Source organism: Hibiscus syriacus, unplaced genomic scaffold, assembly GCF_006381635.1.
Source record: "Hibiscus syriacus cultivar Baekdansim isolate YM2019G1 unplaced genomic scaffold, ASM638163v2 tig00110893_pilon, whole genome shotgun sequence".
In the NCBI taxonomy this organism is placed as follows: Eukaryota; Viridiplantae; Streptophyta; class Magnoliopsida; order Malvales; family Malvaceae; genus Hibiscus; species Hibiscus syriacus.
Window position 1 is genome coordinate 3305650 of NW_024062901.1, and position 72089 is coordinate 3377738.

The 72089-nt window shown below is 33.8% G+C and overlaps 2 protein-coding genes and 4 pseudogenes across 3 annotated transcripts; 2 read left to right on the forward strand and 4 right to left on the reverse strand.

Moving 5' to 3' along the window:
* Positions 1–3025: 3025 nt before the first annotated feature.
* LOC120145409 lies at positions 3026–5827 on the reverse strand (annotated as a pseudogene).
* Positions 5828–17025: 11198 nt separating this feature from the next.
* Positions 17026–20066, forward strand: LOC120145491 (annotated as a pseudogene).
* Positions 20067–20718: 652 nt separating this feature from the next.
* On the reverse strand, positions 20719–24518 carry LOC120145490 (annotated as a pseudogene).
* A 6705-nt stretch (positions 24519–31223) lies between these two features.
* Positions 31224–32908, reverse strand: LOC120145207. 2 transcript variants are annotated; one of them, XM_039159101.1, is made up of 4 exons: positions 32720–32908; positions 32124–32360; positions 31962–32025; positions 31224–31741 (listed from the first exon to the last, which is right to left on the reverse strand). In XM_039159101.1, the coding sequence occupies exons 2-4, from the start codon at positions 32309–32311 to the stop codon at positions 31430–31432; spliced, it is 564 nt and encodes a 187-aa protein (XP_039015032.1). In that variant the 5' UTR covers positions 32312–32360; positions 32720–32908; the 3' UTR covers positions 31224–31429. The 2 variants fall into 2 exon arrangements, with proteins under 2 accessions (XP_039015032.1, XP_039015033.1); XM_039159102.1 differs by having other exon boundaries at positions 32124–32395.
* A 5923-nt stretch (positions 32909–38831) lies between these two features.
* Positions 38832–39617, reverse strand: LOC120145150 (zinc finger protein GIS3-like). The gene has a single exon (XM_039159042.1). It carries the CDS (start codon positions 39550–39552, stop codon positions 38839–38841), a length of 714 nt encoding a protein of 237 aa, XP_039014973.1. The 5' UTR covers positions 39553–39617; the 3' UTR covers positions 38832–38838.
* A 25536-nt stretch (positions 39618–65153) lies between these two features.
* Positions 65154–67541, forward strand: LOC120145410 (annotated as a pseudogene).
* Positions 67542–72089: the final 4548 nt, after the last annotated feature.

The window sequence follows — 72089 nt, forward strand, 5'->3', positions numbered from 1 at the left end:
GGTAAAATATTTCTTTCCCGTTCTTGATTTTCCCCGTCTGGATTTCGATCTGCCACGATTTGAATTTCTTTCTGGAGTTCTCCCTCTGGACTCCGTGTGCAAGGCTGAGGAGGTTGATGCTTCACCCGATTCTCTCCGTCGAACTTCTTCGCTCAGTACCATATCCCGAACATAGTCGAATTTTAATTTACTATTTCCGACGAGCTGCTAATACTATAACAGTAGCATTCCAACTGTCTGGTAGAGATGATAAGATAATAAAGCTCGAAACTTCATCATCGAATTCAATTTCCACGGAACTCAACTGGGTTGTGATTGTGTTGAGTTCATTCAGGTGTTGAGCCACTGATGCCCCTTCCGTCATCCGCAAATTGAATAATTGCCTCATCAAATGAACTTTGTTTGAGGCCGATGGCTTCTCATACATACTGGAGAGAGCCGCCATAAGACCTGCCGTGGTCTTTTCCTTTGCTATGTTGAAAGCAACATTTCGGGACAACGTCAGTCGGATAACTCTGAGAGCTTGTCGGTCGAGAAGAGCCCAGTCTTCATTCTTCATACCCTCTGGTTGCTTTCCTGAGAGAGGTTGATATAGATTTTTCTGGTACAAAAAATCTTCGATCTGCATCTTCCAAAAGCCAAAGTTCGCACCATCGAACTTTTCAATTCACTTCCCTTCGTCTGCAGTCATCGCTCCCACTCGAATCTGGTTTCGGTTGGATCGTTTCTGACAATTCTTGCGAACAACCGCGTATTAGAACACCTCCGTTGACAAATTCGTATTGCCGACAAAATTTTACTATTCACGTGAATAGTAATGAATAGTAACCTCACAAAAAAATTGACAAAACTTACAACCAAAAGCTTTGATACCAGTTGTTGGGAAATAAACGAGTAACAAGTAATTTCCCTATAGCCAGATTAGTGAGAATACGAAATAAAAGCGGAAAAATAATACCCAAAAAATTGATAACGGAGTTCAGTCAATTGTGCTTACGTCTCCGGACTGTTGCAAATCTTTTACTAAAGAGAAAAAAAATTAAAGGTGTTTACAAAACACACTTGAGAGAAAACTGGAAGATTTTGGGATGATTTTGAAGCTAAATGAGCTAGGGTATTTATAGTTGAAACTTAGGGACTAATCTTTAAAAATACCCTAAAGTGCAATGACTAATTGCATTTCACCATTTTATTTCAATAAAAAAAAATTGGCTAATTTTGACCATTTAACCGCCCATGCATTGTTTAGCCGCCCCACTTGTTTTCAGCCGCCCATGCATTGATTTTCAACAAATCCGAGACGAGACAATATACGCTGAAGGAACAACCACTCAATCTTGTCATAAGCCTTCTCCATATCAAGCTTCAAGGCGGCACCGCATTTTGAATTTGTGGAATCATACTTTAAGTAATGTATTATTTCATGGGCGATCAAGACATTGTCAGAGATTAATTTATTTGGTACATAGACCTGGTTTCGTTAATGCAAGCAGTCATGAAAGGGCGAAGTCTGTTAACAAGCACTTTGCAACAATCTTAAATAACAGTGCAAAAAGCAATTGGCCGAAACTGAGTTAAACGTTTTGGATAAGCAACTTTAGGAATGAGAGTTAAGACAGTTTCATTTACCTCACCATATCTGCGCGTCCATGGAGAAGATCCAGACAGAGGGAGATAACATTCGTACCCACAATGGCCAAATTTTTCGATAAAAAACTACCAGGTAGCCATCAATTCCTGGAGCTTAGTAGGATGAATCTAATGAAGAGTCGTGACAATTTCAACACTTGAATAATCAGCATTGAGGATAGAATTCATATTTGATGTCACCATCTGTACGGCCGAAGCTAAATCTCTTCCATATTAGCGGGGAACTGATAGAAAAAGCATTGAGAAGTGAGTGACGGACTCCGTATATATCTTCCAAATTATCCACCTAATTATGACTGCTGTAAATAAGCTAGAGACCAAAATTTTCTTACGACGAGCAGTGGAATGGCCATGAAAATATGTCGTGTTGCGATCACCATTGAACCCATGATCGTGATGCCAATAATGCTCTTCACGCAAAGTCCGACGGTGAAGGTCATCTTGAGGGAGAAAATGAGTCAATTCATGTTCATTCATAGGTCGTTGAAGATAATAATTAATCCGCTTTCGTAACTCTGTTATCTTGCCTTTATTGTCACATACTGATGTGTGTCAGTCAGACAAACTTTCACCCACGACCTTCAATTTCGAAACAGTAGGATATCACCGTCCATCCAACATCACAGACCTTTTGGACACATCAACATGATTTGCCCAACATTCATCAAACCAAATCTCTTCGGCGAGAAAGGAGGTGGGAAGAGGGAAAGTATTCAAATAATAAATAGCAATGGTCTGAGTTAGGATTAAATTCACTGATCACAGAGGCTGTCGGAAATAGCTGACGCCAATGCGGAGTAGAAACAAACCAGTCAAGCCTTTCACAAATCCGTTCTGATGTCGAATCTCCTTTAAACCAAGTAAACCATCCTCGGGAGGGGCGAAAATCCATAAGTTAGCATCCCAAAAAGCATCACCGAAATGCGTCGTATCAGCACGGGTTACGGTGTCAACCACACCAATTTTTTTCGAATCAATCAATATTCAACCACACCAATTTTTTTCGAATCAATCAATATTCATTGAAAATTACTAATATTATTGTATTGTCACTTTGAAGTTTGTCCATATTAAATTGGATGACGTAACACATTAATAAAAAATAATATTTAATTTAATCCTTAAAATATTATTAAAATGTCAACTAAGTCCTTCAATAATCGTGCAATTTGAACCATTCATTCGGATTGTGATTTAAATTAGGTAGAACCACCTAAAAGATCCCGCTTTCATATCAAGCATTGCATCATTTCATTGCTGAGATGCTAATCCGTACAACACCTTTAAACCCCAAGGTACAAATAAAAGATAACACACCATTGTACATAACACTTTGTATATCACACTAATATCATACAATACAAGACAGTAAATCTCAAGACCATTTAGCCAAGAGTGATAGAAGCTGCCCCGAGGAGGAGTGAGAGATAAGATCCGAGCAGCAATTTAACATTGTTTTGCATTAACGGGTTCTGAAATCTACCCCAAGGAGGTCAACAAGGGACATGTAGATCAAGATTCCAGCGGAAAGGGAGTTGAAGATGCCTTCCACCACTAGTGCTTTGGGGCTATTCTCATTGTATACTTTTGATACACCCATGCCTAAGGCTATGCCCGTTGGGGTTGTCAGGAGAACATCACCACCATCATTGCAATGGCTCGGCTCTTGAACTTTGCCTGCACTCGGAAAATTTACTAAAATCATAATCCATCATAATAAGCCATTAGGAACATGACTATTTTACAAAATAATGTTCTTGCTATGTTAATGTACTTGTTGGGGAGAAAATCGTGGTTTTTGTAGGTTTATCCTTTTTTATTTGAGTGGAGAACTGTAGACGATAGTTTAGCATACTACAGAAGATGATGAACAGTAAAGATGTTGAGTCCGAGAGAAAAAGAGAATCAGAGAGAGTCCCCTTCTTCAATCTTGCATGATGATTATATACAAATCCTTAAAATTAATATTTAGCCTAGAGTAATGATAACTATTTGTAATTTAACATACATAAATACGATTGTCAAATAACTATTTAGTTGATCACGGTGAGTATGCTATTGATCACATTAAAGGATTGTAGTGATATGAAAAATATGAAATTCTAAAAATTTCAAAATTTTAATATTACATAACTTGATTGACAAAGAAATAACAACATAAATATAATTTACAAAAAGGATCATGTTGAAGTACAACAATATTATATAATATAACTGGCCTAGGGAGAACAATTATTACTATTATTATGATTTTATGACCAATAAATTCCTCCACTATTACAACACTATAGAGCTAGCTTAGGAAGAACAGTTCTCTCTTCCATTCTATTATTATTAAGGGTAATTACACATTAGCATTTAAAATATTAATTTTGATATGTTTAGTATCTAATTTTTTAATTTTTTTAAATCATACCTAACTTTAGTTTTATTTCATTTTTGTATATCACCGTTAAAACTTAAAACATTTAGTACCTAAACTATCGTTTTGATCCATTTTAATACCTAAACTTTCAAAAAAAAATTCAAAAATTAACATTAAATTTTGAATGAAATATTAAATTAAACAAAAATTAAAATTTTAACCACTGTATGATTTAAAATACCTGAGCTATGCACCCACCGAGGCCCATGCCTTCAAGAATTGATGGAAAGTCATGCTGCTACAAGTGGCTTTATGTTTTTGCACTTTGGGATGCTCCCATGCCATCCCAATTATCACCGAATGAACCACAATGCCACCTCCAACACCTATTTAGTCATTTCAACCCACCATACTCATTTCATTTTCATCATCATAACGAATAGAATAAAGTATATAAAAGGTCATCGATAAAGTTTAATGATTAATCTTCTCCGGACCATGGGTTTGTGTCGTATAATTTATTCATATAGGTATATGTGTAACTTAATATAAGCATAGAAGCCGAATGCATTTATGAACATGATATTTACCTGTGAAAAATCCGTTGCCTAATAAGATGATGAGAAGATTCAGAATCTTGTGGCACCACAGCAGAACCATGAGCATGCCCATGAGTGGCTGTGTATGAACATGTCCATGATGGTCCCCATCATCTCCTCGTCGCCGTTCACCGGCAAAGCCTGTTGAAATGTGATTTCTTGAAGAAACTAGTCGCCAATGTGTCGATCATCATCGTCGCTATAGCCGAAACCATGGCAAGGAACCCGGCGAACGGGGAAAACCCCCCAAGGCTTTTGCCGATGCAAGGGCTGGACAAAGAGTCGTATCCGTCGGGGAGTATGTGCACGAATGCGGTAGCCAGGATCACCCCGGCGGCGAACGCTTTGAGGAAGAAGACGTTGTTTCGGGTCCAAACGACGGGATTTTCTTGGCCAGAATCGGCAGAGAAACCCGAGAGCACCGGCCATCAAGATTGATGCGACGGCGACGATTTTGTATTTCAAAGCTTTGGTTCTGTTGCCGGCATCGAGACGCGGCTCGTCGTCACAAGTACAGTCCGCAAAACCAGGAATGGAAGATAAAAAAGACAAAGAAAGAGAGAATAGATCAGCGTTGGTTCTTCATCTTCACTTCCATAGAAATCAGAAAGAGAATGTATGCTTGTGTTGTAGGCTTCGACCTGCAGTTAAACTATAAGCTCATATATATATATATACTACAATCATTACATTTATAAAACGGTCATTAAAATTGTTAAATTATTATATAAAGATCATAATTCTATCGAATTATTATAAATTAAAATTTATTATTATTTATAATATTATAAAGATTATTTTATAAAAAATAAATAAATTAATGATAAATTTAATGTATATTTATATATGGGAAGAGAAGGAATGCTCAATTGTGAAGCCAATGGGCATTAGGAGAAGGAAGAGATGTTCGAAATGGAGACATGCAATCCATGCAATAGCGTGAGAGCGTGTTGGTGCTGACAGTGTATGGTAAGTGGACGGCAAAATCTCGTTGATAGTGCGTTGAAATTTTTTTATTCGTTAAATAGTGGGATCGCCAGATTAATTGCTAAAGTAGTGTCCTCTACGTAACGGAGGTAGGTCGCATGTACGCCCGGCGACCAACCAGGTCGCCATGCACGCCGGCGACCAACCAGGTCGCCATGCACGCCATATACTCACCATCAGACGAGCCATACCCATGCAGACGCCATACAAGCCATATACTCACCATGCAGACGAGCCAGCCAACGGAGAACCATGCAGACGAGCCAGCCAACGGAGAGAAATATGTTCATTGTCAAGCCTCAACAGTGGAATTTGGTCAGCCATTGGATGAATCTGTAAAAAAATTAAACAACAATATTTAAAAAATCATTTAATATAATCTAATATAAAACTAACTAATTTACAACACTAAACTTTAATATAATAACTTATAATATAAGAAACTAATAAACTAACAAACTAAACTTTTAAAATATAAACGTAAACACCAAACCCTTAAACAACTAATAAAATATTTTTATATAACTAAAACTAACTAATAAACTATTTTTTCATTATAATATACTAAATAAACTTACTAACTAAAACTAACTAATAAACTAACTAATTTTTTATATAATATATTCAACAAACAAATAACTTAAACTATTTAACTAACAAAAACTAATTAAATAATTTTTTTATATAACTAACTATTAACAAAACAAACTAATTAATATTTTTTAACTATATAACTATCAAACATATCTAATTAAATAATTTTAATTTATTATACTATAACTTAAAACTAACAATCATATAACCCCTAACTAATAAACTAATTAACATTTATAATAATAAACTAATTTAAATATAAACAAATTTACTTATCTCCCTTTCTTCTTCTTACTTTCCTTTCTTTCTCCCTTTCTTTCTTTCTCGGCTGAATCTTTCCCTTTCTTTCTTTCTTTTATGTGTGATCTTTCTTCTTGCAATTTGCAACCCCATATATAACGGCTTGCCTCAATATTTCAACAATGGTTCAATTATTGTTCATGCATGGTCTCGTCTCGTGAGCTAGGTCACATGGCATGCTGTAGGCATGCAGCGGGGAGCAGGAGCACGTGAAGTTATCTTGGCATGCATGCAGGCATGCAGCGGGAGCAGGAGCCGTGAAGTTATTTGGCTGGTGCATGCATGGTCGGCTGGTGCATGCATGGTTCGCAGGGGGCGACCTACAAGGTCGCCGGGATACATGGCGACTACAAGGTCGCCGGGACTACATGGCGACTACAAGGCGCCCAGACTGCATGGCGACCTCTCTATTGGCTGGCTCGCATGGGCGACCTCTCCGTTGGCTGGCTCGTCTGCATGGTTCTCGTTGGCTGGCTCGTCTGCATGGTGAGTATATGGCTTGTATGGCGTCTGCAGGGTATGGCTCGTCTGCATGGTGAGTATATGGCGTGCATGGCGACCTGGTTGGTCGCGGGCGTGCATGGCGACCTGGTTGGTCGCCGGGTCGTACATGGCGACCTACCTCCGTTACTGTAGAGACACACTACTTTAGCAATTAATCTGGCGATCCCACTATTTAACGAATAAAAAAATTTCAACGCACTATCAACGAGATTTTGCCGTAAGTGGATGAATGACGACATTATGAGAAATCCCAATAACTTAATAACTAAATAAAGACCTTTACTATTAAATGCTATTGTCTGTGTCTAAACTACTCGCTGAGTATAATTTTAAATGTTATGGTTTAGGACTGTTTTTTTATGGATAATTCAAAACTAAAGTTAGCCTAATGTGCGGATCAAAATAAATTGAAGGATTAAATTAAAAAGAAATATTAATTTAGGACTAAAAGCTGCTTTACTTTTTTAAGTTAATATTTTCTGAAAATTATGTGATCCTGGGTTAATAAGATTTAGTGTGAATTATGCATTTAGTACTTAAACTTTTTTTTTCAAAATCATGCCTAAAGCTTAGTTTTGTTTTATTTTAGTATACCACCGTTAAAAAATTTAGTTATTCATTTTAGTATCCGTTCAAAATTAACGTTAAGTTTTGGGGGGGGGGAAAGTTTAGGTATTGAAACAGACCAAAATTGATAGTTTATGTACTAAACAAATTAAGCTTTTAATGGTGGGGCACTAAAAAAAAAATGAAACTAAATGTTATGTAGATATCGAAAGTTTATACTAAAACGAACCAAAACTGATATTTTATATATTAAATACGTAGTTTATCATAAAATTTAATTTTAAAAATATTTTTTAAATTTTAATTATTCGAATTTACTAAGTTAAAGGTTTAAATTGAGTTCAAACGTGAGTTTAGATTTTATCGTTTGAATAATAAAAAATAAATATTAAAATTACGTTGTTTTTTTAAATTTAGCTTATAAGTAATTTAATTGTTTTACGATCTAGTTTTCTTATTCTTAGATTTATATTTTATTTAAGATTATTAATCAAATTTTAGCCATATGTTTTCCAACACAATATAATACACGTTAAATTCAATTTCCGTTTTGATAACATTTTCTTATTTATTCAATTTAGTCCTTCAACCTTGTATTTTATTTAATTTGATCATTCAACTGGATATTGTATAACTTTAAATGATATTTAATTATTAACTAAATTACACATTATTACAAATCATATTGTACGTGGTTAAAAAAATTATTTAAATTAGAACTAGTCACCACCATAACATTATTAAAAATACAATTAAATTAAATAAAATTAAAAAAAAATATTCAATTTGGTATGACTTGAAAAAATTAAATAAAATTTAAATGTTAAAATAGTATTCAATAAATTAAAAAAAATTCACTCGGTCGAACATGACTTGATCAAATACACTCCTATTCAACATCCAACTATATTTTTTAACAACTCAAATGACCTTAATTGTAAAATAAAATACTATTCTTTATAAAAATCTATATTTGAATTTATGTCTATAATATGTGTATACAGTATTTATATACTAAAAAGATATGATAAATATATATTATAATCATAAGTTATTAAAAGAATAATTATAATTATATTTAATATAGTTTATCAAATATTTTGAAGATTTAAATAGAGAGTGTCATCGTATTTTTTGGGGGAAGTCTCAGGTGCGGCAGCCTAATATACGACTAGGAAAAGACACTACCAGAAAATTATTATTATTTAATATTTTCGGTAAAACGCTACCTAAAACATTATTTGTTCTTCTGGAATGTTAATTTGGGCGTATCTAAACATTATTTTTTTCCTACGGAAATGTTCATTAGGCGCTACCTAAAACATATTTTTTACCGGAAGTTAGCTAACGAAATTAACATTTCGGTAGTAGAACAAATAATGTTTTAAGTAGCACTTTACCGAAAATATTAAAAAATAATACATTTTCGATAGTGCATTTCCTTAGCGGTATTTTACTGCAGAACTGCCCTATTTATTGTCCAATGCGTTTTAACATAAATTATATGGTATATACTATTTTCTGTAAACATATAATACACACCATTATTGTATGAATAAATAAATATAATCATTGATGTCGTCGTATAATGTTAGTATTGATAATATTTATATTTATCACTGATAATAGTTTTTTTTATATCTATTATTTATTATTTTTCGATTAACTTTTTAATTTTTTTAATTTTTTTTATTTTAATAATTTAATTATGTATTTCGATCATTTTAGGAAAAATATATGACTTAGATATTAATTTATTTTTATTTCTCATCTTTGTAGATTCTTTGTAATTTTAAATAGTTATTTATTCAAAATTAATGAATATTATTAATTTAAAAAATACAACGTATACTACATGTCATTCAATTAAACATGTCAACGTGTCAAATATTACTTTAATATCTATGATGATATTATTAAAGTCATGTTTTACATGAGAACACATATTTTTTGTGATTATAGTAAAATATTTATTAGTAGTATTTTCAGCCGTTATGTTTTTTATATTTTAGTGGTTATCAATTCCTTCTTAGGTTATATTAATATTGATTTTTATTGGTTAATTTATTTAAAAAACTCTCAAATATTACAAAAAAGTTGTTCTTTTTATAGATAAATAAGCATTTATTCTATATTTTTACTCATGAAACCATTGATTTTAATCGAAATAAATAATATGTTTAAAGTTTAGTCTAATGATACTTTTAGTCCTTAAACTTTTTAGAAAAGTAATTTTAGTCCTTAAGTTTTACCCTTTGGCTCTTGATCTTCTAATCTTTGTCAAATTAAACCAACTGATGAAAAAAATAGTATCACACATGTTAAGTTGACATGACTTTTTCAGAAAAGTAATTTTTTTTACTCATGAAACCATTGATTTTAATCGAAATAAATAATATGTTTAAAGTTTAGTCTAATGATACTTTTAGTCCTTAAACTTTTTTAGAAAAGTAATTTTAGTCCTTAAGTTTTTACCCCTTTGGCTCTTGATCTTCTAATCTTTGTCAAATTAAACCAACTGATGAAAAAATAGTATCACACATGTTAAGTTGACATGACTTTTCAGAAAAGTAATTTTAGTCCTTAAGTTTTACCCTTCGGCTATCTTTGGAGTGAAAGGGGTTACTACTTGTAATCACCATTTTTTGTGATATATATTTATTATTATATATTATTATTATTGTTGTTATTATTATTATTACAAAGAAACTCAGTAGGCCCGAAATACAAATCAGAACCAACCTAATTGTCAAGCCCAAACCTAAACTCTAACCCAATCTAACCCTAACCAGATACCCTAGCCGTCGTCACCCATCGCCGAAAAGAAAGCCATCGTCGTCATCCACGTCGAGCCTTCTGGTCACTGTGTCATCATCATCCCTAAAATCAACCAAAACCAAGTCAAATCAAATCAAAAATAAAAAAAAAGTAAAAAAAAAATGGTGATGTAAGAAATCCAACCAAACCCGATCTAACACTCTAAAAATCCTAGGGACATACCTCTTTCCCACTACCCCCATCAGCGACAGAGAAATAAAAAGGAAGCTTCATAATTTAAAAGGTAAGAGAACGTTAAATCAAGGTAGGCGTGTAATCTCGTAACGCATATGGACTGATATGACAGTGATTCCATTGCTCGATGTAATCAACATGTTTCCTCGGCCAATTGTCGGTATGCTTCCACACGTATCAATTTATGAAAAAATATATCAAAATTTGCATAAGAATCGTTGATGAAACCCAAACTGTCGCAACACTCTATCTGCCACGTGAAACTCAACAATTTCAAATTGTAACAGAGGCATTACGACACACCACAACCCGACCCTTCAAAAAACCCATTTAACAATACTCGGTGGATCTCATCATCATATACGGATCCAAGAAAACTAAACATTAATGATAAAGTTACTATAAATAACTGGAAATTTAATTAAATGTTAGTGATTTAATATATATATATATATATATATCGCATGTTGGCCGGTATATTAATTCTTATTCGTATATCTTTTAGCTCTACCCGACAACTTCATCTCCGTAATTTTATGTCGTCATCTAAATAATATAAAAAGTCAAATTAAAAATTACAAAAAATATTTTAAAAAATTACTAAAAAATAATGGCAAAAAATTACCTTAAGGCGAGAGGAAACTCAACCGGGTAGGTGCAATTAGGGTAAAACGGGGATCGACCATGCCCAAGATTGTAGGACCAAACAACCTGTTATATCCGCTTTTGACCCTGTTGGACGATTGAAGTCTTGCAAAGTCCTGTAAAGTCAAAATCGTCGAGCCCTAGCTAGTATTGTGACACACATTAAAATCTCCAATATAGAAAGATATTGAATGTGCGCCAAATTACAAATTTATCTAGTAATAATATAGCTCCAATCAATTGGAGTAGATACTCTCGAGTAACAAAAATCACCTCTTGATAAGACTGTAAATGAAACGAGACTGATCGTGAGCTACTCGAGATCGACTCGGTCAACACCCGAATCAAATGACACAACTCGAGCTCGAACTCAAGCTCGAATTAATGAGTCAAAGCGAGTTACTCGATACTCAACTCAAAAAGCTAGCGAGCTAAAAAAAAAATATATTAAAATTTAGATTTTTTAAATTACATTATTAATTATAAATTTTAAAGAATATATTAAAAAGTTACCTTACCCTTAAAATTTTAATTTTTTTAAACTAATGAGCCCAAGTCCAATTATTGCATTTTGCCTTACTAATAGAAAAATAGAAGCCCATTTAATTAGGCACATGTTTCATAAACACGAATTTGATCTTTTTGTCCTTTTGATTTTTTTTTTTGGATTTTATGATTAAAAAATACAGTAGTTAGTACATTACGAGTTACGACATTTGAACTCGAACACTCTTAACTTTTTCTTTTAAACTTTCATCGGTAGAAGCAGCCGTCACCAATAATTGGTGGTCGTTGCTGTCATTCATCAATTGTCGTTGATCATTGCCTTTATACATCGGTTAGCTTTCTCCCATTTTTTGAAATTCTCAATTTTCACTTCCACAAAATGTAATTTATTTTTTTAGGATCCATTTTTTACGGTGGTCAAATATTATATATATACTATAAATTAGCTAACCCTTATTCTCATATGTAATGGGGTAAGGGGGTGGTAGGATAGTAGGCTGCCCCAACACCAGGTTGAGAGCAGTTTCCGTGAGAGACCTCCAAATTATGAAATGCCCTCTGTGGGACTCGATCTCACGACCTCAAGGTTAAGAACCTTGCGCTCTACCAACTGAGTTGGATGGTCATTTGGCTTTTCCAATGAAAATTTCTAAAAAAGAAACGAAGAGCATAGTTTCTTAGATCAAGAAAAAAAATATTTTTTAGTATAAAGGTTGAGGCTTGGAACAATTAAATGGGAATAAAGTAAACCTTATTAAAACTAAGGTTGAGGATTGAGACAATTAAATAGAAATAAAGTAAAGGAGTAAAGTTTAGTCTATCTAATGCAACCCTTTAGATGCTAACTTCAAAATTTATGAATCATTGCAATAATAATAATTAGTATAATTTACTAAGCTTGTAAAGATCAAAATTGAATTGTATGTTGTGAATAATGATTCATGTACCCTCAAACGATTAAATGAAATTATGAGTTTGTTTATTATTTATTATGAGTTTGTTTACCCTTGAACAAATATTCCTTTACATTTTTGTTTATATTACCTTTTGTATTTTTAGATATGTCCAATGAACCATAAAGTTCTTCAACACTCATTGGTGTGTCAGGAGTTGAAGAGTTTTTTGTGAATGCTGACGATGAACATAATGGAGATAATGTTCTTAATGAAGAAGAAAGTGTAATATAGAAGCTTCCGAGCCTACTCTCGATACTACAACAAAAGAAATTGAGGTTGAAAATCTTTTTCAAGTTTTTAAGAGACCAAGAAGAACAAAGGTGTGGGATGATTTCTTAGAACCTAAAATCATAAACAAGCAATGGAAAGTAAGATGTAAGTATTGCAAACATCCTATTTCTATTTTGAAATCTAAAAGCATTTCTCATTTGAAAAAATATTTGGATACTTGCATAAAAAAGTCAATGTTCTTTAAGCAAAAACAATTAATTAATTTATTATCATCTAATTCAAGCACCAATACGAATTAATATGGATTTGTTAGTGCTTTACATGATGATAAAATTGACATGTTGAAGATGAGGGAGATTATCTCTCAATGGATAACAATGCATGAGCATCATTTTAATATTGTGGAGGAGGAAGAATTTAATTTGATGATGAAATGAGGAATGCCACAATGGACTAGTATTTCTAGAGTTACTATAGGAAGTGACTCCTTCAAAGTTTATAAGTTTGGGAAGAAAAAGTTAAAAGTTTTGTTGAAAAAATGGATCAAATTAGCTTGACTACGAATTTGTGGAAGTCTAAGCCATAAAAAATTGAATACATGATTCTTACGACTCATTTTGTGGATCTTGATTGGATGCTTCAAAGAGGGTACTCAATTTTGTTCATTTTATGCCTCCAAGAAAAGGTGTTAATATTGTTGATTGTATTTTAACATGTTTAAAGGAGTGGGAAATTGAAGAAAATGTAAGTACGCTTAAATTTTTATTTTAATATACTTATTAATTAGTAGTGTTTGTCTTTTCTTGTGATTATATAATACTAAAAGATTTTTATTTGATTTTTTATAGGTTTTCACAATTTCAGTGGACAATGCTTCAGCAAATGATTTTTATATTAAGATATTGAAGGACAATTTTGCAACAAATGAAAGACTTCTTTATAATGGAAAACTATTTCATGTTCGTTGTTCTACGCATTTCCTTAACATAATGGTACAACATGATCTCTAACAAGTACAAAGCATCATTGGGAAAGTTCATGATATAGTTGACTTCTTGAATGCAAGTGATGCACGACTCAAACGATTTGGTGAGATTGTTAATTAATATAATGTGCAAGATCAAAAATTGATTCTTAAATGCAAGACATGTTGGAATTCAACATATGATATGTTGGATTGTGCAATCAAGTTTAGAAAGGTAATTCCTAGATATGTTTTCATTATCATTCTTATAAGCATTGTCCATATGATGATGAGTGAGAAAAAAAAATGAAAAAACTGCTTAAAATTTTGAAAGAGTTTAAAGCCATTATTAACATTATATTAGGATCTGAATACCCAATTACTAACATGTTTCTTAGATATATGCATAGAATTAAAATGTTGTTAGATGTAAAATTTGAGTCCACTAATGATTTTGTTAAGAGTATGGTTGATAACATGAAAGAGAAGTTTCACAAGTATTGGGGTAAATGCAATTTGTTAATGACAATAGGTTCAGTGTTAGATCCTATATTGAAAATAGGGCAATAGAGATTGCATTTCCCAAATTGTTTCCATCACATTTGGTTAGAGAGAACATTAGTAAGGTTAAAGATATCATGTATCAACTTTTTGATGAATATTTGAGAATGTATTCTTCATCTTGTAATGTGAAAAAAAGTGGAGAATGAGCATTTTCTATGGATATTCATGGAGGAGATGTTACATCTAGTAATTTGTACGAGCTTTTGCAATACGTTTTTAGTAAGAAATTATTTGTACCTTGTGTGAAATCTGAACTTGATTCATATTTAGAGGGGTGTGTCTTTAGTCAATATGCTAAATTTGATGTCATTGTTTGGTGGAGGGAAAAATTTCGCATTTTATATAGGCTTGCAGTAAATGTATTGGTTGTTCCTATTACTACTGTGGCTTTCGAGGCCACATTTAGTACTGAAAGTCATGTAATAGATCCTCATAGGTCTTCTTTTATACCAAAAACAGTGCAAATGTTGATGTGTGTAGGTGATTGACGTAGATCCCTTCATGGAGTGAAAAAAATAAGGTAAATTATTTTCCTAAAATAAAGTTTGTTTGTTTTTTAAAAAATATATAAACTTATTTGAGTTTTTAAATTATTGCAGAATAATGACAAGCAACAGAAAAAAAAATTATTATTCTAGTACCTTTGAAAGAATCGATAATGTGACAATTTAAAAAGTTTAATGTTTAAATATTTTTTTTTGCTTTATATTTATAATGATTTTATGCTCTTTATAGAATACTTTATTATTAATTATTGTATTTTACTCTTTTTGACAGGTATTATGTAGGAAATTGTGGTTTATAGGTATGATGTCATCTTTTGTGCACTTGGACATGTTGTCATTATTTGTAAACATGAACGTGTTTTCATCTTTTGTAAGTAAATTTAACACGTTGTTGCAGTTTTTTAAGTAAACCTAACATGTTGCTATCATCTTTTATAAGTAAACTTAATGTGATGATGTCACTTTTGTAAGTAAACTTAATAGGCAGCTGTCATCTTTTGTGTGAAAATACAATAATTTTTTTTGTAAATTTAGATATGCTGCCATATTTATCATCTTTTATAAATTTAGATGTACTGTTTTTTTTTGTAAACTTTTAATATATTTAAAGTTTTAAAAATATCAAAACTTATAGTAATTATCCTAAATGTCTTGTAATTTTTTTATAGCTAATACATTTACATTATAATGTATTGTTGTTCGTTGAGTAAAGAGAAACTTATTTTTATGTTTTAAATGCAATATAAGATTTTATGTAGATTTAGATTCGAGCTTGAAATCGAGTTTGAAATAAGCTTAAATTTGAGCTTCAATAGAGTTCGAGGCTTGAGCTTCAATCTAGCTTTTGAAAAAAATTGAGTTAAGCCTTTTCAAATTCGAGTCAAGCTTTAATTTTCTATTTCGAGTTCGAGCTGAGGTTGATAATTTTTAGCTCGCAAGTTTTCGAATCCAGTCGAGCCTAATTTTAAACTTTTCAAGTCGAGCTCAGTAATACTCGAGCCCGACTCGACTCATTTACACCCTTACCTCTTGCTCGGTAGAGTCGTCCATCACATTAAATTCGGACTCCAATCAGGTGATCCCTATCCAGTACCACTGTAAGACCTATGGCAGTGGCATCCTTCCCAAAACTTGGTGAACAAATTCGAACCGGTCAAAACTATTGTGCCTTACTATTGTTGCATCGTTAATCGGAACACCGAGTTGGTAAGCGACATCTTCCAACATAATTGTCGCTTCACCTCTCGAAAAATAGAAATCATGCATTTCCGACCTCCAACGTTCGATTAGAGTCATAATCAAGGTCGGATTCACTTTAAAACCACACAAAACGACGTTGGATACAACCTGGGTTATTGCAAATATATAATAATCCGCTAATGCGGATCTCGGAGACCCATTCCTTTTTATGAACACTCTGTTCTTCATCGGTTTTGAGCTCGAGCGAAGAAATATGGACATCATTGAGGCATAATATTTCATCGTGGGTTGACATTTTTCGAAAATTTTAATTTTTTTTTGGATTTTTTCTTAACAAAACATAATAAAAAAATATAAACTCAAAAGTCTTATTTATAACCCACACCCAATGGTTAGAAACAACTACTTATTTCAAAATTCTCACCAAAGTGACGAGTTCGATAGTGACTCTTGCAATTGTCTGTTCCAGAAATGACTAGTTAATTAAAAAATCTCACCAAACTCGTCACCTAAACATAATGAGTTTGATAGAATTTTTTAAATATTTAAATTATTTAATAAATATAAAAAAATTTAAATTTTAAAAAAGCTCGTCACTTTAAAGTGACGAGTTTGTTGAAACAAATAAAATATTGACTCAAATGGAACCCACGTGTTTGAGACCATTAAAAAATTATTTATAACGGAATTCGTCACCTCAAAATGATGAGTTTTAAGTTTATTATAACAAATAATGTAGGTACTAAAATAAACTTAAACGTAGGTTAAATAATTAAAAAATTTCCCCAATTGAGGGAAAAAACCAAGACTGTGTATACATCAAATGTAATAAGTAGCATAGAAAGTTGAAAGCAGGCTAAAGAGGTCTCACTAACCAAACCTCCCTTGACCGAACCCAATAACACCATTCTGCCGCTGCTCCGCCAGTTCGGTCTTTGCAATGCAAACTGTTCCATGGGTCAGTAGAAATCTACACAAGCTAAGCCTAGCATTTATATTTGTTCTCATTAAATTAAACATTCCCATCTACCCCTTGCTTATTCCAACTACACCCCTCTCTCTTTCTGCCAATTACTTTCTCTGTTTGGTTGCTGAGAAATATTGAAAAAAATGAATTTGGAAACGGGCTTTTTTCTGAATACCAGATGCTTCTATATAAGCATTTACTAAATCCAGAAAAACCCGAAGTTTTGTTTTACTGTTTTAGTTTCTCAGCTTTTCATTGTACCTCTCATGGAGCATTAGGGTTTCTTAGGAGAATTCTAATGGAAGCTGTTTGCTATTTGGCTTTGGAGGTTAGCATATACTGTTCTTGATTGAATTGCTTTTATTTTTCTGCCCCAACGAATCTATATCTATATCTATCTATATATATATGTGCTTAATGATTTTTTTGGTTCCCAAGCACTCAAATTGCATTTAATTCTGACTAATTCGTTCAAGTTTAATTGCTAAAGAATCACTTTGATAGCCAGTATTGATATTTGTTTTTTCCTGTTCATAGAATTAAAGAGAGTTTTGTGATGGAACTAAAGCTTGTGCTTCTGCAATTTATTCTCTTAGTTTCTTCTTTTGTTGTCCCGCTTGTGGCTTCTGACACTGTAAGATTGTGCAATCCTTCTTCTTTCTTTTTTCAAAAAAAAGTGTATAATCCATCTTTTTATAGAATATGAAGGTTTCCTTTTGGTTATCATTTTGATGTCTTAGGCTTCTAATGGATCTGCTGCAACATTTAATTCTTCCTCCAGCATGAAGGCAACGAAGGTGCTGGATTTGTGTATTTGCTTGTAGATTTTTTTTAGTTTTGTGGTAAATATCAACGTTTTCGAAGATTAAGCTGTTTCATTTTCGTTGGGTTATATAGCAGGATGCCCTTCTGGTTGGGTTATTTCTCCAAATAACAGTAAGTGCTTTGGACACACTGGAAGTCTCCGGTCATGGGATGAATCCGAGGTTCACTGTAAACAATATCATGGACACTTAGCGGCCCTAACATCATACGAAGAATTGAACTTTGCACAACATCTGTGTGGGAAATTTGTCGACGGTTGCTGGGTTGGAGGAAGAGTTAGCAATTCAACAGTCAGTTTTGGTTGGAAGTGGTCTGATAATACATCGCTCTGGAACGGATCAGCTCTTAGATTACCTTCCCAATCCTTTTGCAACAAATCGTCTTGCTATGTCAACAATTCGACTGATTTGTGTACACTGGTGAAGAATGGATCGTCACCTCTTGTGAGTGAGAGATGCAATGCATCTCATGCTTTTCTGTGCATGGTCGATATTGGTAAGATATACAGTTATTTTAAAATTTACGGAGTATTGTTCAATAGTAGTCTTGTCACCCTATTAAATTGATATATTGACCCTTTTTGTTGTCATTATTGAGAATATATGTTTCGACTTGCAGAAGACAAATGTTACTACATGCACTGCCATAAGGAATATCTCATTATCCTAGCAGTTGTTAGTGGGTTGGTTCTCTTCACAACATTTGCTGTTGTTGTTTGGCTGCTTGCATATAAGCGGAGTAAGAAACGTAGAAGATCTAAGAAACTATCTAATCCTGCCGCTTCTGCATTAGTTCCCCCCTCATGGAAAATCTTCACCAGTGATGAATTGAGGTCAATCACAAAAAATTTCAGTGAAGGAAATCGCCTTCATGGGGATGCAAAGACAGGTGGCACGTACAGCGGCCTTCTGCCTGATGGATCAAAGGTAGCAGTTAAGAGGTTGAAGAGATCTAATTTTCAGAGGAAAAAAGAGTTCTACTCTGAAATTGGTAGGGTTGCTAAGCTTCGTCACCCAAATTTAGTTGCTGTGAAAGGATGCTGCTATGATCACGGAAACCGCTACATCGTATATGAGTTTATAATTAATGGACCGTTGGATAGATGGCTATACCACGTAACAAGGGGTGGTAGGAGCTTGGATTGGACCATGAGGATCAAATTGCTACAACTCTGGCCCAAGGAATTGCGTGAGTACTAAGACTAGACCTTTCTTGGTACAACTGTTATTGATACTTCCGGCATCCCCATTTCCGCTTTTGCTTGGAGACAAGTTTATAAATTCTTATATTATTTGTCTAGGGCGTTTAAGTTGATGCAGGCATTCTTATTAGTTTTACATTTGCTAACTCGTGTATTTCAAAATTTTGCATGCTCATCTGGTTTATGGATCTGTTAATTGGATTGTGATCTTCTTACTTCTTGCAAGTCGTTTTTCTCCTGGTAATAAGTGCCTAACAAAATATTTTAAAACAGGTTCCTGCACGACAAGGTCAGGCCACACGTGGTGCACCGGGATATACGTGCAAGCAACGTGCTACTCGATGAAGAGTTTGGAGCCCATCTGATGGGGGTTGGTCTTTCGAAGATTGTTCCATGGGATGTAATGCATGAGAGGACCGTGATGGCTGGTGGAACATATGGATATCTTGCCCCGGAGTTTGTCTATCGGAATGAACTCACAACAAAGAGTGACGTGTATAGCTTCGGAGTGTTGCTGCTTGAAATCGTAAGTGGGCGCAGGCCTTCTCAGCAAGTTGAACCAGTAGGTTTGCAGAGCATATTTGAATGGGCAACACCTTTGGTGCAGGCCCATCGTTATCCAGAACTCTTGGATCCTCTCATATCTTCATCAACTTCTGATATTCCAGAAGCTGGTGATATTCAGAAGGTGGTGGACCTCGTGTATGCTTGCACGCAGAATGTCCCTTCCATGCGGCCGAGAATGTCTCACGTTGTTCATCAATTGCAGCAGTTGGCTCAGCCAACTGTCACGAAGTAACTAAAAGCTTACATCCAGCTCTGGGGCTTTTTGCCAGAGCTTTAATTTTCTTAGTAATAGTTTAGAGCTACCTTAATTCTAGTAAAAGTAATTCCAATAGGTGAATGCTATATTTGCTGTTCTTCCAAGGTCATTTCAGTCTTGTGTATCAATTAGGTACTTCGATTGGTGGACTAGATCGGAATTGGCTTGAGAAACAGCTGAGGGACATCAAAAGAAACGTGACAAGTTCCAACAAAAGCTGAAGCTCAAGGCTGTTGTTCTCTGCTCGCAAATGAATCTGTTACCCAAGTTGGAACTCAAGCAATTCATGATAGGAAAAGATCGGAATCAGCTCGAAAAAACAGCTTTGAGGGATATCAAAAAGAATGTCTTTGGTGCAAAGAACATAGAACCTGTTGATCCATGTTCTCTACAGCGACCATTGCCTCAGCCTGAGAAGTATATTCTATAAATTCATATCCTTTTGATCATTTTGTGAACTCGTCCTTGACAAGCTTAACTGTTATAGATAGAAGTACGGCTCTTGGATTTTGAAGCATTACACGTTTATTAGATTTAATTATCAAGTTGAATAAAAATAGTACAGGTAAAATCTTTAAGATTTGAATTCTAACAATAAAAAAAATTTGAGAAGGCTCTAACTGTAATCTTCATAAACGTACAAGTATAACTAAGAATTCAGAATTTGTATAATTTACAAATGACAAGCCTCTTATTACAAGAGTTCCCTAAACCATCCCTGAAAAGCCAAACCGAACTACGATGCCCTTGCCGGAACACCAGAATTAATCAAGGAAAATACAGTAATGGTTATAAGAAATTTTATATACATATGTCTGAATTTGTTAGCATCTTTATCATGGTATATGAAGCAGCTCCTCTTGTGAATTCTCTTCAACACTCAACCCTATCTGCACAGAAACAAATTGAACTCTACGAGTCTGTACTTACTAACAAATATATACAAATACTGCCTCCAAGATCAATTAATCAACTCAAATAATTCAATTACCTTTGTTAGAACTTAGACTAGCTCTATAATGTCACCTAACGAGAGATGTGTTTGGAATGCAGCTGTTTCGATGTCATGCTTTGTAACTTAGAGGATCCTGCATTAGGCTGTTCCTGAAATGAGAGCAAAATCCCTATCTAAGAAGCCACGGAAAATAAAATACCAGTAAATTCCTAACAGCAACTTGAGTACCATGTCTTGTAAACCGTGAATGCTTTGTGGTCTGAAGGGTAAATGTCCCTGTGAAGGCACAATAGGCATAATCATTTAACAAGCCTAACTAGGTTATTCAAACACGTCGATAATCCGAGAAAAGCTAAATACAAAGGAACCATACTTCTGGCTGTATGGCCCAGGAAGCATGAGAATCCTTCAAGACAATCACAGAACAAAAAGCCATACCATCCCATTCATTTTTTGTTGAGTGATGTAATGAGCATCATGTGGCTGGCCAATACAGTTCAACTGTCCCTGCAACGAAAATGAAATCATACTGTTTAGAATTCCATAAGAACCAAATAAAATTAGGGACAAGAGTCGAATTATTTTTTAATAATCTTATTCGTAAAATCATTGATCCAAAACCAAACAATCATAGAAGGATGCTCTTCCAGGTAAAAGGAGAATGTCATACTATTCCCTGCAGAAGTTGTTGGGTGCCAAAATAGCTATTGAGAGCTGGAGTTCTTGAGTTCAGTTGTTCCTATTAAAGCAACCTAAAAAATTCAGTAACAGTATTCATGTGGTAAACCTGGTATTAGTTTTCTTGCCATATTATTGGTCAGTCTGTAAGAGTAAAAAGTCATACCATCCTGTGCATGCTGCTGTCTTGTGACTCGTAAGAACATTCAAGATTTGGAACTTGTATATTTGATACACCCTGAAGAAAATATGGAATCAAGATTGCTTCACAATAATATCGACAGACGGTGTTTCTTTGAGGAATCGTAAAAGTACATTAAAACAGAGAAACAACCACCACTAACCACTTGTTGCCAGTTGTTGCATCTCCCAGTGTTTGAGATCGCCGTTTCCGGATATCGCTAAGAGATACAAAATAGGTTAAGATAGCACTTTTGTAAGGAAAAAAGATACATTTAACAAAAACTAACTCGCTGACCTGTCTTTTAAGGGATGTCTTAATCTTTTTTACTGCTTTGGTAGTGCAGCTATTTTGGTTCACTTCTTCAAAGTGATGGGCGCCTTGAGTTTGTGGTGACATTGGTCGTGTTACAGTCTGATTCGAGTAATTGACACTCGCGCATTTTCTCAAAGCATCTTCCAGAGCATTGCATACAACATTGTAACTCTCTTGAAAAAGAGAACCTTCATCACCCAACTTAAAGGCCCGTTCGCAAAGATCATTGTAGCGTTGCATTCTAGTCTCGACAACATCCGACTGTTTTCCTGTTGTTTGTCTACTCCTTGCATCCTTTGTCCAACGTTTCAATATATGCTGTGACGGGATGCTTTGTACTCCAGACAACTGTAAGATAATCAGTATATGTCGACAAGGAAACCCGTTAAATTCAAAACCACAACACAAACAAGATATATCTGATGCTGTATCATTCCACACCACCACGAAATCTTGATTTTTCTCAAAGTCTTGAACCTTAAAAGTCACAACGCCTCCCTCTTCACTTTCCTTCCTTGGATGACAAGCGATTCCTCCCAAAACCTCAACCTGGAATTTTTTAAATACTGCATGTGTGTAAAGAGATGCCATTTGTTTTTCAAAAAGTGATGGAGATTTCAATCCAGGTGGTTTATGCCAAGTTTCAAAATCAGCTTTAGCTTCCTGTTCGGACTTCTCTTGCAAAAGTGTTTTATACTGATCCAAGAACTCTTTTAACATGGTTTTCCTTTGTAGATATCTGTCAAAGAAAGAGCTTACACTGTCTGATCGTTGCATTGTGGACATCCCTGCAAGAAAAATGCCTCTCATATAGGCTGGTACCCATTTTAGACGATCTTCATATAACAATTGAAACCAGAGGTCATTTCTTAAATTGAACCCATCAACCAATTCCCACCATTTCTTTTCAAACTGCTCATCGGTATAAGATTTAAAGATGCATTCGTCAAATTTGGCCATGAAATCTTCATGCTGCCCATTGACATAGCTAAGCTTCTCAGGTATCTTGCTCAATATATGCCACAAGCAAAAACAATGACGGGAATCAGGAAAGACCTCTAGTACAGCTTCTTTCAATGCTTTGTCGTGATCGGTTAGTATCACTTTAGGAGCATTTCCACCCATTGCTCTAAGCCATGCCCGCATAAGCCAAACATAAGTTAATTTAGTTTGATCGGCAATTAACGCACAACCAAGTAACAGAAACTGAAGGTGATGATTTACGCCGATAAAGGGAACAAGTGGTAGTTTATAATCATTCTTGATATATGTGGTGTCAAAAAAACCACATCATCGAAATAGCCATAATCAAGCCTTGCTTTGGCATCGATCCAGAACACATTTCTCAACCGCTGCTCTTCGTTGAGGTCTATGGCATAAGAGAAGTTAGGATTTTCATCTTGCATATAGTTAAAACGTTCGAGTAAAACTTGAAGGTCCCCCTCCTCTAAACCCAATATCTGACAGCTATGAAATCTATTCGGGTCACCACCTTTATGACGATCAAGTCTCTTGTGCCCACCGGCTTGCGTGGACGTGGAAACATGCGATCTTTTACTTCTTTCAGGGATAGCATGGACATTATTGTTACCTAGAGCTAAATGTGTATCAGCTCTAGAACAATACCCCTGGTCTGGGAACGTATCATGGTTATGCTCCTTTACAAAACTACAAACAACCCACCTTCCATCTTGCCTTCTCTTAACATGCATTCCAGCTTTGCAGTCTGTTTTAGACCACAACCGGTTAAGTCTGCCTCGTTTCTTCTTGACCGGAACGGTTGCTGCAAATGCCGGTTGGTCATTACCATATCTTGTGCATACGAATTTCGCATCAATGAACTTCCCGGATACCCGCGAACGACGACTAGCTTTTATTATAGTAGAAAAGCCTATAGATTTTGCATATTGCTTGTAGAACGAAAATGCCTCCTCCTTCGAATCGAATTCCAATCCATCAAGAGAAGCATTAATAGAAATGCCATCATTATTATTACCCGCCATATTAGTTGTTCACTTCCTAGGCGTAGGAAGCATTGGTTTAATCTTTTTCTCCCAAAACGCAAAATTCCAGCGACTGAAAGTAAAGTTCACATCTCAATAATTATTTTTCAGAAATTAAAATGCAAACCCAGAATTTGTTAAAGTGTAACTAAAAGAAAATTGAGGTTTTAGTTAAATTGATTAATAATATGCAGAGGTGAACATTAACCGAAATCAGTATTCGCAGTGCTAGCAGTGAAGAAGAAGAAGAAGAAGAAGAAGAAGAAGAAAGAGTGAAAACCCAAGTAAAAGTGCTGCAAAATGAAAATCAATAAGGGAGGAATGAAAGGCGGAGAACGATGAAAGGGAGTTTACCTGAGGATTGAGGATTTGATTTGATTGACAGTTGAGAGCGGAAGGTGAGCAGAAGCTGAGCGAGTGGAGAGTGGCGAGTAGACATAGGGTCGTTCAGTGCTTCTTTAAGCCCAAAGATATTGGGCTTTGGCTATCTATTTTAGATTTTCGAGTAAACAATTACATTTGTTCTAAATACATAAAGTTTTGGGTAAAGTACATAAGTGGTCCCTCGACTATAAGATACTGTTTTATTAAATTTATTAAATATTAAAAATTATAAAATGGTCTAAAAACTATAGAGTGATGTTTTATTGAGTTCATCGACTATTAAAATTTAAAAAAATGGTACCCGACTATTCATTAATCATTATGTTCTGAACTCGTCATTTTTCCGTTAAAAATGGACAATATTTTGAGTTGAACGTTAATTTCTTGATTGTGATATGATAAAATTTAATCTCAAAATTTCGAACGACCATCATATCTAAGTCATCATGTTGACGTATAGCTTAAAAAACCACCAATTTTTTAATGGAAAATGAAGAGTTTGGAACATAATGAATAGTCGGTTGACTATTTTATAAATTTAAATAGTTGGGATTTAACAAAGCAACATTCGTTGATCATTTTATAACTTTCAATAGTCGATGAACTTAATAACGTAGTACCTTATAGTCGGGGACCATTTGCGTACTTTACACTGAATTTTTATGTCAATCGGTATCTTTTAAAATAGATTTGATTATTTTAAACTTTGTTTAACGATAGTATTTATAGGAATATTGACATTTATTTTTGTGGAGTCTTCATTCATTTCTTCTTAAAAGTTCCTTTTTTGGTTAGATGTTGGACTCTTTATAAAAAGAGTCATGAGTTGAAGACTCAGAAGTGTCAGAGCAACTCGGTTATAGAGGAACAAATAGCCTGTTTTTTAAGGCAGGCTTTAGTTTTGTCTCACTACTTCCCATCTCATACTGGATTTAGCCAACACTGCAGCTTATCATACCTGATGAACTACATATGCTAGTTTATGCCTTAATAGAAGCTGAGAAACAGCTACAGATTACACTGTTTCTAACCCCAATTATTACCATATTCTAAACCCGACACTGACTAAAACATTGCCCAAATCTCTGTCTTGTTTTCTCTCATTGCTGGGGAATGACCATGACGGTCTTCAAGCCCCAAATATCATCGTCCCAAGCAACATCCCCGAACAATGCACCGTACGCCTCGTCCACGTATTCCAAATCCCACAGTGGCCACCACACCGACGCCCACGGCATTTGCTCCTCCGCCGCCCATTCCTCCTCCCAGCACACCAAGCCGCACTCCGCCGCCATTACTCCTCCGTCCCCCTCCTTGGTTTCCACAGCTCTCTTGCTCTTCTTTCGACCATCTTCATCACCCATGGCCTGCCCTTGTCTCTTCATGTTCTTTTTTATGAATTTCAACTGAAAACGATGTAATGAAACGGGGAAGAAGACGATTAGTTATATACATATAGGGGATGTGAAGTTCAAAGTTTCTAGACAACGCGGTTTTGTTGAGGGAGTTTGTGTGATCATATTATTAAATAAAACGTCTCTCTCTCTCGTCTTTTTGTTTAAGTACTTGAAAAACTGACAAAATCTGTCCCCCATGCACTTGGAACCCAACTCAAATTTCATTACCCTGGACAGTTGTTTTAAATACGGTCCGTTTTTTTTTTTTTTGAATTTATCAGTGTTTAAAGATATGCACGTAAAATTTTATATTAGATAATATAAATATAAATTTTATATTAAAATCTTAAAGAATACGACCGTATTTCAACATTCGATCTTTCATATAGGTAAGGAATATGAAACTACTTAGGTGTAGAGAAGAAGGTGATGGAATTGGTGGAAACTTGTGAACTTAATAAAAGCATCTAATATTGAGTACTTGAGGCATCAGCAAGTTACTGGCCATGGGGCGAATTCTTTTAAGCCACCGATACTGATTCAATCTGTGGAGTTACCCAAGCCTCGGTGGCAATTAGATACAGTGTACTTGGTCAAACCCACTCCAATTATTCAAGTCTATTAGAAGTATTCATATTATATGTAAAAGTTCATGTTAGTCCTTTTACTTTAAAAATGAACATTTTGATCCATGTATTATTCTTGAAAATTCATTTTAATCCCCTACTATTAACAATAACATTTCGGACAAAAGTTCCCAGATAATGCTTCCCACTTTTTTAATTCCTCAGATAATGCATCCTGGGAATTATTTCCCAGGATATGCCATTTGTTACAGTAAAGGATGAAGACGTCGTGTAATCGCCTTGACATGTTGAAGATGCCAGGATTTCTATGTGTCTTTAAGCCAAAACCGAGCATAGTGAAGACGCAATGTAATCTCTTCGTTTTGGAGATGAAGACTAGGGGATTACCATGCGTCTTCAATGCAATTCTCGTGCCTTCTATAAGCCTGCATCACCACTGTCGTCCGAGCAGCACAACTGCCTTGATGCATGCATGCGCTCATGAAGGCTACTTCATGCACGTGAAGGTCTAGGGTTTTAGGTGCTTCATCAATGGTCATGCATGCAAAGTAGGTGTTGAAGAAATTATTGGTTTGGATGGGTTGGTGAGTGGTTATTATGTTATATATTGGAGTGTGGATAGTTTGTTTACCTATCCGGTGAAACCATAAAAAAATTGTGTAGTTGAAAGAGAAGAAAGAAATTGGGCGTCGAAGAAACTAGTGAAAGCAAACAAGTGGGATATTAAGCACTTTTATTTAGTTGGACATTATCATTGTGTGGTGATCGGTATATTCATTCAAAATATAAAGTTGTAAGTATATATATATATATTTTTTATTTCTTTTATTGTTATGTCTTAATTTATATTTTTTTATTCAAATTAATTTATGTTAATTTTTTGTATTGATTTGTTGAAGTATGGAAGCAGAAAATAATCTTCTAAGACTAGATGATCGACATTTTTCTTCTCATTTGGGAGTGTTGGTATTCGTATTTAATATAATTTTTTTAGAATGTCTTATTAAAAACGAAAATTATTTTTATGATTAATTCAATGTATTAAAAAATTACAGAAAGACGAGTAGGAACACCTTCGATTACAAATCAATGTTTGTGATGAGCCACATTATTTTATTATCCATAATTTGAAAGTGGTTGGATTTTACGATGTCACGTTTGTTCGAGACTTCAAGTTGGTCACTGATTTGATCAGTGTGTTGATTGAATGATGGAGACCTGAAACTCATACATTTTATCTATCATATGGAGAATGCATAATCACTCTCGAGGACGTGGACCTACAACTTAAGATCCAGATAAATGGGACGGTAGTGGTAAGGAAAACTAAAAAGAACCCAAAATTAGTTTGTGAGAAGTACCTCGGGAAGACGCCACCACCAGGAATTTGAAAAGGGTCGCGTTTGAAGCTATCATGGTTAGAAGACGAATTTAAGCTCGAACATTATAGTACCTATGAAGAAGTTATATATGCAACTCGAGCATATATACTCCAACTAATTGGGAGAATTTTTATTCTGGATAAATCCGGTAATTTAGTTCATGTACAATATCTCCCATTGTTGGACTTGTTTTGGGAAACTGGTAAATATAGTTAGGGATAAGCAATTGGCGTTCTTGTACCGCGAGATGTGCAAGGTGTCATTAGTCACAGATAATAAATTTACAGTAGAAATTGATGGATGTTTGATGTTGCTACAGTCGTGGGTTTGACATACACTTTCATTTTTAACACCGATTAGTCGAGTTGAGATTGAATTTTCTCTTGCCGGAATGTAAAATTTTGATTTAAAATATTAGTTTGAATTTATTTATTTTCTTGAATATGGAAACAATTTTCTAATATTATTTTATTTGCTATAAAGATAGAGGCATAAAATAGAAGAAACGATGTTGTCACAAGCAAAAATGAAGTATATAATATTGATTTACTATTTATTTATTTATTTATAATTATATAATTTACTATTTATTTATTTATATATTTACTATTTATTTATATACTTTATTTGGAGGTCGTATGATATTGGAGAAATAATATCATTTGTACCGCCACATGCGCAACATATTTGGGAGGGTTGTGAATATTGGTGTGCTACTACACCCTTTATACATTTTGTTTTTGTTGAGTACCAGAGGGTCGATAGAGTGTTGAGGCAGTTCGGTTTCTACCAGCCTATTCCGTGAATTCTAGAAAATGATGATGGTCTCCACACAATAGATGCACAGTGCAGGCCCGTAGTTGATTGGGTTACGAAGCATGCCTACTACATCAATCTTTGGAACAACATAGCAGCGTTGATGTCGACTTTCACTCCTGTTCAAGATGTTGACTTCGATTTGCAAATTCGGCTTACCATATCTATTATTGGGATAATGGGAAGCCGTACTTGACAACAACCACAGAAAGGAAGAGATTTAAAGCATATATGAAAAAATTTAGTAAAAGCAGAAAATCTAGACTATGTGGAAGTTCAGCTCAACATGAAGCGAAAACAATACCACTGGATCAAGAGTTTGATGATTCAGGTGAAAAACGATCAACATGATAGTCGTGGGACGAGCATATGAATCAAAGATTGAGTCCGATCATATAGGAAAATGGTAATACGATAGTAGGTGACGACTCATCAGTTCATTAAGCGTTTGATGATTCGACTGTTACTCCCTATAGACCTGAGTTTATTCCACCTCCTCAAACACCCATCAACTACGATCCCATGTTTAGATCGACATTTGATTTTGATGACATGACATCTATGATGTCAAATACGACTATTTGTCATCCACTAGAGATGGGAGGGCAGAGTGGTCTGGAAGAATTTATAACACCGGAGAATATACCCTCGGTGAATGAGTAGGTTGCCTATGATGATCAGACTCCTGAGCAACCACAACGACCACAACGAAATCGTCGAGTCCCTCGACATTATTATTCAACAACACCCCGTCATCGGAAAGAATTATAAATGTTTCCTTGATCTTTTTATGAAAATTATTATTATAAATGTTTCCTTCAACAACACACTCGGTCAAACTTGCTTGAAGGTCGGCCCACTGTAGTTTTCAACCAGTTTGGACCTAGTCACACCATAGGGTAACAAAGTCCAAAGACAACAATAATAGTTAGAGAAAACTACCTAGAAGGTCATTCAACGTTTATTATGTTAATGTTTTGATCACTTCAAAACCTTTTATTTTTGTCAATCAATTTCTACGACGTTAAACCTATAAAAACGGCTAACATCGGGGACTTGACTTTTAGGCACTATTATTTTGGTCAGCCAAACACTTTATATATTATCATATAATTGATTCATTCTATATATATATATATATATATATATATATATATATATATATATATATATATATATATATATTTAGTTTTATAACCTTTTTAAGATTGTTGGATGAGTAAAACAAATTAATGAAATCTATAACAGTAAATGAAAAGATATTTACTGAAAAAAATAAATAATCTCAATTATTTATTTTCACATGTCTAACGATTCTAAAAAATATAAAATTAAAAATTTTACAGTTAGTATAAGTAAATTCTAAATATATATATGAAAAAATATAATTTACGTAAATTATTATAATTTAATGAAAATAAAAAAAATCATAAACCATTAATTTTAAAACCCTAAATTCATTCTTAGCAATTTAAAATTGATTTATAATTGAATTATGATTTTGTAGTAATTTTACGAGAAGATATTTCCAATATACATTGTTTTTCATCTCATTTGTCATATAGAATAAAAATACTTCAACTAAAAGTATCTTTAATAAAATATAATTATTTAGATATATCTTTATCTTATATAATTTAAAAAAATATTATATGCACGAATCGAATGACCTTAATGATAAAATGAATTGTTGTTATTCCTTGAGGCATCATGTTTGACTATCAATAATGTTAAGGATGTGACTGTTAATATCAAATGTTTAAGAGTTATTTTTAAACAGATATTGTTTTATATTTACCCCATATTAATAAAAAATATTATATATTTTAAATAATTTCTTTAAAATAGTATCACTTAATTTTTAAAAGATGAATATTATTTTTATAAATTTATTAAGATGTAGGGAGTATTTTAATACAAAAAGTTAAAAGGACTTTCTCGAAACTTATGATAACTAAAACTAAATCGATAGATTTTCAATAAAAATATATAAAATAACAAATAACAAATTTTTACTTAATTTTTAAGTTTATTTTTGACTTGTCTGACATTCTTCATCTTTCAATGGAACTAACATCAATGTATAATTAAATTTAATACCTTAACACAATTTTAGTGCAATTTAGATTTGATTAAGCTTATATTTTATGTTCCATCTATACATATTATAAACATCAGTTTTTAAACAGATAAAAGAATAAAAATATTTATTAAATATTATAAAATAAGATGAAATAATTATCAAGTCTTGGGTTATAGTATTCTTCCTTTAAGAACCGAATAAAAGACCCAGCTTTCATCATTAAAAGAGCTTAACAAACGTTGACACCACAGAGAAAAACCCAATAGGATCATATACATTGCCGAATGTCTAATTAATTGACTCGATTGGCAGCTTGATTTTTGTACAATTTTCTCTCCATATTCGGAGTTCAGAAACTTAACAATAACATGCAAATCTCTACTTCCCGACCCGACACACTTTAATTACAAAACAAAAAACAACACGATATGGCTATCGACACGACCATCTTCCATCTTGCGAGATGGTTCCTAAACACCTAACAACAGCTATGTTCTTATTTTGTTCAAGAAACTCATCTACTTGCATTTCACTACATACAAAGAACCCCTACAAAAATATTTACATTAAAGGATTCCTTTTCACCGATGACTTCAAAATTCCACGGTTTTAAAACTGGTATTTTGTAAAAGCTCCTCTTCCTTGTTACCTATTTACTCTTTTTGTGGATTGGAATGGGTTCTAAGCCAGTGCAGGGATGCTGCAATTCCGGCTATCCCTGTCAAGGCAGTCGAACCCCTCAACTCTAACAGCTGGTTTGTTACCAAAATTTGCCCGAACACAGCTCCCTTTCCTTGGCCCGGATGAAGACGGCGAGGACAAGCCAGAAGGAGGCGGGATTTGAGATAGTAGTGGAAATGGGGTGGTGGTCTTCTCATCCCCAAATCGAGCATCATGTATTAATGGGTTAGCTGCTCTGCTCGGCGGCGACCCGCAAAAAAATGGGGCCGCCGCCACTACATTTGCACAACTTTCTTCCGCTCCACAACCACCCTGTTATATCCCAAAACCAATAGCCATATGGATTTTATAAGAATCGATATACTAAAACATAAAGTTCTAATTACTGAACTCTATTCTTTTGGTAACTCTTTAGCTGGCACGTGAGCAACAACCTTAGTTTCCTCTATAATTAAGTCCATCACAATTCCTATTTTTTAACAAGTTAAACATAATTTAGGATTATAACTAAAATTAGGTGAAAGAAACATACCTTTGTAAAAATCATATCCAAAACATCACTCCCAGGTTTTGAATCACAAAGCTCCCCTTGATGACTGAAAAAACATCAAACAAATATGTCATTTCTTTGCTTCATGGGGTGAAATTAAAAAGGGAGAGAGGATCAAACGACATAAAAAGCGGTGGAAATTACCTAAATTGTCTTCTAAGGGACCTAACAGGATGGTCGTTGAAGGAGGAGTTTAAGAAACCTAAACGACGTGGTTTCGGGCAGACCATGGTCTCTCCCCGATCTGTAACCATAACTGACATCGGAAAGGAGCTTCGCATCTCCTCACGCCTGCTTCCGATCGAGTTTTGCTGGATCGCACACTGCTTCATCTTTTACCTGTCACCGGTATTTTTAATTTACTATTGACAAATAGTTTACCTGTTCACCACAAACATGCTTAAAAAATCATCCTCCTACAATAGAAACCAAGATATAACTGTCGAAATTTCTTTTCAAGATTAAAATTCCACAAATCACTAAAATCAGCTTTAAATCCACAGATCTGCTCACATAAATTAAAACAAAACATATTTAAGCAGATCGCTAATTAATTTCATCACATATCTACCTAGGCTTAGCAAAAAGTGATGTAAAAACAAAAACCAAGCGCCAATTTTCTAAATCTAGTTTCCGGTAAAGAAAAGATCCAGATCAAGGAACACATGATTCAGAGCTTCAGAAAAAAAGCCATGGATCTTCCAAAAAGATCAACAGAGAGCTAATAGAGAAAAACTTACCTTAGCTTTTAACCGTAAAGCGCCTCTGAAATTCTAGCAGAAATGAAGAAAAAAACAAAAAATTAGGAGAAAGTACAGAGGAGGATGCTAAATGAGAGGTCTAGTGTGATTTATAGAAGAGGCAATAGAATCACACAAAAAATGGATTAATTAATTAATTAAAAAAGGAAAAGGCATGCGGGGAGCAAGCGCCTGCAAAGCAACTACTTCTCTGTAATATGGTCTGGCTGGGCTGTCGCATTTATTTATTCATTTATGTAGCATTTAAAATGAATAAATAAATAAATAACTATTTTTTTAATAAAATATCACGAAGGCGTTGCCTGCCAGCAGCGAGAAATATCAAGGAACCAACAAATTTTTACGAACCAATAGATGGGAAGCGAAGATCCGTGTGGTTTGCTTTTGGACACGTGTTACTTACTTTATGGTTTTGGTTTTCAAATTTTAGGGTTTAGGAACGTGATCGGCATGGGTTTGGTTCGAGTTGTGGTTCTTATTATCTTTTGGGTAAATTATGTGTTTAGTATCTAAACTATTAGTTTTTGTCCATTTTAGTAACTAAACTTTTAACTTCTCCAAAATCATACACAACAATTAGTGTTTGTTTCATTTAATATCCATTCAAAATTTAATGTTAATTTTTCAAAAAATTGAAAGTTTAGGTACTAAAATGGTACTAAATGAGTTAAGTTTTTAATGGTGATGTACTAAAGTGAAACAAAAACTAAATGTTAAGTATGATTATAAAAAAATTGGAAGTTTAGATACTAAAACATACCAAAACTGATAGTTTAGATCATCAATGTGTAGTTTACCTTTTTTTTTGGCTAATTACATACGATCTTTTAATTATAAAAAAATTTATTTGGTCATTATTTTTTTTGAATTTTATCGATCGAACGATTTAATTATTTAAATGTTGTTAATAAAAATCATATTTTTTATTAGCTAAAGTGGTTACAAGTATATATATTCTAATTACTTCCAACCATTTGACAATGAACGTTCAATCACCTTGTTGCAGTCACTGGTGCTCAAACACGTGATCTCTACAATGATTAGCAATTCCTTTAACCACTAAGGTGATTTAGTTTGTGCATATGTTATTAACATTTGAGAGGGGAGTTAATATGGTAGTTAATAAAATTAATATAATTATATATTAAATCCTTATTATTTATATATTATATCAATTTCGCATAATTTTCAATAAATTTAATTATTCAATTAGATTGTTATATGTCAACATCTAATTGGAAAAAAAATAATAAAATTAAATAAATTAAAACTAAGAAGAAAAAATCTTCAATCAGATAGTGACACTTGTCACTAGTGACATATATACATCATTTAATTGAATGACTAAATCTATTAGATTAAATTAAAATTAAGACCAAAATAATATAATGTATAAATCATACGAACCAAATATATAATCATATCAATTTTATTAACTATCATGTTAACTTATATGCCCAATGTTAATGATATATTACTCGATTGAATTCTTTTAAATAATTAAATAAATCGGTTGAAAAAAATAAAAGAATCAATGATTAAATTAAAATAACCTCACAATTGAATTGTCATAGTATAATTTACCCCTTTCTTAAAACTCGTACGAAACGGTGATCGAGTGTTCGGGAATTATGCTTAATCCACTGGTTTATTTTTATTTTAATAGTTTGTCATCTCGATTTTAAGGTTTTACTTTGATTAATATAAATTAACTCGCGTCGTAATTTTAGTTTTAAAAGATGAGTCTTTTAATAGAGATTTTTTACGTACACAAATACTAAAACTCAAAATATTACTTAAATTATATCGACTGTTTATCGCTTGAACCAATATCTGTTGATCATTGATGACGTTTATTAAGTTTTAATTCTCAATTTTATTAGATATTTCTCTATAACTCTCTACTGTATTTAATCACGTAAAATTTTATATTAAAAATAATTTTAAAAAAAATCAATTTATAAAAATAGAAAAAATATTAATAAAAATATAACAACAATTATTTTCCCCAACCTCACCTATATTCCTACAAGGCTACTATCATAGCTAACTCGAGTAACATAGCAACTATCGTAGGCCTATTAAGGAGATCCGAACTAATCCGGACGGTTTTTCATTTTAAAAATTTAATTTCAGTCGTATTCTTTAAAATGTGTAGTTGAATAGAGTTAGATCAAATTTAATTTTAGAGTGAGAAATTTGATTCGAATTTATATAATGTTATAATTATTATTTGTATATTTAAATATTATATAATAATATTTCTTTTATATTAACTTTTTAAAAATATAACCTGATTTTAATAAAAAAAAATAAACTTTTACATATATATATCAAATCTAATCGAATGTGAATTTATGGCCTAAAACATTGAATTGAATTTTGAATCAAGTAGATCCTCTTAAACCTGGATTAAATCAAGTGTACGTGAATTAATTTAATTTTCGATTAAATTTGAATAGGTCAAAAATCCAATCGTACCGGACGTATTGTCATCCCTTGCCTATTAATACAGCTTGCACTTTCATTTCCAACGCCATGGCTAGTGGCTACACGGTGGGAAGTAGGGATGGACAGGGTGGGGTCGGGTTGAGTTTTTATCTATTCGATCTAATCCGAGAATAAAAGATCCTTCATTCGAAACTTGATCCGACTAAAATAAAATTTCACCCGACCCGACATATAACTTAGAAACTCAACCTGACCAGACCCGAAATAATAATAAAAATATTTTTTTATTTAATAAAAACAGACTTAATTGAAAAATATATATATATATAGAGGGGTATTATTGTAATTATTTCTAAATATATAAGATATAATTATATATTTTTTCGGGTCGGGTATTTTTCACCCTAAACCCGAACCCGACTGAACATCACACTTAAAAAAACCGTCCCGACATGCCCCAAACCCAATTTTTTTTTAAAAAAAATCGATCCGATCGGGTCGGATTAGGTCGAAACCCTTCAAATTCGGGTCTCATGCCCATCCCTAACGGGAAGCCCTACACCAAATGCTTCAATGGTTTAATTCAAACCCAAAACATCTAAATAAAAAATAGTAAACAACCTACGGGCTGAAGATCCATGACCAAACACTACGAGCTTTGGTCTCTAAACCACCCCCAAACTCGTAATCAGATTTAGCCGATCCAAAATATTACCATCTTAAGTCACATTTTTATGGTTTATTTTTTAAGAGTTTTGAAGGGTTTTATAATAGGTTTGTGGAGTTTGTGGTATTTTTTTGATAAAACGAATATTAAATTCGTTTTTCACGATGTTGAAAAGGAGTGAACTAATAATTTAGGATCTAATGATTGACAGTGATCAATGACGGTTACCAACTGTGATGAACGGAGGTCAAGGACTTTTACAGGATTCAAAGGTTAAATCGATATTTTATCTAAAATTTATAGGATAAAATTAATATTTTATATAAAATTTAGAGGTTAAAATTAATATTTTATTTTTATTTTATGGTAAAATTAGTAATTTGATTAAAATCCAAAAACCAAGTTGAAAATTAACTATTTCTAATAACATATCATGTCATCGTGTCATGGAACTAATGAAAGTTAAGGCTGAATTATTAAAATAAAGACAGATCGAAAATAAAGGTGACTGGAATGTAATGTTTTTAAAACCGTTAACCAAAATAATATAGACTAAAAACAAAAGAGACCACCATTGTAATTTTTCTTTATATAAAATATTATATTTTAGGATAAAGTGCATAAATGGTCATCGACTATATAATACTACTTTATTAAGTCTCTTGACTATTAAAAAATACAAAATGATCCCTCAACTATAGGAAGTTACTTTGTTGAGTCTGTAGACTATTAAAGTTGCAAAATAGTCACTTGGTTATTCATTATGTTCCAAATTTATCATTTTCTATTAACATGTTGACTAAGTTATGATAGTCATTTGAGATTATGAGATCAAATTTAATCATATCATAGTTAGCGAGTTAACGTACAGCTTAGACAGTTATCAAAATTTTAACGGAAAGGTCGAATTTGAAATATAATGAATAATCATACGATAATTTTGTAATTTTTAATAGTCGAGAGATTTAACAAAAACAACTTATAATAATTATTTACAACCAAAAGGTTTGTATTGGCATTTCCTAACTAAAATCATGAATAAAGTAGAAAGCCACTAGAAATTGCCCATTTGTGATTATATAATTTTATTAACGCTAACAGAAACAACTCCAAATTTTCTATAATCTGTCTGTTTGAGAAAAGAGTGAGGATTTGAAACCCTGCTTGATTATTAGCACTTGAACAGCTCAAAATCTCATATTTTATAACCATTTCCAGCTTTACAACCTCTTCAATTTAATTTGTTTTATTTATTCGTCATCTCTACCAGTCTACTACCGATCTCAAATCCCCCTTTTGTTTCTAGTTTCCATTCGATTATAAATAAACTATTATATAAATAATACATATTGTTATATATATATATATGACATATGATGGGTGAAAAGGGAGATGTTGATGAAGAAGAAGAAGAAAGAATATGCAAAATGTCCTCAAGTTTCTGATTATGTTTCTCTCTGTGTGTTGTTATTGTGTGAAGGCAATAGTAATTAGAAGGAGAGGCACAAGCGGAAGAAGTGGCTTCTGTGTATGTTCATTCACACCTCATCGATACCCATTTTCTTGTCTTCTTCTTCCCCATGAAACCCATTGTCTCCTTCTTTTCACCCACTGTTTTACCCTCCCCTTCCTCTACTCCGCCGTCCGAGGTGCCCCGGATGAGCTTCTCCGCCACCCACCACTGCTCCGGTCAAAACAAAGCAAAGCTCGTTGTTATCATGGGCGCCACCGGCGCCGGGAAGTTCCGTCTCTCGATCGACTTGTCGGATCATTTTCCTCGCTCTCAAATCATAAACTCCGACAAAGTGCAGGTTTACAACGGGTTAGTTAGATATAACGACGAACAGAATCTCTATGGAGGAGAGGAAAGGGGTCCCACACTTCCTGTTGGTGGACTTCGACTCCATCGACGCTGACGTGGCGCCGTCGCAGTTCCGTTAGACGGTGGGTTTCTTCGTTGCCGATAATGCTTATGGTTTGTTTTCTGTAATATCTCCTAGCTGAATTTGAACACCTTGAAACAATTTTACTCAATTGAAATGATGGAGTAATCTTTAAAGGAAAAAATAATTGTTATTTTGTATAGTAACGAGCTCAAGGAGAAAATTAAGAAAAATAACAAGTATAATGTAATAAAGGTCGTGATGGCAATAGGTCACTCAAAAAGTCCAAAAGTCAAAAGGGAGAAAGAGAACAAGTCAAAATAAAAAATTGCGGAAAATGAATGTATCTTTTGTTGTGAAAACAAGTCTAGATGTATGTGTTATAAAGCATGATACTAATGACTCTTAAATATTCGTTTTTTCTCTTCTTATTCTACAAATTTTATTTGTATATTATAAATATTTCATATTATGTTTGATATATTAATAAAAAAAATAACTACTGAAATTTGGGCTACATACAATTTTATAATCAGTTTGGGCTATTTATGCTTTCACGTGAACTTTGTGGCTAATTAATAAAGATTCGGAAAATATGGTTTAAATTAAAAATGATAAATATTGAAATAGGAAAATATTAAATTAGAATTTTTGAAAAAGCATAACACTGTAATAAAACATTGAAAATCTAGGAGTAATCGTTTTTTTAATTCTACTTTAATTTTATGTGAATATATTCAATTAATTATCTGTTTATTTTTTAATTAATTATTAATAACACTGTAATATATTTTTATTTTGAAATTTTATGAGAGTGTTTTTGAAGACATTCAGTGATAATGATTAAATATCATAAAGAGACGTAAAATTATTTGATAAAAAAATAAAGGGAAATAACAATGATTAGTGCTAATGCATCAGTTTATGTACTAAATTTTAATTCTAATTAAATATAATTATAACATTAACTAAATGTAATTAATATAACAAAAGAGACACCGACAACCAACCAAATTACGTGCAAATTTGTTGATGAAAATAAATAAATAAAATTTTTGAAAATGTAAAAAAAAAAAAAAAACTCGAAAAGGCAAAGGTCAAGGCCTAGATGGTACAAGACTAAGCTGCAAATCCAAGCTCAATGAATCATCAAAATCATCTCCTTTTGTAAACCTACTCAACGAGGGACCATCAGAGGTCCGACCGTGGTTGGCCCTACCTTGCATCATTTGTGGGCAAACGTTCAATCCTTGATCGCCACCGCCATCGTAAGGTACACCGGATGGCCCGCTTCCACCACCGCCGGTTGGAATCAAACAGCCATCTGAGTAATGGAAAGGTGGTGGCCCTCCACGTGGTAAGTAAACCCAAGATGGCCCCGTTGCAGCCGGCACCACAAGCGGGGCGGCCGACGCTAACAGATGATGCGGAGGAGCGAAAGCGGAGATCATGGGATTCCTAGTGAACGAAACCGTCGCCGCCGCGCTTCGAGTGGCCTGCATCTGAGCACGCTTCAGCTGCTGCCTTTCCTTTTTATGAGCATTTTGGTGACCCCCAAGTGCCTGAGAGTTGGCGAACTCACGGCAACAATACTGGCACTCGTATTTACGTTCACTCGAAGGAGCGGGGAAACCGCTAGGCTCTTCCGGCGACGTCCCTGACGGTGGAGCTTTGATCGTGTTGATTGTAGTGATGCTGGATTCCGAACCCTCGTCGTCCTCCGAGACGTTGAAGCCGAAGAGCTTTAAACGTGTAGCGGCGGCGGCGGCCGTGGTGGTTCTGGTATTATCCTGGTACTCTAGCTTCGCCATGTTATAAGAGAATTGAGATGCAGAGAATAAAAGAGAAAAAGAAGAAACTATAAGGTAATATTGTAGTGTTAGAGAAGAGCTGCATGTGTGGGGTATATATATACATAGAGACAGGATGAAAATAAAGAAAGTGGCTTACAAAATGTGCACAGTGGGAGAGAAAGATTTCAGATATCCCATGGAGGAAATCAGGGGGGGGGAAACACAATGGGGACCCAAGAGGATTTCACTTTGTCTCCCGTTGTACCTATTACTCTCGTTTTTTGGGGTCCGATTTAGGTACATTATAAATTATTTGAGTTTGGTTTAAACATAGTTAAATTGATATTCAAATTAAATGAATTTAATTTGAGTTCGAATTCGACTGAAGTTCTTAACCAGTCAAAGAAACTATTTGATATTCGATTTAAAAATTTCACGAACAATTTCAAAAAAATAATATATTAAAATTTTAATTTTAAAATTAAATTGTTAATAATATTAACATTTAAATGCTTTTTAATACAATATAAAGTTTTCATGTACTTAAGGTTTATGTTCGAGTTTGAGCTTCAATCGAATTAAGTCTGAGAATATTTTGAGTTCAAGTTTTTACAAGCTCGAGTCGAGTTTCAATTTTTGATTTCATGCTCGATTCAAACTTAAAAGATTTTAAACTCATGAACTTTTGAGTCGAGTCGAGCTTAGCTTTAAACTTTTCAAACCAAGTCAAACTCAGTAATACTCGAATTCAAATCGACTTATTTATAACCCTAATTAGGTTTGAACTCAGGATACATAAAATTGATCCGACATAATATTATAATTTTTCATTATATATCTTAAGAATAATTATAATAATATCTCTCGTCATAGTTTTTTCAATTAATATATATATTATATACATGACTATGGTCCAATTACATATTATCATTGGACTAGCTAATGTTTTGTATAGAAGACTAAAATGATTGAGTTGGTGCATATATGGTATTATTTTTTTCTTTTAAATTTGTTTTGTTGAAAATATGACGCAATGTGGTTATAAAACAGACAAGGAACTGATGTGACATGAACCACTTTAGGGTTTTTTTAAGTTGCAATTTGGGCACTGAGAAGCAAACAAAGATTTTAAACAAATGAAAAGTAATTAAAATTAAATTTAAAATTAAAATTAAAAAAAATTATTATAAAAATACAGAAAAATAAATTAATAGTCATACGAAATTCATGTATAATAAGATTTAAATTAAATAAATATAAAAACCAATAACACACCTTGATGCTTCTCCACTTCACTTGACTTGGGCTCAATCTCAGGAGGCGACAGCGGCACCCACTCCCAATTTAGCCTCATCCCTCCCTTCAAAGTCAAACCATAAAACATTTATTTGTTAAAATTAATCTACTTTAAACATTTAAACATATTTAAATCTAAATTCATATAATTATAATAATAAAAATGATAACTAAATTAATATTTAGTAGTCTCTTAAATGAAAGGAAGGCTACACAATTTTATATAATACGGGAGCTTGTTGCCAGATTGAAAAGACATAAATGAAAAATATAGCAGTAATCAATATTGATTAAGTAGGATACTCTTCATATATATATATATATATATATATATATATATATATAACTAAATTTACAATGATTTAGTATAGTTGAATGAGTCAAAGTAAATGTTCGAGATTATTTCATTTTTGTAATGAATATTTTTTTTTATTTGATACTGTTAATCTCAATAGTTTATTTTTACTCATCCAATGATCCTAAATTTATGTTTGTTGGTAATATTGACTGCAAAATCACACCGTTAGCACAAACTGGAAAATAAATAGATAGATAATTTGAATCAACCGAAACCGTGTCGTGGTAAAAACCACTGCCTTAGAAACGAATTCGTCCCGATGTGTGTAACCGCTCCAATAGGCGTATCGTCCCTCGAGGTTAACACAATTGCTCCAAATTGTACACTCGAAACCAAAGTGAATTGTTGGTGGTACTGCTCCTCTGATCGACGGAAAGACTTAGAAACTTAGAAAGCTTTGAGAGAGTTGAGAAATGTTTGAGTGAATTGTGGATGAGTTGAGAGTAAAATGAGATATCTATTTATAGGATGCGTCTAGGGTAAAAACATCCAAGAAAAATTAGAATTAAAATTATGATTTAATTCCAGAAAATTAAACCTTTGTAACTCCTTATATTAATCATATGAAATTACTGAAATAACACAATGAATCTGGCCCTCAGTACGTCAAGATTCATTCTGTAAAATCCATCCCATTTGTAACTCCAGAAATAAAATTTTGTAACTCTTGTAATCGACCCATTAACAGCTTGTTCCTTATCTTGAACAAGGTTGTGAAATAGTCCAGGTTCATCTAATCGTTTCTCTAATTAATATTAAAAATTTCGTTTGAATTATTATTTCAGAAATCAATACATACAATCATTTAATCAGATGTTACCCTATGAAATTATAGAATTCAAACAGACCTCTTGGGCACCCTATAAATATTAGAAGAAATGTTCCTTCACAATCATTTCTTTTGTTTTGTGAAAATTCCTTACGAATTTTCTCTAAAAAGATGGAATTTGAGGGAACGTGTCAAAGACACATATTGATACGAGCCACGAGCCCTAACCTTGACCATGACCATACGAGACGGACGGACGACGACAGTAGCTGTGAACGAGAAGCCCCCTTGTTCTCTATCACTCAACAAGGTAGTGGAGAATGTAAACCTTAAATATTCAATCCCAATGTATTTACTCACTCAATATGGGATTGAGCATCACTAATATTCCCCACTAATGCGAAAGAATTATTGTGAAACTCAAAAACAATCTTTCCTGAAAAGCAATAGTCAGATTAGTTGCTTAAGCTATAATGTCTCGAATCCCGAGTTAGTAGTTCGGGTCAATCCGAAGTCCAAAGTTGAGCCATTGGACCTTATATTATATTAGTTGGACCAAGTTGTTGTTAGTGGGCTTGAGTTAGGGCCCAAGAGAGTTAATAAAGGGTGATGAGTAAATTATGAAATAAAAGTGTTGAAACATTTTAATATTTCGATATAACAAATTAAGTTAAATGAATTTTAAGATTTTCCAAATGATTTTCTAAGTATATTCGATATAACTATTCGAATATCAAAACATTACTCCAAATATTTCAAAAATCATTTTTGATCCTTACTTAAGTGTAAAATTAAGTTTTAATCATAAAACAATTTCAAAATATTTTACAAAGTATTTCGAACCAATTCAAAGCCAAAAATTCCAGAATACTCAGAGGGAACCGATTCCCCCCATAGGAGGAACCGATTCCCCCCTGAATGGTTTGGCTCCGAGATTTCCAGAATGCTCGGAGGGAACCGATTCCCCCCCCAAGGGGGTACCGATTCCCCCTTGTTCAACGGTCGAAATATTTGAATTTTACACTTAGGGAACCGATTCCCTATGAGAGGGAACCGATTCCCCCCACTGTCCAAGCTGTTTTATTAAATGTTTTCACACTAAAACGGCTATAATATCTTCTCTAATTATCCCCAACGTTCAGAAGTGATCCAAGGTGTATTTAAGCAAGCTTAGAAGCCATTGATCAATAACAAGAAACATCAAGCAACTAGAATCAAGAGAGAATCAAAGAGAAAGCATCAAACCTCAAGTTTGAGCATTTCAAGCCCATTTTCATTCAATATTCATTTTGCTTTCAAGAACACTTTTTGTGCTCAGTTGTATTCATCTTTGAGTGTTCTTTTCTTTGTTCTAGAATTGTGCAAACATCTTACCTTGTGAGGTTTTCTTGTAAGTTTGCAAATTTGTAATCTTCTCTTTGACAAAAGAGTGTTCTCAAGAGTTGGGGTATACTCTTGAGGGAATTGTAAGGTTATCTCTTTGGCCTCAAAAGAAAGAACAAATTAGTGAATTTGTTGGAAAATCCTTAGTGTGGATAGCTAAGGTAGTGGACGTAGACTTTGTTTGAGAAAGTCGAACCACTGTAAATCGCTGTGCAATTACTTTCAATTTTCTGCAAAAGCTTCCACAAAATTTTTATTGCCAATTCACCCCCCTCTTGGCCAATTTCGTCATTCGATTAACTCAACAATTGGCATCAGAGCCTAACTCATTTGAAGGTTTAATCGCCTCTTGAGTCGATCCGGGAAGAGTTACATCGATTACAAAGTCATCAATGGCCTCCACTTCAAACTTCGACTCCGGTCTCGATTCGATGCCCGTCAACAAGCCTCCTTTCTTCAATGGAGCTAACTATGCCTATTGGAAGAATAGAATGATGTACTTCATTCAAGCAAGTGACATGGGAGCATGGAATGCTGTAGAAGAAGGATACATCAAACCTCTCACTCATCCAAGGTTGTGGAGTGAAGGAGAGACAAGAATGTTCCAGCTCAACTCCAAAGCCATCCATATTATTTTTGTGCTCTTGGACCAGATGAATACGGAAGAGTTTCATCGTGTACAACCGCCAAAGAAATATGGGACAAACTTCAAGTCACACATGAAGGTACAGATGAGGTAAAGAAATCAAAAATTAGTATTCTAACGCATAGCTATGAAAATTTCAGGATGAAACCAAATGAAGACATCAAAGCTATGACGGATAGATTTTCAACGATTGTCAATGGTCTCAAATCATATGGAGAGATCATCTCAAATGAAAAGCTTGTGAGGAAGTTAGTCTACTCCCTCCCAAAATCATGGCAATCAAAGAAGACGGCAATCATCGAGTCTAAGGACCTATCGTCCTTAACTCTTGAAGAACTTATCGGTTCACTCCTCACTCATGAGATGATGCTTGAAGATGAGGTGGACCTTGATAAAGTTGAAGAGACACCAAAGGAGAAGGAAAAGAAGAAAAACATTGGAGTTGCTCTCAAATCCACAAAAGATGAGAGTGATTCTAATGATGATGATGACGAGGAAATGGCATTGTTTGCCAAACGGTTCAGAAAAATGATGAGACCTTACCAAGGAAGAAAATTCAAACGAAACGAAGGCCTCAAAAATGAACCAAAAGAGAAGGACCCAATCATTTGCTATGAATGCAAAAAGCCGGGGCATGTCAAATATGATTGCCCACAATTGAAGAAAAAGGGTCAATCAAAGAATAAGCACAAGGCTCATGTGGCTACATGGAGCGATGAAGAAGGTTCCGATGAAGAGGAACAAGAAGTAGCAAACTTGTGCTTGATGGCATTCGGGGAAGATTCTAAGGTAACCTCTAACTCATCTGATTTTGATGATTTATCTTATGATGAGTTATTTGAGGAGTACAATGGGTTGGCTTCGGATTATGAGAAATTGTTTTTAAAATATAAAAATGATGTTTCAAAATTGAAAAATGAAAACAAACTCATATCCAAAACCAACAACGATCTTGAAAGTAAAATCAAAAATTTGCAAATCAAACTAGAAGAGTTTGAAAAGAAAAATTTAGATTTGCAAAATTTACTTTCAAAGATCAATGATGATCATCAAAAGAAAATTGATGATCTTAAAACTTCTTTTGATAAAGTTGGAACAAAACATTTTGAAAAAGGTGAAAATTCAAAATCCAACTTTGTTAGAAAAAGTTTTAGAAACTACAATCATAGAGGTCCCCAAAGAACCTCTAATGGAAAAATCATTAGAAGTGTGTGGGTTCCTAAAGAACTCATTACTACTAAAGATAAAAATATCCTACACAAATGGATACCTAAAGGGACTAGGATTTTGGAAACTAATGAATATGGACCCAAAAGAATTTGGGTACCAAAAATCAAAAATTAATCTATGTTTGTAGGGAAAGGAGCATTGCTACAAGGCACGGGAAACAAATTCAAACTCATGGTACCTTGATAGTGGATGCTCAAGACATATGACCGGAGACAAAAGCCGGTTCATTGAGCTTAACGCCAAAAATGGAGGAGAAGTGACTTTTGGAGACAATTCAAAAGGTCACATTGAAGGTATTGGTACAATAGGTAATACCTCTTCCATACAAATTAAGAATGTTTTATATGTGAATGGATTAAAGCATAATCTATTGAGTATTAGTCAATTATGCGATAAAGGATTCAATGTCTTATTTGAAATTAATGGTTGTAAAGTCATTGACATTGCATCTAATCGGATTATGCTTGTTGGTCATAGAATAGGAAACATTTACATGGTGCATTTAGATTCTATTGATATGACTAATTTATGCCTAGTTGCTAAGGATGAGCATGATAGTTGGTTATGGCATAGGAGACTAGGTCATGCTAGTATGAGTGTTTTGCAACGGCTAATTCAAGGTGATTTAGTTCGAGGGTTGCCTAAGCTTAAATTTGATAATGATAAAATCTGTGATGCTTGTGCTAAAGGAAAACAAAAACGAGTTTCTTTTAAATCTATTAATGATGTGTCAACTAGTAGAGTATTACAATTGATCCATTTAGATCTTTTTGGGCCAACTAGAACTACTAGCTTGGGAGGAAAACAATATGCATTTGTCTTGGTAGATGACTATTCTAGATACACTTGGGTTCTATTCTTAAGTACTAAAGATGAAGCATTAGAAAATTTCATCACATTTTCAAAAATAATCCAAAATGAAAAAGGATACTCTATCACTAGTGTTAGAAGTGATCATGGAACTGAATTTGAAAATCTTGGATTTATTGAGTTTTGTAATTCTAATGGTATTAGCCACAATTTTTCAGCACCTAGAACCCCTCAACAAAATGGAGTTGTTGAGAGGAAAAATCGAACTTTAGAAGAAATGGCTAGAACCATGCTTTGTGAAAATAATTTGCCAAAATATTTTTGGGCGGAAGCCACAAATACCGCTTGTTATGTTATAAATCGAGTAATGATTAGGCCAATTTTAAAGAAAACTCCATATGAAATTCTCAAAAATAAAAAGCCTAACATTAGCTATTTTCATCCTTTTGGATGTAAATGTTTTGTTTTAAACAACGGTAAAGAAAATCTTGGTAAATTTGATGCTAAAAGTGATGAAGGAATTTTTCTGGGTTATTCCTTAAACTCTAAAGCTTATCGTGTATTTAATAAAAGAACTTTAGTTGTAGAAGAGTCTATACATGTTGTTTTCGATGATAATCCCCTTCCGAGGAAGGATTCTTCTGTTAATGATGATGTAGGTATTGTACAAGCAAATGACGTTAGATATGACGTTGGAGAATCATCATCAAAGGAAGAAACAAAAGATGAGGAAACTCATGATCCCCTCGAGAATCCAACCATTGAAGAAAGGGAAGTATCTTTTCCAAGAGAGTACAACTATGTCAAAGATGGTGAAATTATAGGTGATCCATCAAAAGGGGTAACTACTCGATCTTCTCTTAGAAATATCTGTAATTATGTTGCATTTATTTCATGCATAGAGCCTAAGAACATCAAAGAAGCATTAAAAGATGAACATTGGATTATGGCTATGCAAGAAGAATTAAATCAATTTGAGAGAAGTAAAGTATGGACATTAGTTGAAAGGCCTAGTAATAAATCTACTGTAGGTACTAGATGGGTTTTTAGAAATAAACTTGATGAAAGTGGTAATATAGTGAGGAACAAGGCTAGACTTGTTGCTCAAGGCTATACTCAAGAAGAAGGCATAGACTATGATGAAACATACGCTCCCGTAGCTAGGATGGAAGCAATTAGAATGTTATTAGCATTTGCATGTTTCAATGAATTTAAATTATATCAAATGGATGTTAAAAGTGCATTTTTAAATGGTTTTATAAAAGAAGAAGTGTACGTGGAACAACCTCCAGGTTTTGAAGATTCAAATTTTCCGGATCATGTTTTAAAATTGACAAAAGCTCTTTATGGTTTAAAACAAGCTCCTAGAGCTTGGTATGAAAGATTGTCAAATTTTTTAATTGAAAAAGGTTTTTTAAAAGGAAAGGTTGACACTACATTGTTTTTAAAGAGAAAAGGTAAAGATTTATTAGTAGTTCAAATTTATGTTGATGATATAATATTTGGTTCTACTAATGATGTTCTTTGTCAAGAATTTTCTAAGCTAATGCAAAGTGAGTTTGAGATGAGCATGATGGGGGAGCTCTCATTTTTCTTGGGACTCCAAATCAAGCAAAGAAAAGATGGCATCTTCATTAATCAAGCTAAGTACGTCAAAGATATGCTCAAGAAGTTTGGACTGGAAAATGGGAAACCTCATAACACTCCAATGAGCTCTTCAACAAAGCTTGACTTAGATGAAGGAGGTAAATGTGTAGATGTTAAATTATATAGGTCAATGATTGGCTCTTTGCTTTATCTAACTGCAAGTAGACCGGACATTATGTTTAGTGTTTGCTTATGTGCTAGGTTTCAATCATGTCCTAAGGAATCACATTTACTAGCTGTTAAGAGAATCTTTAGATACCTTAAGGACACTCCTAGTTTAGGACTTTGGTATCCTAGAGACTCTAGCTTTAGCTTGCATGCTTTTTCTGATGCGGATTATGGAGGATGCAAATTAGATAGGAAAAGCACCTCCGGTACTTGTCAATTCCTTGGAAATATGTTGATTTCTTGGTTTTCAAAGAAACAAAATTGTGTTGCATTATCTACCACTGAAGCAGAATACATTTCAGCCGGTAGTTGCTGTGCACAAGTTTTATGGATGAAACAACAACTTTTGATTATGGAATTGAAGTAGGTACCATTCCTATCAAGTGTGACAATACTAGTGCTATTTGTCTCACTAAAAATCCCATCCAACACTCTAGAACTAAGCACATTGAAATAAGACATCACTTCATTAGAGACCATGTCACTAAGGAAGATGTAGTTCTAGAATTTGTTGATACTTTGCACCAATTAGCATATATCTTTACAAAACCCTTAGACAAGGAAAGATTTTGGACACTTAGGAGAGAATTAGGTTTGACCAACCTATCTTCACTTAGTGTTTAAAATAATTTTAGCACTTTTAATAAAGCTTGAAAAATGCTTATAATAATAATATTTGATTGCATTCTTGCTATTAGTTAGGGGGAGTTTGTGATTCTTAATGAAAATTAATTTTATGTTCAAAAATCAATTAAAGATTAATTTAATTATTTGAACATAATTAATGTTTGATATATGAGTTGCCAATACCACTAGAAAAGATTAATTTAGCATTTTGTGCTTAAAAATTCGGATTTTAGCATTTTGGTGCAGAGGGAATCGATCCCCCCCATGAGGGAACCGATTCCCCCTTTGAAGGGGAACCGATTCCCCCCACAGGGGAATCGATACCCCCCTGGGGTTCTGCTAAAATCGGGCAGAATAACCCCAAACTCTCCAAAAACCCTCTTCCTCTCTCTCTTCGCCGTTCTCACCCTCTAAACCCCTCAAATCTCCATTTTTGCCTCAAATCAACCATATTAATCGGAATTTGCTTCATAAATCATCTTCCAAACATGTTGGAATCATTAAAATCGTGCAAACAACATCTAAATCCCCTCAATCTTCATATTTCAAGGTAAATTTTTCTAAACTCTTTTTTTCATTATTTTTGAACATAGGATTAGTTTCAATTAGTTCTAGGTTGAAATAGTGATCGGGCATTGATTATTTAGTGATTAGAAACTAGATGTTACAACTAATTTCATCAAAGACACAAGAATTTTTCAAATTTTTTTTATAAAAAAAAAAAATTCGAAATAATAAAAAAATTGTTATTTTTCAAATTATTGTGTTTTGATCAAAATTATATTGTTGTTATGAAAAACCATACATATATTGTTTCTCAAAACCATATTTTTCAAAAGTTTTTCAAAAACTTTGCCCATTAGGATTGATTTAGAGAATCTTGAAATATTGAGGACTCATTTGAGTTTTGGGATTAATTGAATTGCATACACTTGTTTTAAAATTGCAGGTTATTATATCTATTCCGATTTCCTTCACCATGTCAAATCCTAAACGTCCTAGGTCTTCATCTAGTCGTTCCAGTCGTCAACCAAATCCACCTCCAAATCCTCATTCTATTCCAATTTCTAATCCCAATCCCACTGATCCTAACTTGACTATCCAAAATTCGTGTTTCAATCATCCTGGGTCTAGAAATCACCGATATTGGTATTATCAGTATTTCGATTCTTACAAAATCCGGGAAGAACGTATTCCTTCTCGTCAAGCTATGTTAGCTATCAATTTTAAATATCTTCCCATTTTACAAGAATGGAAATTTGATAAACTATTTGATCTTGAACCCATCGTTTACCATCAACTTGTTCGTATATTCTACTATAATGCCGTATGTGTTAAAAACAAAGCTGAAACCGAAACCATAGGAATTCGTTCCTACCTTCTAGGACAATTCTTATATATTGACCCGGCATATATAGCCAATACTTTTGGATTAGATAATGATGGTATTTCGAATGAAAAACAAATCTTAGGTTCTCGTTATAAAAGAAGAGATAGTGCGAGTGTCTTAGACCTACATGAGTGTTTTCTTCATCTAATGATTTCTTGGTGGTTTCGACCATCCGAAGGTCGTTATTCTACTCTTAGAGCTTTGGATCTTTGGTGGTTACATTGTTTCGAAAACCGTATTAAAATTAACCTACCTCAGATTATTTTTGCTGAAATTGTTGAAACCGTAAATCTTGTTCCTAACAAGAAACACTGTTCATCTCTAGTTTACGGTTGCTTTTTGAGTAATCTGTTTTCCAAAGCTGGGCTTAGAGTCGGTCTAGATGCCGTTTTTCCTCTTAAGAAACAAATAAATCTTCTTTCCTTAACGAGAGCGGGATGGGTAAAGGACAAAGAAACCGGTGAATGGGTTCGTTCTTCTACTCCGGGAGCTAGCTCTTCACAAGCTCCACCCGAAGCTGACGAAGATCCCGAGTTTGACCAATTAATGAGGGATATTGATGAAGCTGAAGAAGAACCTGAACTACCCGAAGAGCAGCCCGAGGAGCAAGCACAACAAACGCATCAAATGCCTCCATATTTTCAATCCTTTATGGAGACATTCGATTTCCGATACGCTACCATGGACTCGCGTTTTTCCTCTATAGAGTCTCATTTATCCACAATGGGAGCTCAACAATTAGAGATTCTTCGGGAGATGCGTGCAAACAATGAATCAACCAACGCTCGTATAAATGAACTCACATACGAGATGGCCGCTATGCGAGCCCGTTTTCCTCCTACCGATCCGGATGCTTGATTTTATGTTTAGCTTTAAAACTTTGAACAAAATGAATATTGTTTCAACATTTTGATTTGTTTGATTTTGTGGATTTTGGATATATGAATGGTGTGAACTTATATGTTTGGTGTGTTTTATACATTTCTGCATTATTTACATTATCATTAGCAATATGACCAATTTTGCCATATCACATTATTTATGAATATTGATTTATGAAACTAATGGCTAACCTCTCTTTTGATTGTGATCTTAGCAGCTTAAGCTTATAATTAATAAATCAATTGGCTAAATGATTTTCAAAACCTTGTTTTACAATGTCTTTTTGATTTAACAAAAAGGGGGAGAAGAATAAGTGTTTAATGTTTTACATGATAAATTGAAGAAGTGTTAAAGTAAGGGGGAGTAATTTCAAAACTTGATTTCAAAAATCTTAAAATGTTTTGTTATATCAAAAAGGGGGAGATTGTTGAAACATTTTAATATTTCGATATAACAAATTAAGTTAAATGAATTTTAAGATTTTCCAAATGATTTTCTAAGTATATTCGATATAACTATTCGAATATCAAAACATTACTCCAAATATTTCAAAATCATTTTTGATCCTTACTTAAGTGTAAAATTAAGTTTTAATCATAAAACAATTTCAAAATATTTTACAAAGTATTTCGAACCAATTCAAAGCCAAAAATTCCAGAATACTCAGAGGGAACCGATTCCCCCCCATAGGAGGAACCGATTCCCCCCTGAATGGTTTGGCTCCGAGATTTCCAGAATGCTCGGAGGGAACCGATTCCCCCCCAAGGGGGTACCGATTCCCCCTTGTTCAACGGTCGAAATATTTGAATTTTACACTTAGGGAACCGATTCCCTATGAGAGGGAACCGATTCCCCCCACTGTCCAAGCTGTTTTATTAAATGTTTTCACACTAAAACGGCTATAATATCTTCTCTAATTATCCCCAACGTTCAGAAGTGATCCAAGGTGTATTTAAGCAAGCTTAGAAGCCATTGATCAATAACAAGAAACATCAAGCAACTAGAATCAAGAGAGAATCAAAGAGAAAGCATCAAACCTCAAGTTTGAGCATTTCAAGCCCATTTTCATTCAATATTCATTTTGCTTTCAAGAACACTTTTTGTGCTCAGTTGTATTCATCTTTGAGTGTTCTTTTCTTTGTTCTAGAATTGTGCAAACATCTTACCTTGTGAGGTTTTCTTGTAAGTTTGCAAATTTGTAATCTTCTCTTTGAGAAAAGAGTGTTCTCAAGAGTTGGGGTATACTCTTGAGGGAATTGTAAGGTTATCTCTTTGGCCTCAAAAGAAAGAACAAATTAGTGAATTTGTTGGAAAATCCTTAGTGTGGATAGTTAAGGTAGTGGACGTAGACTTTGTTTGAGAAAGTCGAACCACTGTAAATCGCTGTGCAATTACTTTCAATTTTCTGCAAAAGCTTCCACAAAATTTTTATTGCCAATTCACCCCCCTCTTGGCCAATTTCGTCATTCGATTAACTCAACAAAAAGTAAAAGGACTAAAAGTTTAGTTTACCCATAGCTACTTTGGAAGCTGAAAATCCCTCATTATATTATGTTTTCACTATGAACAACCCCCTTACACAACTCACCAAACACTCTTCCTATCTTCTCATATTTCTCTCTTCTTCTATCTTCTTTAAGTAAGAATCTCAAAGAAATTCAAGCCTAGCTGGATCCATCCAAGGTAAGATTATTAGACCTCATCCTTCTAACTTCATTTTGAGCTCTCTTTCACTAGTTTTTATCCATAGAACCAAAAATGGGTCTTGAGAGTTTTGTGGGAATCTATGGATTCTAGCTAAGTTTTGAGTTATAAGGAGTTTGTTTAGATATTATTCAACCCCTAGATAGATTGGTAATCCATTTTCTCATTTTGTTTAGTGAAGAAGATAAGAGAAAGCTCAAGAGCAAAAGGAAAAGAAAAGTTTAATCTTGACTGAGTTGAGAAAGTTTCTAGTCATCTAGGAAGCAATATAACACATTTACATCTCTTATATACTCTTAGTGAGTCATTAGAAGTTCAAAATAGTTAAAATTGTTGAGTTGAGCATAATAAGCATTTTCATGGTTAAATTCTTGTTTTAGAGTTTTAAATGTGTTTAAAGCCTCTATTATGACCCTTATTGATCAAATAAAACTTTAAGCATGTTTGAGGACCTCACTAAGGTCTTTGAGATTGAATTATAGCATTTTAGTACATGTTATATGATTTCTACAGGTAAAGTATCAATACTATTGGGATAGTATCGATACTAATGATTCGTTTTGGGCAAATTCTTGAGTTTCTGGGAAAAAGTATCGATACTCTTACAAGAGTATCAAAACTTTGGGTCATAGTTTCAAAATCCCATAAAGTTTTGAAACTAGGCATAACATAATGTTTAAAAGTATTTGAGAATACTCACTAGAGCAATTTTAAAGCAGACTAGCTTGGGCTCAAGGTCAAACACTCAAGTAGTGGGCTAGCAGAACAGAACATATAATAGTAGACTTGATAGCTTGAGCATATCATGAACACTTTTAGTATGGCTTAGTTGTTAGTGTGGCACTGGGCTAGTTAGCTTAGCATTTGGAATTTGTTTTCTTATGCAAGTTAGTCGAGGAGCAGTCTGAGGACTTTTTGACAGCAATGATCCATACCCAACTAGTGCAGAGTATGTCTCAAATTCATCTTTAGAGGGCATGTATATTTGTAAACCCCGATTTGTATATTTTTGTATGAGTCGTAACTCATTTTATACTATGGTCTGTATGATTTAAATATTATTTTGGGAACTCAAAATGTAAACTATTTTATTTAAATTGTAGTTGATTTACTTTGGCATGCATGATTATAAATGGTCATTTTAAAAGAAAAAATTTTGGTTAGCCACTCCAGTGGTTCCGTGTGGCATTCTGATCGGTCGACTATGTGTCATATTAGTATAGGGTATTACATAAGCACTAGTGAACGTATCTTGAACTAGTACATAGTGATGATGAGCAATCCTTCTCTTAGATAAGTGAAACTGTTGGTAAAATAGACTGCAAAACTACACCGTTAGCACTGACTGGAAATATAAACAGTAATTAAAATGAACAGATTCGTAAACCGTGTCGTGGTATAACCACTGCCTTAGAAACGAATTCGCCCCAATGTGTGTAATCGCTGCAGTAGGCGGACCATCCCCCGAGGTTAACACGGTCGCTCCGAATTTCGTACACCCAAAATCGGAGTGGACTGCCGGTGGTATTGTTCTTCTTATCAGAAAGCACACAAAGAGAATATTTAGAAAACACTTGGAGAGTGAATTCTGAATGTTGAGTGTGAGTTGAGAAGCTGAATATAGCTCTCTATTTATAGGCTAGAAATAGGGTTAAAATCGTCCATAAAATTTCAGGATTAAATCTCTTCTTTGTAACAGCTGAAACGTCTAGATGAACCTGACTCAGAAATAGTCCAGGTTCATTGCATCATTATTCAGCTGTTATAACTCCCGAAATTATATCATGTAACCCCTAGAATTAAATCAAATAACTCCTGTAACTCCTGATATTAACAGCTTGTCTCCTCTGTACAAAGCTGGAAATCAGTCCAGATACATCTTAACGTTTTTTATTTAATTTAGGAAAAATTGTTTAATTTCTGATAACTCTCATAAACTAGTTGTTATCATTTGAATTTAAACAGTCCTCATCAGCCTATAAATATCAGTTAAAATCTTTCACATTTTTCCATTTGTTTTTTTCAAAGAGAAATTCCTCAAAAATTTTCTCTAAAAATATAGTATCCGCGCGGACGTGTCGAAGACACGTATTACCACGACCACGACTACGAGCTGAGCCGTGTCGTGCCGTGCCGTGCCGTGCCGTGTCGTACCGTACCGTGCCGTGCCGAGCCGAGACGGACGGTGGCGACGGCGGTGCGCGAGAGTCCCCCCTTATTCTCTTTCACTCAACAAGGAAGTGGGAAATCTAAACCATAAATACCCATTCCCAATAGTATTTCTAATACTATGTGGGTTGAGCATTACCAACAGAAACTACTCTTGAACTTTCTAAGATAGGGGTAAACTCATAACACACAACTAACCCCTTCATCCACTTGAGTCCTCGATGCGTAATATATATATATATATACACACAAAAGTATATATTTGACCATCTTACCTTAGGATTCTAGTAAGTGTGCTAGAGAAACGACTCAACGTTTTTTCATATAATGTGGCTAACCCTTCTCACTTAAGTAGGTTATTTCATCAGGTTTATCTCTATATAAACCACCATTAAGAGGGCTATGAAATAATTAAGAGCTTATACAATAACTCAACCTCATAGAGGGTATGATGACTTTCTTTAAGTTCATTCATTATAAATGAACCATCCAAACTCTGGGATAAGAAGTCATTAAGAATAAATATTCAACCTCTTTAGTCAGTGAATTCAATATGTCCTTCTCACTAGGATAATCCAAACTTTGGGTTTAAATTCATTAAGACTTTTTCATAAAACTCAACCTTTTCTAGCGGCCGTAAGCTCATCTTGTCCTTCTCAATTAGGATTACCCACTCAACTCTGGATTATGAACTTATTAAGAATTAATATTCAACCAAAATCAATAAATTCATCAAATATTTCTCACTAAGACCTCGACCACGAGACGGACGGAGACGGCAATGCCCGATAAGCCCCCTTGTTCTTTATCACTCAACAAGGGAGTGAAGAATGTAAACCTTAAATATTCAATCCCAATGTATTTACTCACTCAATGTGGGATTGAGCATTATTAATAATGTTAAACTTTTTTGATTTTATATTGTATAACTTGATTCTAACCAATATATATATGATTTAGGGTGTAAATAGCGTGTAGAGATTTGTAGATATTGGTATGAAGACGCAGGAATGTTCAGGTTTTACTTATAAAGGGTCCCTTCCTTTACGTGTTGATGATGAATAATTGCTTAGGATGTTTGCGTGATTGACGTTAAAATTATACACACACACACACATATATATATATATATATATATATATATATATATTATTTTCTTCTTGTTTGCCTAAGATATCCCGGAATCTTACTATGACAGAGGGAAAGAGGGAGAGTTTAGTTTTAAATTCTAATCTCATCCTTCCACCTTTTCAAATGAGAATAAATGATAAATACGTCCGTAAAACTCCAAATATGATGACCTACCTTTGTCTCCCCTTTCTCATCTGTGTTTCCATTCAATATTTTTATATATGAACCCTAATATATATATATATCCATTCAAATATATATATATATATATACACACATGTCTATTAACAAGGCTTGACTTCCTTTTTAAGTAAAGCCTAATAGATTCTTTCAAACGACAATTTTCTTGTGGATTCCAATAAGAGGTAAGAGATGATATTAGTAGCCGATATGTGTATAAATACCGTCTTAAAATTTTATTTATATCCACTTCATCCATATAAATTTCTTTTATTATTAATACATATATATTTACCTTCAAAAATTATTTCAGATCGTCACTAAATGGGATTTCTGTGATATCCTTTCATGTGGGACATGTGTCTTATTTTATAGGAAGTCTTAAAGTTATCTGCACATAGATTTAGGTCTTGGATTGGATCTCCATTACTTTCGAAATAAAGAAACAAAAACCTAGCCCTTGTTAAACCCAACCACCTTTCCCCACCTTCTAGCTTTCTTACGTGGATCCAATGATTTAACTTTCCTTTTTTTTCCTCCCGTGGGTCTTTCTTTCTCACTGCCACTGTCACTTGTTTATAGGAACAACCATAAAATTTTATGATAGAAAATTTATAAAATTCTAAGAATTAAAAACATATTATCAATAAAAAATATCTAAATTTTCAAGAACAATTGTCTTCATCAATCTCCCTCTATCCATCCCAAGTCTCGATCATAATAAATGTGAGTGGTCATAGTCATAAAAGTTAGAGTTCACATAGGGTTCTTGGGGAAAAGTGTTGCCCAGTAAAAGTTTTGTTCTGTTTCCTTGGCTTTACTTGGTATTCTTGAAATGTCTTCATTTAATAAGGGTGTTGGGAGAGGGAAGGACCTTGCTAGTTAAATGTTAATGAAATAAGGTTTTTATTTTTCTTAATTTTTAGATTTAAATACGTAATAAATTTGTATCCCTCTCAATGTTTGACCCTAATTCCATCCATAAAAAAAAACTTAATCTCCTTCATGTTATAAGGATAAAATTGAAATTTCAATTCAATGCTTATAAAGACTAATATACATGGAGGGAGGGAAGGTGATGTTAGTCGTTCTTCTTAAAATTTCAACTTCTCGTTTAATTTAAGTATTTCCTTTATATTTTTTTATTAATAATATATTTTTTAGTTCTAAAATTTTATAAATTTATTCTCTAACATAAAATTATATATTCGTATGTGCTTTTATACGTAAAAGGATAGTAGGCGAAAACAAGAGGCAAGGCACAAGGTTTTCTCCACTAATGAAGGGATAACATGTGAGGTTGCAGCCAAATTCAATTGGTGCATGTTGGGGGGACCACATGGCATTGACCCCACATGAGCAATAACACAACCTAGCTCTCTGGCTCTCATCTTGTGATTAAGTAAAAGGGGATGTTGAAACAATTGTCCAATCAAACGTTCACAATCCCCATTGATTAATAAACAACTGTCATCTTAACTAGGGTTTGGTGTCATTGCTGTAATGGTTTCCACCATCTTCATATTAAAAAAAAAGGACAAAACTTGTAAGTAGCCTCAACCATGCTTTATTGTTTTTTTTCTTTGTTGGTGATTGAAAGGATCCCTATATCTAAGATTTGCCCGATCAACAAGTGTGCCCCACCTTGCTATGTGCTAATCAAGGGAAATTAATCCAGATCGAACTGCGTTGTACATTTAATTTTGTTGGATAAATTTTTTGACGAAATTTTTTTACATACAAAATGACTCGATATCAAGACATGCTTAAGTGATATCAAACTGCTTCCACTTAAACCAAACCGTTAGTAATTGAACTAATATAATTCTAGTAGTGATAACAAAAGATTATTTTAGACATGATCCTCTATTATCATATTATATAATTTTTTAACTAATAATCATTAACTTTTAATAAATTATTATAAAAGTATCATTACATTTCATTGAATTAAGTTAAAATGATGATTAAATTTATATTAATATGATAAACGTAATTATCATTTATAATTTTTAGAAAATAAATCATCAAAATAATTATTTAAATATAATTCAAAAAAAATTGATTTATTTTATATAAAAAAAACCCTCCATGGATTCAACTAATATTGTAAATATTCGTTTACATGCATAACTTGAACTCGAAATTTCAAGAATCTCATAATCTTAATTTTACTGACTCTATTAATTATTTTAAGAATTTTGTTAAAAAATTATTCAAATTTTATTGAAATCACACTTTTTATTGATTTAAATTTAAAATTTTAGATTAAATACTTTTTTTAAACAAGCTTCTTTTGTAGTGGAGTAATTATCTATACAGATAGATATTAAAGATGGGAGTTAGAAGTGAAATTGTTTTTTTTTAAATTCTCTTGTATTTTTAATAAAAATCCTCCTCTTTTATCGCATGATAATTATATTTATCGTTATCTTATAATAACTATAATTCTATTAGTTAATCACATTATCATATATTATCTAAATCAATAGAAAAGCAGTCAAATTGGATATTAAACTTAAACAATATATTGTTGTGAGTAATAATGAGACATCACAATTTAATCCGAAATCGATGGATTTCGAGCCGACCCGATTCGATAGAGTCGGATTTTTAAAAGAAAATTGGATTTGGATCGGGTCGGGTCAGGTCAGGTCGTATCAAATTTGTTTAAGGAAGTGAGGTCGGGTTGGGTTGAGTGAAGGGTAAAAAAATTCGACCCAACCCGAATATAATAATGTAATTTCTTTAAAAAAATTATTTTTTTAATTAAGTCCTTTTTTTATATTAGGTTAGGTCGAGTTGGGATTATACTCTAAAAATTCAGGTCGAATGGAGAATATATATTTTCATATCAAAATCGAGTGGATGTCATATAATTTTCGGATCAAATTAAATTCGGATAGAAGATATATACTTTTAGGTCGGATCAAGTTAACCAAAAACCTCACCCAACTCAACCCGACCCGTTTTCCAATCCCTAGAAATAACACAATGGAAGGTTCTCCATGAAAGGAGTATTGGGAGAGATGAGGGAAGTCAACCAATGAGACAAAACAAATGTGCTTGGCTTGCTCATAAAGTCAAGACACTTAAACTACTAATCTAAAACACAAACCCACGTTAAATCTTAACCTGCCGAACACTGAGAGTTGGAGTGGGGACATGTGTGCACATGTTCATGTATGACAAAAACATTTTATGTTCGGAATTTTCAATTGTTTTTTTCCCTCTTTTGGTCAAATGGAATTATTTTCTTAATTCTTTGGATCATAGAATAGCAACTCTTTCATGGCTTTAAATGTATTACAGGGTTATGCCATTGGAAGAATTTGTACCATTAGGCTTCGCTATCGTATGAGCACATCAATGGAGGTTTGGATTGTAGATTTCTAATATATTATTTGATCCGATTGTTAATAAATTCAATAACGATTAATAAATTCGAACCACTGCACCACATGTATGTTAGATTGTGGATATAAGAAGAAGATAAGTGAGATATATTTTATGATGATAATAGACCACTTATCGATAGTCGTCCCATAAGATCGTAGTTGCGTGACAACAAAGAATACAAAAGAGAGTTGAAAGTGGATCTAAACCCTAAATCCAAAAAAAATCTCTTTAAAAGTGTCATTTATCATTATTTTCGATCATTTTCGTTCGTTTATTTGTCTAATAAAAATAACAAATCATTGTATCTAAGCAAACCACAAACAGTATGTATTTCTCCTTTCTTTCTTCAAAACTTCATTATTATTATTTTTTGGTAAAAAAATAATGTATTTATTGACCATGTGACATGCATTAGGGTTTCAGTCTCAATACGTGGCCTGCGAAGTCAAAAAGCTGGTATTAATTCTACACAATGTAGCTCATCACATGGTCTATGAAGAAGGTATCAAGAATTTGATTAATCTAAATTCGATGTGTTTTTATTTTAAAGAGAAAAGGCCTTCACTTATGGAAGAATTTAGCATAGATGCAAGGGATCTTTGTCTTGTTATAAAATACAAGTGGGGTTTCATTCAATCCCAGGTCAAGACAACTGTATTTTGACCTGATTCGAACACAAAATGTTTTTAAAAATCGAACCCTATTGAAACAGATCGAATCAAAACTCACCGATTTCAGATTAAATTATCATAACTACTCCTTATGTTCATCTCATGTTGTTAAAAAAAATCATAAAAGAGCAATTTCAAACCTCACACGTTCAGACATCATAACATAACACATGATTGGATCTGTTAGGATTCTACCAAACCAGAGAAAAACGTAATGTTTTAAAATCCAACGGCCCATCTTGTCGTTTGTCTTTGGACTGAGCCAGTTCAACACGCAAACTTCCTTGCTTGAAATTTCATGGGCTTACACTCTTCATAGGTGAACATTTGATCAAGTCGAATCAAGTTAAAATATTTAAAGTTATTCAAGTTAATGAGTTTTATTTTATAATTTAAATTTTATTTGAAATTTTCTGAGTCGATATGAGTTTATAAAATTAGAGTCGAGTCGAATTATTCGAATTTATGTTTAAATTTATTTATAAATATTTATAATATTATGTTACTATTTAATTCCAATTTAAATAGCTTTCTATATATATTCATTTTTTTATTATGTGATATACATATTTACAGGACAAACTCAAAGAAACATGTTGACGAATGTCAATGAAAGTGGTGGGCCAGTTGGGGATAAGGAAAAACAGAATCTAGAACCACAATTAGCCACCAATCACGACCATCTATCTACCCAGATTTCAGGTGCAATGCATGGAATTATTCTGCCTAATTTATCTTCAATTCATTCTGATCCAGGCGCACATCATGGGGCTAAAGCAATAAGCAATCAACTTAGTCCAACGCCAGATCACTCTATTTCGGGCAAAATTAAAGGGATTTCAAATGATGGAACAAATCAGGATGTTACTATGATGGAGGAAGAAGATTGTCCAATCGCTCAATCTGATGGTCCTAAATGTCCTCGTACTCGAGCCATCTCACCAGGAGTTTCTACACAGGAAGATTCAAATGGTTCCCATAACTATATTTCGGCAGGCCTCGCTCAGCAGGCCAGTCGGTCACAATGAAAATTTTAAGTTGGAACGTCCGGGGATTGGAGATGTCCCGGTCTGTTCGTGGTCTCTGAAATTTATTAAGAGACATTGATCCCTCTGTAATCTTCCTTATTCAAACTAAATTAAATAATATAAAAATGGAGCGTATTCGTAAACTTTGTGGATATACCTATGGTCTTGATGTTAATTCAAACGGTAGAAGTGGTGGCATTTCCCTTGGTTGGAAGTCTAATATTGATATTTCTCTGCGATCTTTTTCAATGAGACATATCAATGTCATGATCAATAAAGACCTAGGTGGGTTCTATGATACTCCTGATGTTACTAATAGATAGGAATCTTGGTAGTTACTCCGTCGACTTGATGATACTCCCCATGTAGCATGGTGTGTTGTGGGAGATTTGAATGAAACCTTATCTTCTACGGAGAAGCATGGGGTTTATTACGTAATGAATGACAGATGGATAACTTCATAAGCGCTCTTTCAGATTTGAAGCAGCTTGGCTCCTAGATAATACTTGCGAAAAGGTGGTTGGGAAAAATTGAACCATGGCTACTGGATCCGTCCCTGATCGTCTTCGATTCGCGTGTAATACTCTTGATAAATGTTCAAAAGCATCAAAAGAGAGAACTTGTCAATTCACGATCTACAAAAGAGAATTGAATCTCTAAATGAACTCCTAATTTCAGATGAAAACCTCGGTGAGATCATCAATGCAAAACTAGCTCTCAATCTGGAACTAGACAAGGAGGAGTTATACTGGGAACAAAGAGCACACACAAATTAGCTTAAAAATGGAGACAGAAACACACGTTTCCCCCCATAAATTTGGTAGTCAACAATGTCGTAATAATAATCGAATTAATGGTTAGTCTACTGAAAATGGTATTTTCTATGATGGGAAAGAATTTATTCGTGCTATTGCTAAGAATTACTTTGCTAACCTCTTCACATACTCCAGTTCGTCAAATGTTAAAGAAGTCCTAGAGGGTATCAATTGTTGTATTAATCCCAAAGGTCAGTAATCCTACAAACATGATTTAGTTCAGTCCAATAAGCCTGCAATGTTTTGTTCAAGATCATATCCAAAATGTTTGACAATAGAATGCAATCCCTCCTCAATAATTGTATCGATGAAGCTCAATCTGCTTTTATTCTGGGAAGATTGATCACCAACAACATCATTGCAGCATACGAGATTTTTCATTCCTTCAAAAATAGGTGGTTGGGAAGAACTCATCTTTTGCTCTCAAATTAGATATGAGCAAAGCTTGTGATCGAGTAGAATGGGGTTTTATTGATTCGATCATGCGAAAAATGGGTTTTTTTCTGATGAATGGGTAAGGCGTATTACTACTTGCATAATCACTGTTTCTTATTCTGTCGTGGTTAATGGCAAATTGAGTGATAAATTTCTGCCCTCGTGTTCTTGAGTAATTTCACAAATTTTAAGTTTTGTTTTAAAGCTCCAAACACTTGTATTTTAGCTAAAATCCCTCCCAGTCTAGATACCAAAAACCCAGAAGTCTTTTTCAATATCGAGATCATGGTTTTAGTATCGAGATCGGTGGTTGAGTATTGATACTCATTCAAACAATATCAATATCAATGGTTCAACGACTATAAATTTGATCGTTATAATGCTCGATCTCGATATCAACATCCCAATATCGATACCAAATGTACATGTGAGCATTAAATGCTCAAAATTAATGATTCAACTGCTTAAATCAATCCCTAGCGGCTAGATTGATGTTAGAAGACATAAAATGGACCAATATTCAAATGGAGAATAATAAGAAAGTCAATTGCAAGATCAAACCAACATTAATAGGGTTTTAGAGCAAAAATTGCCAAATTCTTTATAACACACTTGTGAGCTACATTGTTAAATTTGCTCAAGTGTGATTTTTCGTGAGTGCTTAATTTGTGCAAACATATTTGTCTTTGTGAGATTTTTTCTTTTGTTTCCTAAATTTGTAATTACTCTTTTGAGAAAGTGTATTCAAGGTTTAGGGTATAAACATTGAAGTGTTTGTAAGATTACACTTTGTCCTTAAAGGTTTGCAAATCTAGTGGATTTGATAAATCCTTAGTGTGGATGCTAAGGTAATAGATGTAAACTTTGGTTTAGAAAATCGAACCACTCTAAATTTTGTGCAAAAGTTTAATTTTTTATAGTTTCCACCACAAAGTTTTTTAAAGGCCAATTCACCCCTACTCTTGGCTATTTCGGTTGATTGATAAAGCCACCTCCCGAGGACTTCGCCAAAGTGATCATTTGAGTCCGTACTTATTTCTCATCTACAGTGAAGGTCTCTCATTGCTCTTAAGAATGACCACGAGGAATGGTCTATTCCAAGACATTAAAATTTCTAGAGGCGCTCCACGTATCACTCATTTATTTTTTGCTGACTATAGCCTTATCTTCGGTAATGCCAACAATGACGAAGCCCATAATCTTAAAGCTCTCATGGAGGTCTATTCCAATTGCTCTGGTCAACGCATAAACTTTTATAAATCCAACGTTTTTTCAGTTTGAATACAAGTGAATTGAATAAAACTGGTGTTTGTCAAGCTTTGGGTATTTCAAGAATCAACAATCACGAATCCCATTTGGGGTTCCCCTCCATGGTTGGCCCAAACAAAAGGAAGCCTTCCTAAAGACTAAAGAGAAATTCAAGAACAATGTCCATAACTGGAGCGCTAGACTACTGTCAATGGGGGAAAAAAGAAGTTTTTATAAAAGCAGTGCTCCAATCTATTCCTATTTATATGTGGTCAGCGTTGGGTATTAAATGGGATAATGCAGTGAATAACGCTAGCTTTGGCGAATGGGTTTTCTACTTAATCAAACGCCACGACAAACAGAAGCAAGTGTGGAGATATTGCAAAAGTTTCAACAGCCCTGCATCACTCCCATACGCATTCTGTCGTTCATTGGATACCACCGTCCTAGCCTTACATCAAAGCAAATGTGGATGCAAGTTACAATCTACGAGAGGAAAAATCTTGCTCTGGGGTTGTCATTAGGAATGAAGAAGGCTTGATCCTTGGAGCCTGCCACATCACTAATTATCACATTACCTCTACTTTTTTGGCCGAGACTGTTGCTATTTTGCAGGGATTTCAATTTGTATTGGATATCGGCATTAGAAGTGTTATTCTCGAAAGCGATGCGAAGTCTATCATCGCAAAGCTCACGGCGGAGGCACCGATCTCTCGACAGTAGGTCCCTTCATTCGTGACGCTAAGCACCTGGCATGCCTATTTCAATCTTGGAAATTCAGTTTTATCGGAAGAAATGGGAACAAAGATGCATGTGCAATGGGATACTACAATGAAACAAAAACTAAAGTTTTTAATGGCGTATACTAAAATGAACAAAAACTAAACCTTAAATATGATTTTTTTTAAAAATTTAAAAGTTTATATAATAAAACGGATTAAAACTGATATTTTAGGTACTAAACGCGTAACTTATCCAAAATCAAAACAAGTAATCGAATGCTTCAATTATTTTCAGTTTTAGTACAACAATGATCTAAACATACAATATGTGTATATATAATTATTAGTAAATATACTCATACCAAATTATGAAATGATTAAGAGCATGTTCTAACGCGTGAAAACTGTTTCATTAATTCTATTAATGCATGGTTAAAGACCACCATTTATATTTAATTATAAATGGCAAGTAAATAACTGCCATCTTATAAGTAAATTTATTTCGATAAAGACACCCTAATAATATGATTCACTTACCATATATGCATTAAAAAAAAAAAAAATTTACGTAAAAAAAATAATCAAAGGAAACTTGGACTTAAAATGGCAGCTTCTGGATCAAATAGGGAAATGAGCGTCCTTTAAAATCCAGCAAATTGCCTTTAAACAGCTTCTCATTCAAGCCAACTGAGTCGACTCACTAATTTCTCAACTCATCTCTCTTTTGTATGAGTCCTTTGTCTAAGAAGTACCGAACGTGTTTTGGGTTTTTTTTTTATTATGGTTTTTCGATCAATACAATAGTTTCCCAATGACTTTGTCATGTCTTAATTTTGATTCATCCTATGTGTTTCTTTTTGGCATCTCTTGTCCTCGAACAAAATAACCGAGTTCCATGGTGTAAACAAAGCATGAAGGGTAAACGCAACAACCCATTAGCGTCATGCCCGAAGCTCTTTAACGTACAATTTCACTTCCTCGGTGTTCTCTCATGTGTCGTCCTGTTCATCTGCGGGTTATCTTTCGGAGTCATACTCAGTTTCCATCTCAAGAACTTCTCCTTCGATCTACACATCACGCAATTGCCTCTTGGTCTGCCACCGCCGAAGGTCGATTCGGGTGCTCGTGCCGGTCGTGTCGGACTGACGGAGTTTCTCGAACCGCCGAGCGCGATGCACGACATGGATGACGAAGAGCTTCTATAGAGGGCTTCGATGAGTCCCCGAATCGCCGAGTACCCGTTTGACCGAGTCCCTAAGGTTGCATTCTTGTTCTTGACGAAAGGGCCTGTTCTATTTGGCTCCATTGTGGGAGGTGTTCTTCAAAGGGCACCAAGGGCTGTACTCGATCTATGTGCACTCCGATCCGTCTTTCAACACATCGGAGCCTGATGGCTCGGTGTTCTACGGCAGAAGAATTCCCAGCAAGGTCAGCTTTTAAAACCTGTTCTATTTTGCTTTCACAATTTGTCTATTCGTAACTACATTATCTCACATACAAGATAAAATTAGTGCACTAAAAGATGTTGCAACTATGTTACGATTTGAGTACATGATTAGCATATTTTCATCTAAATTATCTTAGTTCTTTATGTTAATTAATTTTATATGATTAGCATATAGATTAGCTCAGTTGGTCAAGTAGTTATTCTTTATTCATAATATTTTCTTAGGTCATGAGTTCTAAAGCTACTAGGAGCACTCCCCTTTTTTCTCCTAGAGTCTCACCTTAGGAATTAGGATTAGATTTAGAAATTTGTCAAAAAAGTTATTAATTAGGATAAATTATAAATTTTATCATTCAACGTTCTTTTCACTCCTATTTTGATCATTAAAATCTAAAGAATTTCAATTTATTCATTAAACTTTCGATTTTCTCCTATTTTGGTCACTCGTGTGTTGAATTATAAATGGAAGGATGACATGGCAACCATGTCTGCTCATATGGATTGTTTTTTATTGACATGGAATTCATATGTCATATATGTCATTTTCCCTTTCTTTCTTTTTTTATTTTATCTTCTTCCTTCAAAGATAAAAGTTTTATCGTTTCATTTCGTGTCATGTTGGCACTACAATATCATTCTTTGGCTTCTTCTCTGATAACTCAAAATATTGACGAACTCATATCATTATTTCTTGTAACTCTATCAGTTTAGATTTTACCTAAATCATTTTAAAACTCATAAAACATAACCCTAAACCAAAAACTTATAAAACTCCAAACCTCTAATCTATAATATCCAACGTTCAGTCAACGTAGAATCAAAACATACAACTCACTTCCTCCTCCTTCACCTCTCAAGCTTTTGGATTTGGAAGAAGATGCTTCATCGTTGAGAAATCAAATGAAATTCGAAACTATGATTTTTTTAAAAAAAAATTATAAAAAATTTGGGGTAATTTCAGATTTTTTTAAAAGAAAATGTTTGTTCATAATGTCGTTAAGTATTTAACAATAAAGTGAGAAAAATAGGAGTATTTTGAAAATATAACGAATAAATTAAAAAAGAACTTTAGTGATCAAAATATGAGTAATTTGTAAGTATAATGAATTTGTAATTTTCCCTTTAATTAGGTAATGAATATTAGAGTTTATTTGTTGTGTATGAATCTATGATGCTATACATGACATTGTAATTTGGTTATATGCCACATATTGGATTTTCAGGAAGTTGAATGGGGAAAAGTGAACATGATAGAAGCCGAGCGTCGCCTTCTAGCGAACGCACTATTAGACTTGTCGAACCAAAGATTCGTTCTTCTCTCGGAATCATGCGTTCCCGTCTTCAACTTCTCCACCGTCTACTCTTACCTCATCAACTCTTCCCACACTTTCGTCGAGTCCTACGACTTACCCGGCCCCGTCGGCCGCGGCCTCAGATCACAGTCGACCAATGGAGAAAAGGAGCACAATGGTTCGAAATCGACCGAGACCTCGCCATCGAAGTCGTCTCGGACCAAACGTATTTCCCGGTGTTCCAACAGCATTGCATGGACGGTTGCTACGCCGATGAACATTATCTTCCGACACTCGTGGCGATGAAGTTCGGGGAGAAGAACTCGAACCGGAGTTTGACGTGGGTCGATTGGACCAAAGGAGGGCCTCATCCGACGAGGTTCTTGAGGACCGTAGTAACTATTGAATTTTTGGATAAATTGAGGAGCGGAAGCCAATGTGAGTACAACGGGAAAAACACAAGTATTTGTCACTTGTTTGCCAGAAAGTTCATGCCCGATGCCCTGTACAGGTTGCTAAAGTTTGCACCAATTGTCATGCAATTCCATTAAGAAATATATAAATTTGTCACAAGGATGGATTCAACAAACACCGTTTCTTTAAAGGATTTTTTTTACCTACTCAATGTTTAATTAAGGTTACACTCACATTTCTCATTCGATTATCAAAAGTTATAAAATAAACATTCTATTTATCGATTTTATTTTGTGAATTATAAATTTGATATAATTGTGAATTCAGTCTTTAACACTTGTGTATTGTGTCAATTATACCCTCATAGTCATTGTAACTCCCAAGCCTAGTCCAACATTCGATCAAATAAGAAATGCTATCAGAACTCATTTAGTCACGATTTCATTCATGAATAATAATATTTTATCAACTAGGGTTGTTTTGCAAACAATTTTAAACTTGAAAGGGTATCTGGGTAAAATTATACAAGCTTTTAAAACATTAGTGGGCTTAATAAAAAGAATAAGTGACTAAACTATATCTTAAATTGACTTTTGATTCATAAAAAATTTCTTGTTAAAAATAGGTTTTAACATTTTCTCTGTTACACTTTTAGGTATCTGGACCGTAATCGTTGTTAAATTTGATCGTTATCTGACACGTGTAGGTCGTATAAAATTAAAAGAAACATTTAAAAAAATACTTAAAAATGATTATTTTAAAAACAAAACCCAAAATTTTTAAAATTATAAAAATTTCAAAAAACCCTAATTTCAATTCTCTCACTACTACTGGATACAACAATCGCCGCCAATTGACTGAAATCTCAACAGTGTCCGACTGCTCAAACACCCAACGACCAAACCCCATGGTTCAAGCAACGATTACAACAAAAAATAGATTATTGCAATGTTGTGATTCCTTTTGTTATTGATTATTTCGACGATTCTTTATCTATTTATTATTGGGATTCGTTTGTCTGTCGTCGGGAAAAAGGACGATAAAAAGAAATGAAAGGAGGGAAAACATGGGGACAACATAAGGGACGATGGCAACGGTGGGGAAAACTTGTGCATATGGGTTATGTACTTATGTGTGTAAAACAATATATTTTATTGCTTCTTGATGCAAACTTGTTCATGTTAGTATTTCTACAAGGAATAAAACCTTCAACAAATTTTTTCATACAAACCATAATATTTAAACTTTAGACGCAAGAAAAACATGGGTTTTAAAGCTAAAATTACAGATAAATTTATTTTACGTTTTTTACTTTTAAATATATTTATAAAATTGTGTACACTATAGGATATTTCTTTATTAAGTCCCTTGACTATTTAAAGTAATAGAATGGTCCTATGACTATAGAATGTTGTTTTATTAAGTCACTCGACTATTAAAAGTTATAAAATGATCATCTGACTATTCATTATTTTTCAAACTCGTGTTTTTCCGTTAAAAAATCACAGTTGTCTAAGTTGGACGTTACCAAATAATTGAGATATGATAGTCGTTTGAGATTTTGAGATCAAATTTTATCATACCACAACCAACATGTTAACGTTTAGCTCATAAAGTCGTCAACTTTTAATGAAAAAGGACGAATTTGTATCATAATGAATAGTCAGATGATCATTTTGTAATTACTAAAAGTCGAGAGACTCAACAAAGTAACATCCTATAATCGTATGACTATTTTTTAACTTTTAATAGTCGAAAAACTAAATAATTATAGATGAAATGATAAAATATTTAAATATAATCTTTTATTAAATGCAAAATTAATCTTTAATTGTGTAACTACTTTAATTATTTCATTCAAAAATTATATAAATATATAAAAAGATAAGAATACAGTATATATAACAATATTTTTATCATTTGAAAAAGGGTAGAGGTATTTTAATATTTTTTTAATTGAGTTAGTAATCAACCGATTTTCTAAATAAAATTTTATTATATTTTGTGAAGGAAAAGCCTACAACACTCGTCGTGCACATACCATTAAAACGACGTACCGAAATATATCATAAATAAATTTATATTTATTATGTAAATATTAAAAAGTATAATGATTTATTTTATATTAACCATTAATTAAAGTTAAATTTTAATTTTTAATATAATTATAATTTAATTAAAATATTTAATTGTGTTTAAATAATGAGAAAAAATGAAAAGAATTTCATAACCTTTTCGGTAAAAAAATATAAAACATTTCCAAAATCATTTACATTTTTTTTCTTCATATGGAATACTACATAATTACAAATAAAACACACGGTAAATATTTTAAATTTTATACCCTTTTCGCGAACATGCTACCGCTCAAGCTTCTATTGAAGCCGAGCTCCATCCTAGTAATTTCGTTGATAACACTGGCCGCTGGAACTTTTCCAAACTGGCGGAGCTCGTTAACCCGGAGGCTCTCGCTTACATAGCAAGTGTTAAACCCCCTGATCCGCATGACTCTGATGACCGACCTGTTTGGCGATGGAGTAGTGATCATCATTTTCATGTAAGATCAGCCTATGTTAAACTTCTTGAATCTGATCGGGGTGATGTTGATAGCACCTGGAAGCGAATTTGGACCATCAAGCTTCCCCAACGTCTTCGCTTCTTCCTATGGCTTATTCTTAAGGAAAAAGTGATGACCAATTTTGAGCGAAGCAAACGCATGCTCACTGATAATCCTTCTTGCCCGGCTTGTAACTGCCCTTCCGAAACAATTTTACACGTGCTAAGAGATTGTCCATATGCTCGTATGGTATGGGACTGGTTCATTCCATCCTCGATCGGTTCACAACATTTTTTTTAATGGAGACCTTCGCCACTGGATACTCACCAATCTCTATGAAGTCAACCTTGCTAATGCTGGTGGGATCTCTTGCTCTTCTTTACTTGCAGCTGCTATTTGGCAAATATGGAAACAGAGAAATGAATATATCTTTCATGGTACTCCACACTCGTCAGGTACGACCCTTCATCGAAGCATTAGTTGGGTAAAGTATTATGATAATTTTGCGGCAGGTATAGCACGAAGGCAGAAGCCGATTGTTGAAGACAAGGGCTGGACTAAACCCCCCTCGGGTTGGTATTGTTTAAATACGGATGGTGCCATGACAACGGTTAATGGAGCCGAGAAAATTGGTGGGGTTATCCGTAATCACGACGGTGGCTGGGAAATTTGCTTCAGCAGAAATATTGCGTCAAGTACTGTTCTCCAAGCTGAGCTTTGGGGCATTTATGAGGGTCTCTTCCTTGCCAAGTCTATTGGATGTGCTAAACTAAATATCCAGTCTGACAGTTCTCAGGCTATCCCTCCAATGGAAGTCGCTGACATCGTCATTCTGGAAGCAAATGCTGCCCACTCATGATTCCGGTGTTTTAGGCTCTTTTTAATTAAAAAAATGCATCTACCATGCATCACATGGGTTTAAAGATTAGGTTAAGAAATTAGAGAAAATAACTTCAGTAACCAAAAATCTCATATAATATACGATTTTAACCAACTTTTTCCGGATTTGTCAAAATGACCAACAAAATCGCAATGCGATCGCTAATTCGCAACGCGATCCCCGTTATCGCAAATTCGCGTTGCGATAGTTGAAAATCGCGTTGCGATGGTCTACAGTGTCGTTGCGATTTTCCCAATTCGCAATGCGAATAAGTAAATCGCAATGCGAATAAGTAAATCGAAACGCGAATTGGGAAAATCGCAATGCGATACTGACTATCGCAATGCGATACTTACTATCGCAATGCGATAATACAAAATCGCAACGAGATACTGACTTTCGCAACGCGATTCTGACTTTCGCAACGCGATAATACATAATCGCAATGCGATTTTCTAAGCGCCATTAGTATCCTGGCCAAGTATTTTATTTTTAAATTCCAAACACGAATATTAATATATTGGAACACTGAACCGTCCACAGTATATCCCGTAATCGCAACTCATAACCTAAAACCTAAAATCACAACTCAATCCCATCTCCATCTCTCCATCTCTCACTCTCTCACCCGTCTCCGACGAAATCCGTCCCCATCTCCGGCGAAATCCGTCTATCTCCATCTCTCAGAGCCACCCTCACAATCAGAAATGGAAAATCAACCAAATCAACCAAAGAGGGTTAGTTTTTTTTAATTATTTTCTTTTTGAAATTTTTTGCATTATTATTAGGTTTTTCATATTGAAATTGATGATAAGTTTACTGGTAATTTCAATAATAGATTAACCATTTCACTTAGATTGCTTATTAAATCAACCGAGAATCGCAACGCGAAATGAAAATCGCAACGCGATTTTAGTTTCGCGTTGCGATAGTCAAATTCGCGTTGCGATAGTCATTTTCGTGTTGCGATTTTCATTTTCAGAAGCTATTCTTCTTCTGCAAATTGAAACTTGAATGAATTGCATTACTTCAACCAAAAAACAAAGACAAATACGAAATTCACAGTGTTGCAAATTTAAGTTTGAAGAATAAACTACTACTCTTTATGTTTATTATTGTTTTTGGTATATCTTCACAGTGTAGTTTTTGGTATATCTAACTTAGTATGTTTATTGTTTTTGTAGAACTTTTATTCGGCTCAATTGACCTTAAGAAATAAAGTCAGCCTGGCCAAAACAATTGTGTCGAAGCTTTCAC

What these genes read in the sequence shown, in the direction of transcription:
- LOC120145207 (XM_039159101.1), bottom strand. Translation starts at nt 32,311, where the DNA reads ATGAAGCAGTGTGCGATCCAGCAAAACTCGATCGGAAGCAGGCGTGAG. An exon ending in TCCCTTAGAAGACAATTTAG is followed by an intron (nt 32,026 to 32,123) that starts GTAATTTCCACC and finishes ATGTTTTTTCAG; the next exon opens with TCATCAAGGGGAGCTTTGTG. An exon ending in TGGATATGATTTTTACAAAG is followed by an intron (nt 31,742 to 31,961) that starts GTATGTTTCTTT and finishes GGGATATAACAG; the next exon opens with GGTGGTTGTGGAGCGGAAGA.
- LOC120145150 (XM_039159042.1), bottom strand. Translation starts at nt 39,552, where the DNA reads ATGGCGAAGCTAGAGTACCAGGATAATACCAGAACCACCACGGCCGCC.